Source organism: Odontesthes bonariensis, chromosome 8, assembly GCF_027942865.1.
Source record: "Odontesthes bonariensis isolate fOdoBon6 chromosome 8, fOdoBon6.hap1, whole genome shotgun sequence".
Lineage (NCBI taxonomy): Eukaryota > Metazoa > Chordata > Actinopteri > Atheriniformes > Atherinopsidae > Odontesthes > Odontesthes bonariensis.
This window is the reverse complement of record NC_134513.1, coordinates 27,205,118-27,276,842: the sequence shown is the minus strand read 5'-3', so window position 1 is coordinate 27,276,842 and position 71,725 is coordinate 27,205,118. Positions and strand designations below refer to the sequence as shown.

Here is a 71,725-nt window from a genome sequence, read left to right as displayed (position 1 = left end):
GTCTGTGAACCCAGCTCTTCTAGACAAGCATGTCTAGTGATGAGCGCTTCTGCGACCACTGAAAATTCCTTGTCACTGGGATATGCTTTATAACTATGCATTTTCTCAGCAAGGGTCTCAAGGACGTTGTGTTTTTGGCCCTTTGACAACTTGAGGGTTTTCCCTGTTCTTCCAAATGTGATATTTCCCTCTTCAAGTATGAGTTCCACCTCATATGAAAATGTTGGCACTGGAAAATCAGTGGGCCATCTATCAACCCTCTCTGGGGTGATTGCATGGGGTAAGATTATTGTGTCATCTGACGCAATGGAGCTGTCATCACTCTCAGGCCACACCACTTTTAATACAGCCTTCTGTGGAAGCTCTTCAATGTCTACAAGAGAACATAACTGGCCATCAAAGTCTGGGTCTTCGAAAGACAAGCTAAAGTCAAAATCTAACTTAAATCTTTCTTTGATTATTGTTTTGAGATTATCTACAGTATCTGGTCGGGAGGATAGAGACATCTTCCTAACAATGTCAGTCGAAGTGTGAACGTGGAGAAGGAGATTTTGAGCTGCCATTTCCTATCATTATTGAGAAAGAGAAAAGAATGGATTAATGACTAACATTAGCTTTGGCGTTATAATTTAAAGCACATTATCAATTTTGAATGAAAAACATACATTGATTGTTTTGCAACGGTGCCCGTTGATCAAAGGCAGCAGCACAAAGCTTGCACTTCCAAACCATTGGAAAACTGAGTACTCGACGTATACACTGCTGTGTGTCCACTGTGTAAGCTGGCAATGAGTGTCTAAAACATCTACATACCAGCTTGCAGACTTCATGTGACACTCAGCTTCTTCTGCTTCAGGCTAAAAGAGAGAAGATTTACATGAGTTTTACAGACATCACTCGACTCTTTAAATACTAAACAAAATTACAAAAACATCATTACCATTTCATTATTAGGCTGTGAAGGGAAAAAGACTCGAAAAAGCTGTTGACTAACGGTGTTTCCAGTAAGCCCTGCAAGACTTTGTGTAAGTCAGGTCAGTTAGGCTACCACGTTTAGCAACTAGACCAAAGATAATTCTCTTTATTAGTTTAGCGGCGGCTACATGAAAATATGATAAGCTGTAATGTTTTTGGCATAAACTTAACATGAACTTCTCACTTAATGTTTGGCCTCGAAGTTAACAGCATGCCCAGACATTAACAAAGAGCAAAAGTTCTGCAGCGGGCCAGTTTTCCTTGTGAAATTACCACAAAAAAAAAAAAGGTACTGGCATTATACTAGCAATACATTAGCTCAACACATTAGATTCAAATGGGTAAAATAATTGTTTTTATGCAAAAAATACAACAAATAATTCGCTAAACACGGAGGTAAAACGACAAAGGAAGGCAACTTACCAAAGAGGAGCGAAAGAGAAAGTAAAAATTTTAATCAGACGGTTGAAAAACAGCTGCAATCCACAACGGAATTAATTCTAGAAGTCGTTCTTGGAAGCAGTCCGGAAGTGAAGTTCCCACAAGAGAGATGACTTTTCGTAAAAATATTTATTATTCTCTCGCTGCAAAGCTGCTGCTACATTTCCGAATCGGCGCAACCGGGAACTTTTCCGCTCGCTGTATGTGACGTCGCATAATTTGAGTTAAACAATTTGAGTTAATTGACAAAACTGAATTAAAGTTTTTTAGTATTGTGCACTTAAAATTGAAAATCCGTTAAGATAACTCAAAAAATTTGCAGTGAATTAACTTTTTTAAATTTCTGAGTTAACAGAACTTAATTATTTTAACACACTTTTACTGTTCGGTCTTACAGTGTAGCGTGCTGGAACCAGGGTAGAGGAGGAGAACGAGCCGGCTGACAGCGCAGGAAGCGCAGGAGGGAGGCCGTGCTACGAGAAACCACTGGAATGATCACTGAAAGAGTGAACAGAATAAAGTATTATACCTCATCTCAGATCTCAGTCATACTTGCCAGCCGAAAAGAACCCGCAGTGGCTGTGACTACACCACAGCTATTAAACCAAACTTAGTCCAGATATCTGACTTTGCCCTGGAAGAGTCATTGTTGACTATTTTATATAAACCGTTAGCCAATCTTGCTTTGATCTGCTCCGACATGCTGATGCTGCTAACATAGTCCCGACTAACTGATGTTGGTTAGCTATATGTACAGTACATGTACAGTATGTACAGTAGCACATGTTTACTTTGCCTGTTAGGTATTTTCGCTGCAGTGATTTGTTTAATTTTTCCCGCGGATGTGAGTGTGCTGTCTGCTCATTGGTCACAGAGTAGGGAAGCGGGAGGACTGACAGAGAATAAGTTTACCGTAAAACTGCTTTCACAGCGGCATGTATTCATTCATTCCATTGACATTTTGAGAACTATTATTGATTCTCACGGTAATACGGGACAAAGTGCGTCCAGTTTCAGTTCAATTCGGAACCGTAGTCTACTTTTGTTTGTAAATAGCCTGCTGGACAATTACATATTTCAAGGGACGGTTAGCAAATAATAGCCCACTAAAAAGGACCACAGTTTTTATTCAGGTGCTACCCGTGCTTCCCACCCGTATTTAACTTACCCGCCCGCATACCCACCCGTGAAATTTACCCGACCCGCTGCAGGACTCTGCCCTGAAGTCCCCTCGCAGGTGCTGGAGGAGCCAGATGACACCATCAGCACGCCTGACATTGTGGGCCAGTCAGCTGCGATAGGGGCTGGTGATCCTCCGAGTGCTGTGATGGGTGACGCTGAACCCGGACCCCTCGTCACAGAGCTCAATTACACTTTCTGTAACACCTTACTCTAAAACATAATATTTAACTGAAGTAAATGTGGTTACATTTTAATAAGATAAATGAATGTAAAATCAGCATGGCTCACATATTAGAAACAAGAGTGTACGTTTATTTGCTTGGTTATTCTTTTTCTCACTTTTCACTTTTCAGACCAGTCAATGTGACTCGAAAGGTGTTGCAGGATGGGAGGCAGTTGATGCCCTAGCATCCTGCCTGTTTGGCTTGAATCGCACCATCACAGCCTTGTCAGCCAAGGAGGAGGAGGAAATAGTCCACCTCTACACAGCTCTCCATGCCATGGACAAGAAGCCTTCAAGGTACAAAATAGTAATTATTTTGTGCACCAGAATTAAACATACATTCCATGGGCTGAATGAAGAATATGGATGTCTCTTTCACCATTTAGCTACACCCAGAAGGCTAGGAAGAAAGCGCGGGCATCAGGAGGACCGTGGAGAGCACCGAGGAAGCCGAGTGGCTCTGCTCCTGGACAGCAGGCGGCAGAGAGGTGCTTTCTATCATTTTGGTTCAATGCAAATCATTGACTAAGAGAAACACATGTTATTAAGTGTAAATTACTTTATTGCAATCCCTACTGACACTGTCACTTGGTTCTTCGTGGCTTTGCAACCTTGTTCACGGTCCAGATCATATCACACTTCTCTCCCACAGACTGTACATGACTCACGGCCAAGCAGCCCGGGACCCCGAAGTCCACAGGGTCAGTGAGTGTGTCTGCCTCAGACTGGCCAAGGAGTTCCAGCAGTCACGGAACAGACCCAAGGACATGAAGGGGAAACCCTGCCCATCCCTCAGTCCACTGTGAGTGTGTACAGCCACATTAGACAGCTGCTGGAGAACAGCAGGGTTGTCCTGGTCCAGACGACGCTGGCTCTGGTGCCGGTGAGCAACACCACGGTCTTTGCATGGTATGTGTTATTTCATTTACCTTCCCCATACAGCTAAGACAGTATATACATCTATATAAATATTTAACCTCAAGAAAAACCAAGAAAACCCTCCACCTGCATGCTTGTTAGAAAATATGTAATACACTGTATGTAATAACCTTAAGGAGGGAGGAGGCTTACATTCAATATAAACACAAGAAACTTGTGCTATAGAAAAAATAAAATAAATAAAATAAAGGACCACCCTCAGTGAATAATTCCCTACACTCCGTATTATATAGATCAATGAGCAGTGCTGACCAACATATCATTGGGGTCATCAGGTGGGAACCTCCTTTCATCAGTGTTTCGTCTAGTTGGGCCCACGACACCTCCAGGAGGCTAGACAATGACCACTGGCGTCCCAGAGTCACCCCCCTAATGCCAGCCAACACTGCCCCTCACACCACAACGACCACAATCTACCTCAGCCTCTCACCAACTGCACACCAGTTAAAGCGGGGTGGGGATGCAAACCCTGGTTCGGGTAGGGGAAGAAATAAAAGAGGTAAGATAGAAGGGAATGGGATTCAAACCCTGGTTCGGGTAGGGGTAATGAAAATATAGAGGGTGTCAGAAGTGGAGGCAGAACGAGACACACTAGCAGATTCAGCAGACAAACTCACCTACATAGTCCTATAATCACTAAAATACCAGCAAAAACAAAGCCATACAACTCACTCTCACCAACTACACACCAGTCACAGCGGGATGGGGATGCAAACCCTGGTTCGGGTAGGGGGAAGAAATAAAAGAGGTAAGAAAAGCAGGAATGGGATTCAAACCCTGGTTCGGGTAGGGGTAATGAAAATATAGAGGGTGCCAGAGGTGGAGGCAAGACAAGACACACTAGCAGATTCAGCAGACAAACTCACCTAAATAGTCCTATAATCACTAAAATACCAGCAAAAACAAAGCCATACAACTCATTCCATGCCAACTCACCCAAAATGGCCACCTGGTTTCAAAAGGATCACATGTGCCAAACCCTCCACTTAAATATCTTGAACTTCTTCTTTGCTTTTTCAAAAGTCTGTTTACCCTAAGTGCCCCCCCTGCTGGGCCCCCAGTCGCTATTGCATCTTCTAATCCAAATCCACTGGCTGGATTTTACTGCTTTATCTGAAACCCCCTTCACTATTTTTCTCACACTCTGTCCACTTACACCCAGCTCCCTCAACAATGAGACAACAGACTTTGCAACAAATCCTCTACATCCTACTTCCACTGGACAGATTCTAACCTTCCATCCTCGCTGCTCTGCTTCTGCCCCCAACTCCACATATCTAAGCTTTTTCCTTTCATATGCTTCCTCTACTAATTCCTCCCAAGGAACAGTCAGCTCTATGAAATAGACTCTCATTCTACTCCTAGACCACAAGACTATGTCAGGCCTTAGGTTTGTAGAGGCTATTTCCTGGGGAACAACAAGCTTATTTCCTAAATCTACCTGCATCTCCCAATCACAAGCATCCTCCAAGCTGCCGTGCCTCCTTATCATCTTTTTAACTTTCTCCCCCTCTTGAACAAACTGAATTGCAACTCTCTGTACCTTGGACCCTCCTAAGTTTACCTGCCTTCGTTTATCTTCAATATCTGCAGCTAAACTTCTTAATACTTGGTCATGTCGCCATGTATACCGGCCTTGTGACAGACTAACCTTACAACCTGACAAAATATGCTTTAGAGTTGCAGTACCTGAACATAACGAACATAACGGGTCTCCATTTACCCAGAGTTTTAGGTTCTGGGGAGTTGGCAATACATCATATGTTGCCCCTATCAAAAATCTAATACTCCTTTCCTCCATACTCCACAGTTCTTTCCAACTAAGCTTTTTCTTTTCTACACCTTCCCAATTCACCCACCGTCCCTGCTTAGCCTGAGCCACTGCCTTTGCACCCCTTAACATTTCCTCCTGTCTACGAATCTGCTCAACAACTAGCTTTCTCTTCTCCTTGGGACCTGCTCTACTCCACACTGGTTTGCCTGGGCCAAGCCCCAAGCCTCCCCGGCCTATTTGCACATTACCCACAATCTCTGTATGTCCTAGAGTTGCTTCTGCCTCCTGAGCTGCCAATCTTGGTTTCCATTTCCTCCCCTTGGTTGGGTTTGGAACCACCTTACTAACTACCACATCTTTACTCCCAGCTAACAGGAGCTCTGTCCTAACTTTAGTACATTTAAACTCCTCTACTAGACTAGATACTGGGAGCTGGAGTATGCCTTTCCCATACAGTGCCACAGTACTTAAGCATCTAGGAACACCTAGCCACTTCCTAATATAAAAGCTAACTAATCTTTCCATTTTTTCTACAACAGATAATGGAATCTCACACACAGACAGTGGCCACATCAACCTAGGAAACAATCCAAACTGCAGACACCACAGCTTCAACTTTCCTGGAAGCTCTGATTTATCTATTCTATCCAGTCCCTCAGCTACATCTTCACGAAACTGCACTGACTGCTTTCCATCATTCATGTCTGCCTGGTACCACCTGCCTAAACTCTTCACTGCCTTTTCCCTTATTATTGGAATGCTTTCTTCATCTATTACAAACTTTCTATCACTTAATTTCCCTCTACTTATTGAGATACTTCTAGACTTAGTAGGTTTGATTTTCATCCCAGCCCACTTTAGATTTTTATCAAGTCTCTCAAGTATTCTCTTCATACATGGTACTGTTGTAGTCACTAACGTCACATCATCCATGTATGCTCTAATTGGCGTAAGGCGTATGCCATCCTGACGTCTCTCTCCTCCTACAACCCACTTGGAAGCTCTAATAATACAAACATACATTACCCACGATGACCCATCCCAAATCCAACTTCTGAGCATAAGGTAGGTTGTGTGGGCCATTCACCTGTTTGCGGACTTTATGCACTCTGATAATGTCCCGACCCAAGAGAAGCATAATTTCGGCCTGTGGGTCGATATCTGGAATGAGATGTGCAACTTACTTTAGGTGTGCATGATGAAAAGCCGCATTTGGAGTTGGAATCTCGTCTCTGTTATTTGGAATATCATCACATTCTATGAGGCTGGGTAGTGGGATGCTGACTGTCCCATCCAGCGATTCCACAATGTAGCCACTAGCTCTTCTTCCCGTTGTTTCCTTTACTCCAGCACACGTTTTCAATGAGTAAGGAGCCCTTGGACTTTGATCATTGAATATTTTGAAGAACTGTGAACGAACTAGTGATCTGTTGCTCTGCTCATCCAAAATCACATATGTCTTCACTGCTTTGTTAGCGTGGCCTGCTGGATATACTTTCACAAGGGATATTTTAGAGCACGATCGGTCAGTCACTTCTCCACCACAGATATCTGTGCATTTGGTGGTGACATGGGCTTGTGAAGAGATATCCTGCTCCCCGCCATGCTCTGAAGCCGAGTCCATTCCTTCAACCCAGGGTGCAGGTCCAGGGTGAAGCGCTGTGTGGTGTTTTTCACTTTTACATTCATAACATCTGACATTAAATGTGCAGTTCTTTGCAATGTGTGATGATGAAGCACAGCATTTGAAGCAGACATTATTCTCTCTTAAGAACGCCTTACGTTCTTCGATGAGCTTTTCTCTGAATGCACGGCATTTGTATAAAGGGTGAGGTTTTCTATGTATTGGACACAGTTTGTCACAGTCATCAAATTTCTTTGAGGGCTCCCTGGGATCAGAAATGGCTCTGGGAAATATCTCTGTTTTGTGAACATTGACTTCTCGCTGTCTGTTTGGCTTCCAAGCTGTTCTTTCTGTCCTGAGAGCCACATCTGAATGAGAGACAAAGTTGAAACTTGGGTCATTCTTGACACTGGCTTCCTGACTCACAAAGTCCACAAAGAAGGCAATGGGGGGATATGGAACATGATATTGCCGCTTGTAGGATGCCCCAACTGACGCCCATTTTTCCTGCAGACCGAAGGGGAGCTTCTGTACAATAGGGTTGACGCCTCTCGCCGTATCGAGGAAAGAGAGGCCAGGTAGATCTCCTTCGGCTTTGGCTGACTCCAGTTCCATTAAAAGATCATTCAGCTTTGTTAGTTTAGAATAATCTCAATTTGTTATTTTTGGAAAGGCGTCGATACGTTTGAACAGAGCATCTTCTATCACTTCTGCTGAGCTGTAAGATTGTTCAAGTCTGTTCCATATCATATCCAATCCCGCTACTGGATAGTTGATGTGTATTGCTCTTATGTGCTCGACGTGTTCTGCTGACTCTTTGCCGAGCCACTTAAACAGAAGATCCATTTCTTCGCTCGGTGTCAGGTCTAAACCTCTGGTTGCGTTCTGAAAAGAACGTTTCCAGGCTCTGTAGTTTTGAGGTCTGTCGTTGAATTGAAGTAGGCCTTTAGCTGCAAGCTCACGACGAGCAAAGTATCTCACGAAATCGCTAATGTTGGAGTTGTCATTATTGGAGTTTGTAGGTAAGCAATGTGATTTAAGAGCAGAATGACCTTTGTCGTGTAGAATTTAAAACTTCATTTTAAACTTCATTTGCAATAAACGGGGAAAACCCCCAAACGGATTTTCTGCCTGGAACTGCACTTTTGGCTACGCGTCAGAGAACATCACAAGTCAAAGCCAAGGCTAATAGGGTAACCTGAGTCCTAGCCACCCTAGCCACGAGACTACTGGGGTTAACTTCAGAAAAAAAAAAAAAATCGATCTCATGCCCTACAAATCGATTTTACAAAATTACAATGAAATCGATCCAAAATCGATTTAATCGATTTTTTTACCCAGCCCTACTCACGTGTCGCAGGTGGTGCTAATTGAACGATTGAAGAAAAGATTGGATTACCGGTAGGACAACGTTTTGGGCTAAACAAGCGATGCGGTTAGGCTTTCTTTTGGTGTCTGTCTTTTTGATACTCACTGATTAAACTGACAAAATTTTGCAGTGGATAGTCTGAGTAACTGGCACCTCTCGCACGCGCACATGAAACTACAGTTTTTGTCAGAAGAGCCGTCATTTCACATCGTTAGGCTTATATGACCGCTTATATGACGACATTGAGAAACTTTTGCAACATCGTGAAATTGCCGATATCTTTAATTAACTTACCTGAGCAGAAGCATTTGACTCCATCCTGTTTTTCTTCCATCAGTACCAACGTGTGCCCACTGAGTGTGTTACAACTTCAAAACCTTGTTACACATGCACAAAATGTTTTTACAACTTCAAAACTTTGTTACACATGCACAAAATATTTTTACAACTTCAAAACTTTATTACACATGTGAACATCATTGTACAAGTACAAAATCTTTCTGACCCTTATTTGATCCCATATATTTGCCAGTATTTTTTAGGATTCATTTTAAAATCCTTTTATTTGCTTTTAGAGCTCTTAATGGCCTTGCCCCTCCCTACCTGTCTGAGCTGCTACATTCCTACACACCCTCCCGCTCCCTCAGGTCAGCTGACCAGTTGTTTCTGAGGGTCCCAAAGACAAAGCGCAAGCTCAGAGGGGACCGTGCTTTTTCTGTGGCAGCTCCCAAGCTATGGAATGACCTTCCTTTGGACATAAGACAGGCCTCTTCACTTGTTGTTTTTAAAACCGTTCTTAAGACCCATCTTTTTTCTTTGGCTTTTGGCACAATCTGAAATGTTTGACTTCGTTTTATTGTGTTTACATTTTAATTACTTTAGTAATGCTTTTATATTTGACCCTTCTATTTTATGATTGCATTTTAATTACTTTAGTAATGCTTTTATATTTGACCCTTCTATTTTATGATTGCATTGTATTTTATGATTGTGTATAGCACTTTGGTCCTGTGGGTGTATAAAGTGCTTTATAAATAAAGTTGGTATGGTATGGTATGGTATTGGTCAGATAATTTGATTTGAAGTTAACACTGCTAATATACACCATCTAGGGCATAATAGTTATCAAGGAAGGCTTTTCAAGTTTATTTGAGTAGGGAGGGTATGAGGCTAAGCATTCAGGAGGGTAAGCATCTTCTAGGAGCATGGTTCAGTAACAATAACAATGACTGTTCTACTAATAATAACCTAATTGCTCTTCTCCACGAAACAGAGGTTATATTTCTAATTTTCTTCTCTTTCTTCTTAGAGTATGCTTCGCGATTCATCGCTAGTGGTGTTGACGCACAGCCAATGCTCCTGTGTGGCAAGCACTGTTTTGTGCAATCATATAGTGGCATTGCTGTTCCAAACAGCACATTATTCACAACTAAACATGCCAGTTGTGCCCCCTGTGCATAGCTGCCCAAAATCTGAACAGCAATGGCACAAGCCGCAAACAATGGTAATTTAAATGATGTTCAGGTTTTTTTTATATATCTCTGTTTTGATTTAAAGTGACTCCATCCACAGTAAATGTTTTTTCCATTAGGGTGTGAAGCCAGGACCCATTAACTCCATGGTCTTTACTAAGCCGGTACCAAATAGGATGGTACAGACTGGAGTAAGGTAATTTGAGTTGTAAAGTTTTGATTCCTGTGTTACAAAAACATATTGCTATTTCTTCGTTTGCTGTATTCCTCACCTTATTATGCTTTATCAATGTGCTGTTTTGCCTTAACAATTCTTTATAGGAGTGGATTGTACAGAGGCATGGTGGGTCCATTACCAGATCCCTGCATGTTCAGAGTAACGGAGGCGTATGCAAAATTTAGTGATGAGGACAGGCCACTTGTGACCACGATGAACATGGGACCTGACAAACCCCTTGTGGAAAGTGCTTTCGGGTTAGTGCAGAAGGGCAGTGTTCTGTCATATCAGCAGCCTGCTTTGACATCCCAGCACATCACACTACATTATGACACACCATCAACACCGCACTTGCCTCTGGGAGGATGTCTTGCCATCTGATTGCATGTTTGTGTGCTCAGAAGAGGAACTACTACATCTGAGCAGTATGGCTTTAACTTTAGAAATGGCTCACAAAATTGAGGAGGCAACACGTGAGCAAAGCTGTTGCTCTGAATGGCATCTGCTGCGCAGACCCAGGGTGACCGCCTCTAGGTTTCGAGAGGTGTGTCATGTCAGGGGCCAGAGCTCTGCAGAGTCACTTGCAGAGCGCATCATGAAGGAAACAAGGCAGACGGCAGACATGAGGAGAGGTGCTGAGATGGAGCCTGTAGTAGAAGCTGAGTACAGTAGGCTACTTAATGTTAATTACTCACCCTGTGGTCTTGTCATTCATCCCACTACACCCTGGCTTGCTGCCACCCCCGATGGCATTGTTTTTGACCCCACTGAATACCCCCAATTTGGCCTTGTCGAATTCAAATGTCCCAATGTGCAAAACTTCGTTGACTGCAAATATCTGCAAATGGAATGTGGTTCCCCTAAACTAAAGAAGAGTCACGCATATTACTGGCAAGTGCAAGGACAACTGCTCATCACTGGAATGCAGTGGTGCGACTTTGTTGTGTGGGCGCAGGAGGACTACCTTGTGCAACGAATACACACGGATCCCCAAGTGCAAAGATCAATTCGAGAAAAAGCTGACCATTTCTTTTTCTACGTATACATGCCAAGATACCTGTCATTGAGAAATGAACTATAAAAACATGAGCAAAACCCAGGTTCTTCAATGAAAGATTGGAATGACAAAAATATGTTAGAAAATATTTTATTACAGTTCATTTTTCATTCATATTTTTTTTTCAGCCAATATGTTACAATAGTTCAATATGTTATATGTACAATATGTTAAAATGTTCATTTTTACAAATCTATACAAATGGCCAGATGGGATTTTTTTCCAGCCAATATGTTACAATAGTTCAATATGTTATATGTACAATATGTGACAATGTTCATTTTTACAAATCTATACAAATGTCCAGAGGATTTCAACACATACATGCCAAAATATGCCAATGAAATGTTAAGAGGAAACAACTGATTAAAAGAACTTGACATTCAACACGGATTCAGCGGTATAGATGATGGATGGATGGATGGATGGATGGATGGATGGATGGATGGACATTCAACAGTTTGCTTACATTAATGTTTGTGTATATAAGATTTACAGAATGTTTAACAAAATTATCTGCCACTGGAATAAACAAAATTCACGAAATGAAATTACAAGAACCTGGTGTTGAATCTATGCTTTACTTAACCCATGCCTTAACTAATGCTTTATTTTGGTAGTTTGACAGCAGGCATGCCACTGTAAACGTTTGGCTAATGTTTCCTGCATGGGAAAGGGGGATGACGCCATCAAACAATTTGTTTTGTTTAATTCTCCTAATGACTCGTTCCACATGTACTCTGAGTCGTGCTATTGATTGAGTTTCAGTAACCTGGTATGCAGGCATCTGATTTTGCTTTGACAAAAATGGTGGGCAGTATATTTTGCACTTTACACAACCACTAATGAGGAAGCCCTTGTCAACCATCACTGCCATTTCTTCCGTGAGCAACTTGGCCAACCCTGACTGTTTGAACAGCTCTTTGTCACTCACTGACTCAGCGTAAAGTGAGGACACAAATGTGACTGCACCATGTGGGGCTATGCCAATCAGGCCTTTCATGGTGCAGTGAGATTTGTAGGTGGAGTACATCTCACTTTGCAGGAGTGGTGAGGATGGTGTCTGACACTTGAGCTCAGTGCAGTCCAAGATGACCTGGGTGTCTGAGAAATCTCTGAACTCCTCAGGGAGGTAAGCTTGCACTTCTGCAGGTGTGAGCCAGATGCATTGAGACCCCAGTGCAGTGGCAAAAAAACTTGTCCATGTTGCAATAATGCGGCTCACTGTGGACTGATGTACGTTGAACCGTCGGCCAGGTCCCTCTCCTTTAAACCAACAGACAGGAAGACGAGGAAAAGAAAGAACTCGTCGATAGGCTTGAGCAGCTGTCTCTGGAAGGTCAAATAAAAAGGTTACTCCTTTAAGTTATAAACTAGTAAGGCTGTGCTATTGTTTGACAACATGTTTTATAATGGTTATGTGTGTCATACCATGGGGGAAACAGTGAGTTGATGAAGTGCACTGGTGTATTTAAAGGGGGCTGAGTACTTTAGCGTAGCATTCTGTAAATGCAATGGCATCCCACCTCTGGCTCTGTTACTACAAAGCACGCTCAAACCATAACCTACCGTTGATGGTCGTGTAGGTGTGGCCACTTCTTTGTTTCGCCTGGCAGCCGATTTGGCTCTTGAGACCCGAACCATTTTGTAAATGGAAGGCTCAATCAAACCCCAAAATGCCATCAGGTGGTCATAGCTTGGAAATCTATTCACAAAAGACATGTACATCATGTCAGTCATACATTAACATTGTATTTGCTACCAAAATAAAATACCAAATACCAAAATAATGTTAGCTGTAACAACTAAGCCAATGTCTCATCTCGTATGCTACTTAACATTCAGATAAACTGATTAAGATGCTGTTTGTGCTGTACTTTCACTGTAACGTTAGGCAACTTTTTAAACTTTGGTCAAAGTCAGACAGTTAGTTAGCTGAATAGCACTACTAAGATCTAACGTTACCTGGTATAGAATCGGATGTTCGCGTCGGAGCCAGCAAACCGCTGTAAACCAAACTCTCTGTGGACACGTAACTCCCGTATCTCCCTTCTCAGATCCTCTATTTCTTTGGACATGTCTTCCGTAACTGATGCAGACATGTCCAGTGCAGACGGTTCAGGGAGGGAGCAGTAGTCGTGATCCTTAGCGATGTCGTGCTCTTCTTGCTCCTCAGAAGGGACTTGATCAATGGGCCGCTCGGTTCTTTCCCACACACTAGGGCGTGATATTAAGACGACATAGCCGTTCCACTCAAAAAGCTTGGGCACAGCCCCTCTAACAAGCCTTCGTCGGCCATCAAGGCTTGTTGGCTCTATCAGCTTAAAGGCAGCAAAGTGTCTGCTGCATACCTTTGAGTGAGAGGTGATGGTGAAACTGTCCCGGCGTATGTTATCCAGCCACTGTCTTCTAAGGTCAGGATGGGTTGGAAAACCGTGGAAACTTAATATGCCAATAAATATTGAAGAAGCAGAACAAAGCGGAACACAACAATGTTCAGTGTATTTTTTTTATTGATTTTGAAAACGCATTTTCTTATTCATATTCATCGTCAAATTTTACCTCAGTATCTAGCGAGCTAGTTCGGTTCGAAGTAAACAAATAGACCAGAATGGCTGAGCAGTATTATTTGGAGTCGGAAGCACGTCAAAACACTTAGTGCAAGTAGCGAATTGTGTTGTTGCATCATATTTTCCAGTTTTTTTTAATGAGAGATGTTGAGTATGATTTGAAAATGTATACATAGCAGAGGATGGTTTTCCTCGATTGACCTCTGGGTTATGGGCCCAGCACGCTTCCGCTGCGCCACTCTGCTACACACCTCAGATGGGACTTGAACCCACAATCCCTGGCTTAGGAGGCCAGAGCCTTATCCACGTGACTATTCAAAATAAAAAACACAACTTAAAGAAATCGGGTAAACGATCCACTAATCCATTTTAAAAAAGTGAAAGATTTCAGTCTTTTGACACAATAATTCTTTTTTCTTACTTATATCAGAAAAGTGGACATTGGAGAACACTTGTAAGCACACCAAACAAGTTTGAATTAAGAGTGTGTAGAAAGGGTTTCTTAGTTGGTCAAGTGTCAATTGTGATGTTGCTGAATGTTACATCATCATTTCCAGGGTTTTTTAATGAGAGATGTTGAGTTTGATTTGAAAATGTATACATAGCAGAGGATGGTTTCGGTCCATCGACCTCTGGGTTATGGGCCCAGCACGCTTCCGCTGCACCACTCTGCTACACACCTCAGATGGGACTCGAACCCTCAATCCCTGGCTTAGGAGGCCAGTGCCTTATCCACGTGACTATTCAAAATGAAAAACACAACTTAAAGAAATCGGGTAAACGATCCTCTGATACATTTAAAAAAAGTGAAAGATTTCAGTCTTTTGACACAATAATTCTTTTTTCTTATTTTTATCAAAAAGTGGACATTGGAGGACACTCATGTGCACACCAAACGAGTTTGAATTAAGATTGTGTAGAAAGGGTTTCAGAGTTGGTCAAGTGTCAATTGTGAGGTTGCTGAATGTTACGTCATCTTTTCCAGTTTTTTTTAATGAGAGATGTTGAGTTTGATTTGAAAATGTATACATAGCAGAGGATGGTTTCGGTCCATCGACCTCTGGGTTATGGGCCCAGCACGCTTCTGCTGCGCCACTCTGCTACACACCTCTGATGGGACTCGAACCCACAATCCCTGACTTAGGAGGCCAGTGCCTTATCCACGTGACTATTCAAAATAAAAAAACACAACCTAAAGAAATCGGGTAAACGATCCTCTAATCCATTTAACAAAAGTTAAAGATTTCAGTCTTTTGACACAATTCTTTTTTCTTACTTATATCAGAAAAGTGGACATTGGAGAACACTTGTAAGCACACCAAACAAGTTTGAATTAAGAGTGTGTAGAAAGGGTTTCTTAGTTGGTCAAGTGTCAATTGTGATGTTGCTGAATGTTACATCATCTTTAACAGGTTTTTTTTAATGAGAGATGTTGAGTTTGATTTGAAAATGTATACATAGCAGAGGATGGTTTCGGGCCATCGACCTCTGGGTTATGGGCCCAGCACGCTTCCGCTGCGCCACTCTGCTACACACCTCAGATGGGACTCGAACCCACAATCCCTGGCTTAGGAGGCCAGTGCCTTATCCACGTGACTGTTCAAAATGAAAAACATAACTAAAAGAAATCGGGTAAACAATCCTCTAATCCATTTAACAAAAGTGAAAGATTTCAGTCTTTTGACACAATAATTCTTTTTTCTTATTTTTATCAAAAAGTGGACATTGGAGGACACTCATGTGCACACCAAACGAGTTTGAATTAAGATTGTGTAGAAAGGGTTTCAGAGTTGGTCAAGTGTCAATTGTGATGCTATGACATCATCTTTTCCAGGTTTTTTTTATGAGAGATGTTGAGTTTGATTTGAAAATGTATACATAGCAGAGGATGGTTTCGGTCCATCGACCTCTGGGTTATGGGCCCAGCACGCTTCCACTGCGCCACTCTGCTACAGACCACAGATGGGACTCGAACCCACAATCCCTGGCTTCGGAGGCCAGTGCCTTATCCACATGACTATTCAAAATAAAAAACACAACTTAAAGAAATCGGGTAAACGATCCTCTAATCCATTTAACAAAAGTGAAAGATTTCAGTCTTTTGACACAATTCTTTTTTCTTACATTTATCAGAAAAGTAGACATTGGAGAACACTTGTAAGCACACCAAACAAGTTTGAATTAAGAGTGTGTAGAAAGGGTTTCTTAGTTGGTCAAGTGTCAATTGTGATGTTGCTGAATGTTACATCATCTTTCCCAGGTTTTTTTTATGAGAGATTTTAAGTTTGATTTGAAAATGTATACATAGCAGAGGATGGTTTCGGTCCATCGACCTCTAGGTTGTGGGCCCAGCACGCTTCCGCTGCGCCACTCTGCTACACACCTCAGATGGGACTCGAACCCACAATCCCTGGCTTAGGAGGCCAGTGCCTTATCCACGTGACTATTCAAAATAAAAAACACAACTTAAAGAAATCGGGTAAACGATCCTCTAATCCATTTAACAAAAGTGAAAGATTTCAGTCTTTTGACACAATAATTCTTTTTTCTTACTTATATCAGAAAAGTGGACATTGGAGAACACTTGTAAGCACACCAAACAAGGTTGAATTAAGAGTGTGTAGAAAGGGTTTCAGAGTTGGTCAAGTGTCAATTGTGAGGTTGCTGAATGTTACATCATCTTTTCCAGTTTTTTTTTAATGAGAGATGTTGAGTTTGATTTGAAAATGTATACATAGCAGAGGATGGTTTCGGTCCATCGACCTCTGGGTTATGGGTCCAGCACGCTTCCGCTGCGCCACTCTGCTACACACCTCAGATGGGACTTGAACCCACAATCCCTGGCTTAGGAGGCCAGTGCCTTATCCACGTGACTATTCAAAATAAAAAACACAACTTAAAGAAATCGGGTAAACGCAACTTCATTAAAGACGCGGTCCCGTGCTACATGTTCCACTACAACCTCGAGTGCATCATCGACGGGGTCCGCAGCAGCCAAAGCAAGGGCGAGAGCAGAGGCGGCAAAGGCACGCATGTCATACGCCGAAGAGGAAATGAGCCTTAAGCTAGAAAAAGCTAAGCTGGAAGCCTCAATAGAAATGCTAAATTATAAAAAAGAGACAGCTGCAGCCGTAGCTGAAGCTGAGGCCCTTGAAGCTTCAGTAGATGTAAATAGTGAAAGACATAGCTGTGTGTTAAATCTGGATTCCGCCCCTTTAGAAGCTGCACAACGCACAGAACAATATGTGATCGACTAAGCCAAAACACAAAACACAGATGCTCAGCCGCCTGATGATGGTGTCATAACCAAAAGAAACCCAAGCCCTGACTACAAAATTCCAGCTTCAGCTGTCAAATCTGAAGCGAACTCTTTCCATCCAGCCCAAGTCAATATCACTTCCCTTCACACTCATGACCACAATGCCACTCCTGAGCACGGTCTTGGACCTCAACACGACAAAGGTCATTCTGCTCTTAAATCACATTGCTTACCTACAAACTCCAATAATGACAACTCCAACATTAGCGATTTCGTGAGATACTTTGCTCGTCGTGAGCTTGTGGCTACAGGCCTACTTCAATTCAACGACAGACCTCAAAACTACAGAGCCTGGAAACGTTCTTTTCAGAATGCAACCAGAGGTTTAGACCTGACACCGAGCGAAGAAATGGATCTTCTGTTTAAGTGGCTCGGCAAAGAGTCAGCAGAACACGTCGAGCACATAAGAGCAATACACATCAACTATCCAGTAGCGGGATTGGATATGATATGGAACAGACTTGAACAATCTTACGGCTCAGCAGAAGTGATAGAAGATGCTCTGTTCAAACGTATCGACGCCTTTCCAAAAATAACAAATCGAGATTATTCTAAACTAACAAAGCTGAGTGATCTTTTAATGGAACTGGAGTCAGCCAAAGCCGAAGGAGATCTACCTGGCCTCTCTTTCCTCGATACGGCGAGAGGTGTCAACCCTATTGTACAGAAGCTCCCCTTCGGTCTGCAGGAAAAATGGGCGTCAGTTGGGGCATCCTACAAGCGGCAATATCATGTTCCATATCCCCCCATTGCCTTCTTTGTGGACTTTGTGAGTCAGGAAGACAGTGTCAAGAATGACCCAAGTTTCAACTTTGTCTCTCATTCAGATGTGGCTCTCAGGACAGAAAGAACAGCTTGGAAGCCAAACAGACAGCGAGAAGTCAATGTTCACAAAACAGAGATATTTCCCAGAGCCATTTCTGATCCCAGGGAGCCCTCAAAGAAATTTGATGACTGTGACAAACTGTGTCCAATACATAGAAAACCTCACCCTTTATACAAATGCCGTGCATTCAGAGAAAAGCTCATCGAAGAACGTAAGGCGTTCTTAAGAGAGAATAATGTCTGCTTCAAATGCTGTGCTTCATCATCACACATTGCAAAGAACTGCACATTTAATGTCAGATGTTATGAATGTAAAAGTGAAAAACACCACACAGCGCTTCACCCTGGACCTGCACCCTGGGTTGAAGGAATGGACTCGGCTTCAGAGCATGGCGGGGAGCAGGATATCTCTTCACAAGCCCATGTCACCACCAAATGCACAGATATCTGTGGTGGAGAAGTGACTGACCGATTGTGCTCTAAAATATCCCTTGTGAAAGTATATCCAGCAGGCCACGCTAACAAAGCAGTGAAGACATATGTGATTTTGGATGAGCAGAGCAACAGATCACTAGTTCGTTCACAGTTCTTCAAAATATTTAATGATCAAAGTCCAAGGGCTCCTTACTCATTGAAAACGTGTGCTGGAGTAAAGGAAACAACGGGAAGAAGAGCTAGTGGCTACATTGTGGAATCGCTGGATGGGACAGTCAGCATCCCACTACCCAGCCTCATAGAATGTGATGATATTCCAAATAACAGAGACGAGATTCCAACTCCAAATGCGGCTTTTCATCATGCACACCTAAAGTCAGTTGCACATCTCATTCCAGATATCGACCCACAGGCCGAAATTATGCTTCTCTTGGGTCGGGACATTATCAGAGTGCATAAAGTCCGCAAACAGGTGAATGGCCCACACAACCTACCTTATGCTCAGAAGTTGGATTTGGGATGGGTCATCGTGGGTAATGTATGTTTGGGCAACGTTCACAAACCGCCGACAGTCAGCGCCTTCTACACAAACACCACGGAACGAGGACGTCCTACTCTCTTTGACCCGTGTCCAAACGTGTTCCATGTAAAGGAAAAATACAGTGACACCCAAATCACAAACCACCTCCAAACACATCCTGAGGAGACATCAAGCTGTGACGTCGACAGCCTAGGACATAACATCTTCAAGCAGACCAAAGAGGACAACAACATTGCTCCGTCTATTCAGGACATTTTGTTCATGAAAGTAATGGAAGATGGACTAATAAAAAATGCAAACAACAGTTGGGTAGCTCCATTACCCTTTAAATGCCCACATCAACAGCTCCCCAATAACAGGCCACAAGCATTGAACCGTCTCAAGTCCCTCATGCGCAACTTTGAAAGGAAGCCCGAAATGAGAGACCACTTTCTCATTTTCATGGACAAGATGTTAAAGAACGGTCATGCCGAGTTAGCCCCTCCTCTAGGGAAGGAAGAAGAACGGTGGTACTTACCGATATTTGGTGTGTACCATCCAAGAAAACCAAAACAAATTCGAGTGGTCTTCAATTCCAGTGCTCAGTACAACGGTGTGTCGCTCAACGACGTGCTGTTGACTGGGCCTGATCTGAACAACACACTGCTCGGTGTACTGATGTGCTTTAGAAGGGAAGCAATCGCCTGAAGTTCAACGTTTTGTGATGCGTGACTTCTATGTAGACGATGGGTTGAAGTCCCTGCCCACAGTCGAAGCTGCGGTCAACCTGTTAAAAAAGACGCAGGATGTTCTCTCCAAATCAAACCTAAGGCTGCACAAAATCGCAGCAAACAACAAGGAGGTCATGGAGGGCTTTCCAGCTGCAGATCGTGCAAAAGGCCTTAAAGACCTGGACCTCAATGCAGATGCGCTGCCAATGAGGCGTAGCCTTTGAATCAATTGGAACCTCCAGACCGACTGCTTCTACTTCAGCGTCTCTGATGAGGTAAAACCCTACACTCGACAGGGTGTCTTGTCAACAATCAATAGCCTCTACGATCCTTTAGGGTTTGTAGCTCCAGTCACGATACAAAGCAAGGCTATTCTGAGAGAACTCACTGTTGAGAACAGTGACTGGGACTCGCCTTTGCCCCAAGAAATGGAGGAAGCATGGACAGCTTGGAGAGCTTCTTTGAAAGAACTGTCCCAACTTTCGATTCCCAGAGCCTATACAACAACTTCACCCTCAGCAGCTGTCAGAAGGTAATTGTGCGTCTTTTCTGACGCATCGACGAAAGCTATCGCCGCTGTTGCATATTTAAAAGTGACTGACTCTGCTGGAAATAACCAGGTGGGATTTGTAAAGGGCAAAGCCAAGCTAACCCCCCGTCCTGAGCAAACAATTCCAAGACTGGAACTTTGTGCAGCGGTGCTTGCAGTGGAGTTAGCGGACTTAATTTCGGCAGAACTAGACCTTCAGCTCGATGCTACAAACTTCCACACAGACAGCAAAGTAGTCCTGGGCTACATTTTTAATCAAACCAGGCGCTTTTATGTTTATGTAAGTAACCGGGTATTACGTATCCGAAGGTCCTCTCGCCCAGATCAGTGGCGCTACGTGTCAACAGAACAGAACCCTGCGGACCACGCGACACGTTCTGTCACCGCAGGCCATTTGAATGACACTAACTGGCTGAGTGGACCCAAATCTCTATACAAACCAGAGACACGTGCCTTGGAGAACACCTATGAACTTGTAGACCCAAGTTCAGACCCAGACATTCGCCCTCTTGTGTCCACTTTGAGTACTACAACAACGTCCAAGCAGCTTGGTTCCCATCGATTCTCAAAGTCCTCATCCTGGAAGTCTCTAACTCGGGCCATTACTCGCCTCATACACATAGCCCGTTTTTTCAACACAACCTTGAAGAAGAAGACTTGCAAAGGCTGGCATTACTGCAAAACAGGATACACTGTGGAGGAGTCTGATCAAGCGTCACGCACCATAATTCGAGCCGTACAAGATGATGTCTACAGTGAAGAGATCAAATGTATCCAAAAACATGAGCAGATTCCAAGGAGTAGCTCTCTCAAAAATCTGGATCCTTTCATTGATGCTAGGGCTGACGGCAAATAATCGATTGGTCGACCAAAAAAATTACCAGTCGACCAAATTCCATTGGTTGATTGGTCGCAGGAAAAAAAAAAGCCGCGTCTCGTCAAAGGGCTCCCGGGACTTTTAATTTGAAGGGCTTGACAAAGGAAGACGTCAAACAAATCAAAACGGTAATTTCGTGTCACAAGGACAGAACGATCAGTTAGCGCGCGTCCTGGGGTAACGTCCAAGGAGTTCGTTGCGCAGGGCACACTTTGCAGCGGTGCATCAATGCGGCTCTTAAAAAAGATCCCATTTGCCGTGTCATAGCAGCTGCCAGACGTCTTGTTGGACATTTTAAGAAAAGTGCCGAGGCTACAGCGGCTCTCACTGAAAAACAAATACAACAGAACGTTGTTGAACACAAACTCATCCAGGATGTCTCCACGAGATGGAACTCCACTGCATGTTGGAGCGCCTTCTGGAACAGAGGTGGCCGGTCACCGCTGTACTTTCCGACCCCGTTACCACACACAGATCACGGCCGCGCTGTCATCCTCGCGCAGCAACAGGTTTATTTATTTTATTTTGGTGACGTCTTTTCATGTTTATGAGCATGGGCAGCGTGGCAGAGAGATGCATTAACATCTTGTGAAAGCAACTCGGTAAGTGTGACCATCGGCTTCAGCACCGACACTATGTCTTCTGTTATCCTCCATTGGACCGTGGTGAGATCCAAATCGCGGTCAGAATGTTCAAAGTCCGTCTGTCTTTCTGATTATTTTTTGTGACACATTCAGAATGTCAAAATCTGAAATAATTTGCCCGTGTAAAGAGAGGGCAGACTTGAAGCACCCGGCTTGTGCGCTTGTAAAATTCTGCTTGTCAGCCAATGGTCACTAACGTCGGGTTTTTTCTCACTCTCCGACTGAGAGAAGAACTGAGCAGTCAATTGATTTTTGTGTAGGCTATAGGCCTAGTGTTTAGACAAACCAGGAAACATTTTGGTAAATGCACATAGATGCGGCAGCCGGGCATTAAAGGTAAATGTTGTTGTTTAAAAAAAAAAAAAAAAAAAAAAATCACTTTTTTTTTCAAATGTTTTTTTTTTTTTTTTGGGGGGGGGGGGGGTCGATTAGTCGATTAATCGGAGTAAATGACGACCACTGGTCGACCAACAAAATCCTTGGTCGTGGACAGCCCTAATTGATGCACACGGTCTTCTGAGAGTCGGAGGCCGCCTCCACAATGCAAACCTTGATCAGAGTGAAAAGACTCCAGTGATTATTCCTGGCAAACATCAGGTTGCAACTTTACTCATCATGCATCACCACGAACACATCCATCACCAAGGCCGTCTGTTTACAGAAGGGGCTGTCCGTACAGCTGGCTTTTGGATAATTGGTTGCAAGAGAAAAGTGAGCAGCATCATCCACCAGTGTGTAATCTGCAGAAGGCTTAGAGCCCCACTTACAATCCAAAAGATGGCTAATCTGCCAGCGGAACGTCTTTCGACAGAGCCTCCCTTTACAAATGTCGGGCTTGATGTGTTCGGTCCTTGGAATGTCTCTTCACGTAGAACAAGAGGAGGTCATGCCCACAGTAAACGGTGGGCCGTAATCTTCACATGTATGAGCGTGAGAGCAGTTCATATTGAGGTCATAGAATCCCTTGACACATCCAGCTTCATCAATGCGCTAAGGCGCTTTCTGGCTGTGCGCGGTCCTGTGAAACACATCCGCTCGGACCGTGGCACCAATTTTGTTGGTGCTTGCAAGGAGTTGAAGATACCCTCGAACATTGCTGACATCACTGTGAAGACTTACCTGTCAGGTCAAGGTTGCTCTTGGACCTTTAACCCTCCGCACGCCTCTCATTTTGGCGGTACATGGGAAAGAATGATTGGTCTCGCAAGGAGAATTCTAGACTCCATGTTCCTTCAGCTGAAGGACAAACTTACCCACGAGGTGCTGGTGACTTTCATGGCAGAAGTAGCAGCCATTATAAATGGCAGGCCCCTTGTTCCTGTGACAACTGACTCTAAGGACTCATTCATACTTACACCAGCTGCTCTTCTAACCCAAAAGGTGAATGTCCTGTCTGCTCCTACTGGAGATTTTGGAGTTTCAGACCTCTACAAGCGCCAGTGGCGGCAGGTCCAGCACCTGTCCAACACCTTCTGGGATAGGTGGCTAAAGCAATTCCTCCCAACACTACAGGCACGCAAGAAGTGGCAGTCCACTTGTCCGAACATCAACTCAGGAAGTGTTGTTCTCCTCAAGGACAGTCAAATACCAAGAAATGAATGGCCTCTTGGACTGGTAATGCAGACCTTCCCCAGTGAAGACGGGAAGGTGCGAAAGGTTGAAGTCAAGGTCACAAGAACAGGAGTGACTAAACTTTTTCTTAGGCCTGTTTCTGAGATAGTGCTTCTTCTCCCCCCAGAGGCTCAGTGAATTCAACTATGTAAGGTTTTATTGAGTGGCGTGTATCCACGCCAGGCGGGGAGTGTTTTGTTACAATCGGTAAATCTTTTATTTTGAAACAGGAAATGCATGTCGAATTTCAGGTGACTTATTTCCTTGCTTATAAACAGGAAGTGAGGAGAAGCATGCTGCAGAGTTGCTGTATTTGTTAGTTTTTTCTACCATGTTGAATCTGCCTGCATCTTATGCTCTTTGATGGCATCGTTGGTATGTATCAAGTAGTTTTATTGTTATTAATGATTGCAGATTCACAGATTATTTTTGTGTCAATGTTTTTGAGAAGTTTATGCAGAAAGTCTATTGAGTCATTATAGTTACTGTTACTGTTGTTAAAATTCATGTAAGGGAAGAAATGTGAATAAATAGTTGATTATACGTTAAAATATGTTAAAAATACAATGGCTTTGCAGGTAAAAAAGGTAATAAATACATGAAAGGTAGCAGTTAAAAACAAGCACTTTAGTTGATTTAAGAATCAGTATATTTACATGGTGTGTGTATGTAAGTATAAAGAGGAAGCAATTTTATTTGTATTCATTATGTCTTTGTGTGTTTTAGTTTTACTCTTTCTTACGTCATTAAACCTGTGGACAAGGGACAGCTGTCTCCAGAGTCGTGATGTTAGGAAGGAGTTTGTCTAACTGCCAAGGTGTATCACAGCACATATACTGAGGGCAGCATAATCTTGTTTCTACAGTGTCCTTGACTGTTTTGAAAGGAGTTTTCAATAATTTGTATCATTAACATTATTACCTGTCCCCCATTTTTCTGAGTCTGGTCCAATGTGGGTGTAGATCGGATGTTTGTTAGGTATTGGTTAGTTTTAATGAATACCATGTTCTCTCACATTTAATTTCATGTTCAATACGTGTGTATAGTTGCGTTTCTTTAGTTGCACTGGCACCTACTGATTGATTTTTCGAGACAGTGAAAGTGGTGATATGATACACTGCACGAAAAGAGGGATTTGTGTCACTGGACGGCAGTGAACATCCGCGAATTTGCCTAATTTTCGGACGCACCTGGGCGCTTGCAGGCAGACAAACTTTAAGTTTGTTGAGCGACAAAATCGTCGGAAACGAACCCGACTCGCGGCGGGCTCTCACAGCGGGGTGCTAATGGCTCAGCGATTAGCACCCCGCTGTGAGAGTGCCTGGACCTCTCACTGGCCTCGCTGGTATTGGACGAAAAAGGCACGTGATTACATGAAAAAGCTCCTGTAAAGCTGACTGCCCATTGGCCAATTAGGTTAATATATGCATACTTTATATTGGCATATCATTCAGCAATTATGATTAATAATTGTGATTATGATTACTAATATTCCTGGGATGTTTGTGTACTTCATATATTCACGTCATTCTTATAAGCTGCACTATGACTAGGCTATGAATGCAGGCATGAATGACGTGAATCTATTGAGGAAATGAAAAAGGAAACTTTTTTTTAAAGCGCTTTTATTGCCACACCACACAATGTACATAGCTTACATTGTAATAAGAACCATGTTGATAATAAAGAATTGAAAACTATATACACACACTGCTGTAGCCTACAATATACACAATAAGCCTAAACGGCGCCGTTTGGAATCCGCATTCTTCTCATTCCTCCGGTCCCTGCAGGGTCTGCGGGGGTTGTCAGACGTCCTCATCCTGGATCAGAAGCTGGCTTCTGGGAGCTGTTGGAATAACCAATAAATAATCAAAACATAGTCTATCCATGCACAGCATATTGACAACTTGTCTATAAAGTAACAAAAGTCATATTGACAGCGCGTATATGTTCTTACTCTCTTTCACTCTTCTGTGGTGAGACTGGGAGTATTTCGGGTTGGCTTCAAGACGCGCCTGTAGCACAGCACACAGGTCCGTCACGCAGATAAAAAACAAACAAACAAGAGGAATGAATAAAATGACCAGTGCTTAAAAGTATCAGTGCCAGCCGTGGTAAAAGTCAGCGCCGCTCACCCTGGATAGTGTCCCCGTCTGCCTCTCTGAAGTTCGGACTGTTTGACACCGCCTCCTTCAAGCGACTCGTTACATCCATATTGTGAGGTGACAGTAGCCTGTAAAAACAAAAGGCCTATGGTTAATAAAAAAAACTGCATTAACGTAACGTAACATCGGGTCCAACTCAACTAAATATTGTCACACCGTGGTGAGGTTAAGTTGGGTTTTTGTCTTGTCTCGTCATTTCCTGTTTTATTTTGAAAGACTAACTTCCCTCTCGTTCCAGGTCACTTGCCCTTCCTCTCGTGTTCCAGTCTGATTGTGGTATGAAGGATTCCACCTGTTTCCCATTACCCCTGTGTGCTTAAGAGTCTGCGTCTCCCCCTGTCTTGTGCCAGTGTGTTGTATCTGTCCCCGTATAGAGCATCATCCTCGCGTTCGTTCCAAGCCTGTTTTTCCCAAACCCGTTTCCGAGTTCCCAGTGGTATTTCCTCGTAAGAGAGATTTTTTGTTTTTCCTAGAGTAATATTTGATAATATAGAACCTGTAAGAGTTACAGAGGTAATTTTTGTTATAGCCCTTTTGTTTTCCCTCCTGAGTGGAGTGGCCCTTTTGTTGGTAAAAGTTTCATAGCTTAGTTCCTCCGATTTTTAGGAGAGGTTTTTCTTTTCCTCCTCAGTAGGAGTGATATTTAGTTTAATCATAACGTTTCATGGTCTTTTGATTTCTCCTCCGCTAGTGGAGTGATTTTGAGTTTTGATAATTTTTATAGAGATATATTTCTCCACTTTTGGAAAGTATAATCTTAGAGTAATATTTCATAGCCCTTCTTAGCTTCTCTCACGAGGAACGGGTCGATCTGTCGCCTCTAAATAAAAGTCTTGGATTTAAACCTCCTGCATCTGCGTCCTCCATTCTCTGGTCTTGACAGATATTGGGAGAACATTCACTTATTCTTACCCTTGATCTGGATTATAATGCCACGGTGAGTTATGCAGGCGGCGAACTGCTTCCTATAAATTGAAAACACGAAATACATTTTTTTAAATACAGCAACTCACACTGGTTTTCACGTGATGGACAAAATTAAGTTGAGTTTAGCCTAAAGCCACAGTCAATAACCTACTCTTACCGCGATTTTCGGATTCTGTATCCGCCTTCTCTTGTGCGCTCTTCAACTTCTCTGGAATGTAACTCCAGTGCGTTCTCGACGGCCATATTGCCTCCAACCTAGCGAATCTCTGGTCGATTTCCCCCCAGCACCTTCTCCACGACCGTATCCACAGTGCTGGCCACCATACGAGACATCCCGGTCATAGCATTCAACAGGACTTTCATTTTATCTGCCTGTAAGCAAGTGAGTAAGTAAGTTTAAGATACAGCACATTTAAAATCAGCGAGAACTGTCCCAAGTGCTGTACAGTGTCAACAAGACTAAAATTAAGCAATCAAATGGTCATGTGCAAGTAGAAAAAAACACACAAACCTGTAGACCCGCAGAGAGTTGCTGGGGAGTTGAAAGCAAGTCGTCTTCCAGCCATTGTATTCCGCAAACCAGGTCAGTTTTCACAGCACGGGACCTCAGCGATTTCTGTCTACCTTGTTGCCGCCAGATCTGCTTAAACTTTTTGTTTACACTGCACGACACAATGTTTCTCATACGCGATTGAACGAGAGCTTATGCGAGCCGTTGAGCTCCACCAATCATATGCGTATACGTCATTACACGGAATACTCGCGAGACAACCTCCCGTCCTTTTGCTATATAATGTTGTCTGACCACAGCTGGCAAATTTGCACTGTTTTGACACAAAAATGGACTCTGCAAGGACAAAGAAAAGACCTCGGCGATATTGTGACACTGAATGTGACGCTTTGCTTTGCGGTAAGACGTGTTGCATCACTTCCTGTTACCTTGCTTGTGCACTGTAGAATTTCTTGCTCCGCTTGGAGTACTGATAATCACTTTATTTCTATCTATAACTTACACAATTTTGCATTGTTAAACTCTATAGCTTACCGTTCTGTTCTAACACACTCCTACAGATCTTCAATCTTTATTTTCACTTTTTAACGGTGTGTCTAGTTCTCTAGCGTAGCATGGCTACCGGTTCTCTTCCTCCTCCTGCTTTCACCTGCTCCGTGTGTCAGATGTTTAGTTACTCCTCTGCCTCCTTTAGCGATAATGGTACATGTAACAAATGTAGTCTGTTTGTAGTTTTGGAGGCGAGGTTATCTGAATTGGAAGCTCGGCTCTGCACTGTTGAAAATCAACCGCTAGCGAGCCAGGTCCCTTTAGCCAGTGTGGAGCCACCTAGCGTAGCTAGCTCAATTAGCCTCCCCCTAGCAGAACCCGAGCAGCCGGGATCACAACGTGGCTGGGTGACTGTCAGGAAGAGGCATAGCTCTAAAGTAAAGCCCGTTGTTCACCATCGACCTGTCCGCGCTTCTAACAGATTTTCCCCACTCAGCGACACACCCGCTGAGGATAAAACCCTGGTAACTGGCAGCTCCATAGTCAGAAACGTGGCATTAGAGACACCAGCGGCCATAGTCAAATGCATTCCAGGGGCCAGAGCGGGCGACATAGAATCCTATTTAAAACTGCTGGCTAAGGATAAACGTAAATATGGTAAAATAGTTATTCACGTCGGCGTTAATGACACCCGGTTACGCCAATCGGAGGTCACTAAAATTAATGTTGCATCGGTGTGTGATTTTGCCAAAACAATGTCGGACTCCGTAGTTTTCTCTGGACCCCTGCCAAATCTGACCAGTGATGACATGTTTAGCCGCATGTCGTCCTACAATCGCTGGTTGTCTAGATGGTGTCCAGCAAACAACGTGGGCTACATAGATAATTGGCAATCTTTCTGGAGAAAACCTGGTCTGATGAGGAGAGACGGCATCCATCCCACTTTGGAAGGAGCAGCTCTCATTTCTAGAAATATGGACGAATTTATTTGCCACCCTAAAACATGACAACCCAGGGCTCAGAGCAGGATGCAGAGTTGTAGTCTTGCACACTTCTCTGCAGCTTCCCACCTGCTGCTACCCCCACAATCGATTAACACAAAAGGAGCAAATCCTCTTGTGCAAAAAGAAATGATTAAAACAAAAACTTTAACTGAACAAAAACATCAATCTATTAAATGTGGTTTGCTGAATATCAGATCTCTTCTTTCGAAGTCTCTGTTAGTGAATGAGTTGATTTGTGATCATCATATTGATATATTTTGTCTTACAGAAACCTGGCTGCAGCAGGAGGATCATGTTAGCATTAATGAAGCAACTCCCTCTGACTGTTTAAATGTTCACGTTCCTCGAACCACAGGCAGAGGAGGAGGAGTGGCAGCTATCTTCAGATCAGGGTTACTAATCAGTCCCAGACCCAAGATTAGTTTGAGCTCTTTTGAATCTGTGATTCTCAGTTTTTCCCACGCAAAGTGGAAATCCCAGAAACCTCTTGTGTTTGTTGTTGTGTATCGTCCACCTGGCCCTTATTCTGAGTTTCTGTCTGAATTCTCAGAGTTTTTATCCCAGTTAGTGCTGAGTACAGATAAAGTCATTGTAGTGGGTGACTGTAATATTCATGTAGATGTTGAAAATGACAGCCTGAATATGAACTTTAATTCTATATTGGACTCTATTGGATTTTCTCAGAGTGTTCACAGACCGACTCACTGCCTTAATCACACCCTTGATCTTGTGCTGACTTATGGCATTGAGAGTGAACAGTTAACAGTGTTCCCTCATAACCCTGTCTTATCTGACCATTTTCTGATAACCTTTGAGTTTACATTACTTGACTATACAGTTTCTGAGAAGAAATTTACATATAGAAGGTGTTTATCAGAGGATGCTGTAACCAGATTTAAAGAATTAATTCCATCATCCTTTTCTTCACTGCCATGTGCAGATATGACAGAGGACGACTACCTAAACTTTACTCCAGCAACACTTGACTCTCTTGTTGACAGCACTATAGTTTCAATGCGTACAGCACTGGACAATGTTGCCCCTCTGAAAAGGAAGGTAATCAGTCAGAAGAGGTTGGCTCCTTGGTATAATTCACAGCTGCGTGCTTTAAAGCAGACTGCAAGAAAGCTGGAGAGACAGTGGCGTTCCTCTAATTTAGAAGAGTCTCAGTTAGTCTGGAAAGATAGTTTAATAACGTATAAGAAAGCCCTTCGTAAAGCTAGAACTGCTTATTATTCATCATTGATAGAAGAGAATAAGAACAATCCCAGGTTTCTTTTCAGCACTGTAGCCAGTCTGACTAAGAGTCCGAGCTCTGCTGAGCCAGGTATTCCTTTAACTCTCAGCAGTGATGATTTCATGAGCTTCTTTATTAATAAAATTGTTTCTATCAGAGAGAAGATTGATGGAGTCCTTCCCACTATTATCAGTGATGTATCATCAAGTACAGCAGCTTTAGAAGTATCTTTAGAACCTGATTTATATTTAGGCGGCTTCTGTCCAGTTGATCTCTCTGAACTAACAACAGCAATAGTCTCTTCTAAACCATCAACTTGTGTTTTAGACCCAATCCCAACCAGACTGTTCAAGGAGGTTTTCCCCTTAATTGACACTTCCATATTGGATTTGATCAATCTGTCTTTGTTGACAGGATATGTACCTCAGACTTTTAAGGTTGCTGTAATTAAACCTTTACTTAAAAAACCTACTCTTGATTCAGAAGTGTTGGCTCATTATAGACCTATATCCAATCTCCCTTTTATGTCTGTTATAATTGGCTTTGTTCTTAGACATTAGGAATGAAATAAGTCTCAGTACTTTTCCATATGACCTTAAGTGATGCAGGAGTAGACAGACAAAACAATCATGAAAGTCTGGGAAACCAAGGGCAGATTGATACACACACATTATTTGAATTCCTCAGAGACATTATTTGGGTTAGTACGATTCATATCCAATCACATTTGATCAACCAGGGATCCACCTCGGGAAACTAGGAGACATATATACGAGGTGTAACCGGAGAGACGGGGCTCTGTCTGACGGATTCCTGCGAGAGTTCTGTCAGACTGAGACCAGCGCTGAAATACTCCACTTGTTGCCATGCCAATAAAGACTTCATTTTCACTTGAATTACTCCGGTCCGTTCTTGAGCCTCCTACTAAAAGAACCGAATCTAACAAATGGTGCCGTGACACGAGGTTCGAAGGCTAAAGGACCACCGTGCCGTGCGACCGACCCCCATCCGAGGGAGGACGCCTCGAGGTGATTGGAGGGACAGCTTTTTTCAGACAATCAGGCGCCAGAAAAAAGGTGAGCAGAACACCACTTAATGACTAAATGTGAAATTTCTGCATATTGAATAACCTGAATTAAGTTGTCCTCTGGTCATGGTAAATCCAAGTGTTAATGTACTGTCTGATGTTTGCATGGTAACACGTGAAGTATGATACACATAGTCTCAATAGGGAAAGTGAATAAGTGTCCTGACAAGTGAATTCGAACAAATAAAAGACAAGATAAATTCATTTTATAAATGAATATCCCAGTCGGAGAACTTGTCTTCAAAATTTGTTTCCGTGCACTAATAGCTAAGTGTGGCCGAAGTAGTTTATAAAATCCCCAAATTGAGGGGGGTCAACTAAATAAATAAATAAAATTAGTGGAATTCCGACACGGAAGGTTTCTCCTCTGACGAAAGTTAGGACGAGGGATTGAGACCTCCGGTGTGCGAAGCGGTCTATAATCCCGAGACATAGTCGGTCTGACAAGAATAAATTTATACTGTAGGACACAGGGTCAGATTTTTTAATTTTCATGCAACTGTGGGGTGGGGTTTGCCGCTCGAAGATATTTGACTGCGCCAGCAGATCTCGAGTGGTTTCTGTTCAATATTGGGGGTTGGTATAGATAAAAAGTGGTGAGAACAAGTGGCTGCGCGTGCATAATGCTTTCCCCGAACAAAGCGACCTAAAAGCAAGGGTTATACCAACTGGCCAGTTGTTTTGTTTTGGTTTGTGTTTATTTTATGATTTCTTTGATTTGATTTGATTTTCTTTTCTTTTGTTTCTTTTGGTTTTGTTTTGTTTGGGGTCAATATGAAAAACAAAATTAAGAATGAATTGGGCATTGAAATTGAACCTTTCAAAGAGAGATGCCCTAAGTATAAAAATACAGTGCAAATGACATTTTGCACTACTGCGCTGCGAGATTTGCTAATATTATTCCACAGATTCAGAACCACTACAGGACGCATGGCCGGAGGACTCATAAGCTTGAGTTCTGGGAGGCCTTTCCCATCATGCCAAGATGATGGTGGAAAACAACACAACAAAATTATCCCAAAAGAATAGTAGTTAGGGAGGGGATGCTGAATATCCCTCAAGGAAGCGATGTACTGGTGACCTCTCCTTCCAAGATTAGTTCCGGATCAGAATGCTGAACAGACGTTCAGCCAAGAGGAAAACCGAGCACCGACAGGATTGGACCACAAGAGACCACACGACTCGTCATGTGGTCATCTAAGAAAAATATATAATTTAGAAAGTTAATCATAATTACTCAGAGGCTAATATACTCATATAATCGAGCCTTGATTAAATTTATATGTTTATGTTTCATGTTTAAAGTGTTTAGATAGTTCCTCTTAAAGGCTGATAATGAATCATTTTTAGAATGTCAATTGCCAGTGGGGTGACTCAGCTGTTTGGAGCGGGACCTAGGTTGGTCGGTCGCCAAGTGGAATGGGGCCATAGGTGAATTTTTCCCGGTTCAGCCATCGGGTTTTCGCTCCTATTCGCTGCAAACGGTGGACGAGCCTGCTGGTAATGTTAATTGCCTTATGCAATGTTTGAGTGTCAGTAGTATAGAAATGATGTGAAAATTTTATCAAATTATTATTTTCTACATATAATCTAGTAAGAAATGTGCTCATTGCGGAGTTATTATCAGTTGAGTAAGGAAGGTTTTAAACTTACTAGAAAAGAGTCTCTATTTCTAGAAACTTGATTAAAACTCCTGATATAGAAGGTTTTGCTAAAGCATCACAATTATTTTCTAAATGTGCTTATTTGCAGAGTTATAATCAGTGACTTATGAAGGTCTTAACCCTCTCGGAAAGAGTTTCTGTTCCGAGTAAAATGATGGAATAGTCCTGATTTGAAAGTGTAGCTTAAGCATTACAATTATGTTTACTATTTCCATGCCTGTGCAATGAAGACTTGCTTGCTGCTTTATATGCAATGATGAACAGCTTTCACATAAGCTTACATAATGATACATGAAGTCACTTCAAACCCCCGTGGGAAACTATGCGATGTATATACGAGGTGTAACCGGAGAGACGGGGCTCTGTCTGACGGATTCCTGCGAGAGTTCTGTCAGACTGAGACCAGCGCTGAAATACTCCACTTGTTGCCATGCCAATAAAGACTTCATTTTCACTTGAATTACTCCGGTCCGTTCTTGAGCCTCCTACTAAAAGAACCGAATCTAACATGTCTAAAGTTCTTGAAAAAATAGTTGCAGCTCAGCTTTGTGATCACTTACACAGAAATAATCTGTTTGAAGAGTTTCAGTAATGGATTCAGAGTGCATCATAGCACAGAAACTGCACTGCTCAAAGTTACCAATGATCTCCTCTTAGCCTCTGATAGCGGACTTGTGTCTGTGCTTGTCCTGTTGGATCTCAGTGCTGCATTTGATACGGTCGATCACAGTATCTTATTACACAGACTTGAACATGTTATTGGGATTAAAGGAACTGCATTAGGCTGGTTTGAGTCATATTTATCTGATAGATTTCAGTTTGTTCTTGTAAATGAAGAATCTTCCTCACACACCAGAGTAAGTCATGGAGTTCCCCAGGGTTCTGTGCTTGGACCGATTCTTTTCACTTTATACATGCTTCCATTAGGTAACATTATTAGACAGCATGGCATAAATTTCCATTGCTATGCTGATGATACTCAGCTGTACTTATCTATAAAACCAGATGAACCCAATAGGTTGGTCAGACTACAAGCATGTCTTCAAGACATAAAGACCTGGATGACTCAGAACTGTCTGCTTCTAAATTCAGACAAAACTGAAGTCGTTATCTTTGGACCTGAGCGTTTCAGGGAGAAATTGTCTAGCTATATAGTTACTCTAGATGGTATTTCCTTGGCTTCTAGTTCTACAGTGAGGAACCTTGGAGTTATTTTTGACCAGAACTTATAATTTGACTCGCATATAAAACAGGTTTCTAGGAATGCCTTCTTTCATCTTCGTAATATTGTTAAAATCAGGAACATCTTGTCTCAGAGTGATGCAGAAAAACTAGTCCATGCATTTGTTACTTCAAGATTGGACTACTGTAATTCTTTATTATTGGGCTGTCCCACATATTCTCTGAAAAGCCTTCAGTTGATCCAAAATGCTGCAGCCAGAGTTCTGATGAGAACTAACAGGAGAGATCATATTTCTCCAGTTTTAGCTTCTCTTCATTGGCTCCCTGTTAAATTCAGAATAGAATTTAAGATTCTTCTCCTTACATATAAAGCTCTTAATGACCGAGCTCCATCATATCTTAAAGATCTCATTGTAAGATATTTTCCTAACAGAGCACTTCGTTCCCAAACTGCAGGTTTACTTGAGGTTCCCAGAGTTTCTAAAAGTAGAATGGGAGGCAGAGCCTTCAGTTATCAGGCCCCTCTCTTGTGGAATAAGCTGCCAGTAAATGTCCGGGAAGCAGACACCCTTTCCACTTTTAAGACCAGGCTTAAAACTTTCCTTTTTGATAAAGCTTATAGTTAGGTCTGTTGAATCTGATAGTGTGTCTGCTAGTGTGTCTTGTTCTGCCTCCACCTCTGGCACCCTCTATACTTTCATTACCCCCTACCCGAACCAGGGTTTGAATCCCATTCCCGCTTATCTTACCTCTTTTATTTCTCCCCCTACCCGAACCAGGGTTTGCATCCCCACCCCGCTGTGACTGGTGTGCAGTTGGTGAGAGGCTGAGGTAGCTTGTGGCTGTAAAAAGATGGTTGTTGTGGTGTGAGGAGCAGATCTATATAGGGAGTATAGGGAATTACTCACTGAGTCTGGTCCTTTATTTATTTATTTTTTCGTTAGCACAAGTTTCTTGTGTTTACCTTGAATAGGGATGGCTCAGGTAATCCTGAAACATCCCATAGTTAAGCTGCTATAGGCCTAGACTGCTGGGGGGCCTCATCTGTCAGACCTTTCCTCACTTTACTCTCTTTATGTATATGTGATATTATTGTGGTCATTAACTCGTGTTTCCCTGTTCCAACAGATATCCTTTGAATGGTGTTACAGTGCCGCCGCCGCGGCCCCCTTCCGCCCCCCCCCTTTCTGTCTTCTCAAACCCCAGCTGGTCGAGGCGGATGGCCACCCTTCCTGAGTCTGGTTCTGCCAGAGGTTTCTTCCTGTTAAAAAGGAGTCGTTTCTCTCCACAGTCGCCTCAGGCACGTCGCTCAGGCCGGGAGATTGGACCGAAAAACAAAAAGTTTTCAGTGCAATCTGTTGGTTTTCTTAGCTAGGAAATTGTTTTTGAATTGGCTCTATATGAACGAATTGGATTATCTTATGAATTATGATTATTATTAATTAATTGAATTCCAATTGGCTTGAATTGGACTTACTATCTAAATGCCTTGAGATGACATTTGTTGTATTTGGCGCTATATAAATAAAAATGAATTGAATTGAATTAATCAGTTCTCAAGTGACACCTGAGTGCACGATTGATCAATTCCAGCTGAGAGGCTCGGTGGTATGTGACGTCTCACCTCTGTGTTGCTAGTTGAATCTTTTTTGGATTCTTCTTGCATATTCATTTGCGATGCTTCTATTTTTCCATGCTCTCCCAGAGGAGTGTGTTACAATCCCACTTCTGACTCAATTTGTAGCGACTCCACAATCTCTTTCCGCAAGCAACAAAATTTGAGAAAACTTACCTCATTGTTTGGTTTTCGGAACGATAGTTAGTAGACATGGTGCCAGTTTCCGTAGTGTAGTGGTTATCACGTTCGCCTCACACGCGAAAGGTCCTCAGTTCGAAACTGGGCGGAAACATTATTTGCTCCTCCTTTATTTATTTCATCCTTGTTTGAAGATGTATGACTGCACGTTACTGATAGCAACATCAACATATTCCTAATTATGGATAGGAGGGGAGCCTCATCTGCTATTCTTGACATGTAAAGTCAAATTTTGAAGGTTTTTAAGAGATTCTCTGATGCTAAAGTGTGAAACGGACTTTGGCGAACCCCAAGCTGCTGAACCAAAATGGCAACCTTGCCGTCAAGGAATCGAACCCTGTTCCTCCGCTTGACAGGTGGATTCTAACCTTTGACCAGCGAAGGTACAGAATGTGTTGCTTGACTGTCGTGCCAATGCTGAGAATACAAACTGTAAGGGTATCACTGAAAAATTGACAAAAAAAAAACAGGTTATGAAACCCTTTCATTGTCAAGCATTTGCATGACTGAGAGCGTAAATTGACTGTGGAAGGGGTTCCATGGTGTAAAGGTCAGCACTCTGGACTCTGAATCCAGTGATCCGAGTTCAAATCTCGGTGGAACCTTCAGGTGTGTGCTGTCATGGGTGCTGTCGTGGATGCTTTCTGGAAAGAAGATGAGTTGAGTAGGCTAATCAGTTGTCAAGTGACACCTGAGTGCACGATTGATCAATTCCAGCTGAGAGGCTCTGTGGTATGTGACGTCTCACCTCTGTGTTGCTAGTTGAATCTTTTTTGGATTCTTCTTGCATCTTCATTTGCGATGCTTCTATTTTTCCATGCTCTCCCAGAGGAGTGTGTTAAAATCCCACTTCTGACTCAATTTGTAGCGACTCCACAATCTCTTTCCGCTAGCAACAAAATTTGGGAAAACTTACCTCGTTGTTTGGTTTCCGGAACGATAGTTAGTAGACGTGGTGCCAGTTTCAGTAGTGTAGTGGTTATCACGTTTGCCTCACACGCGAAAGGTCCTCAGTTTGAAACTGGGCGGAAACATTATTTGCTCCTCCTTTATTTATTTCATCCTTGTTTGAAGATGTATGACTGCACGTTACTGATAGCAACATCAACATATTCCTAATTATGGATAGGAGGGGAGCCTCATCTGCTATTCTTGACATGTAAAGTCAATTTTTGAAGGTTTTTAAGAGATTCTCTGATGCTAAAGTGTGAAACGGACTATTGCGAACCCCAAGCTGCTGAACCAAAATGGCAACCTTGCCGTCAAGGAATCGAACCCTGTTCCTCCGCTTGACAGGTGGATTCTAACCTTTGACCAGCGAAGGTACAGAATGTGTTGCTTGACTGTCGTGCCAATGCTGAGAATACAAACTGTTAGAGTATCACTGAAAAATTGACAAAAAAAAAACAGGTTGCTGAAACCCTTTCATTGTCAAGCATTTGCATGACTGAGAGCGTAAATTGACTGTGGAAGGGGTTCCATGGTGTAAAGGTCAGCACTCTGGACTCTGAATCCAGTGATCCGAGTTCAAATCTCGGTGGAACCTTCAGGTGTGTGCTGTCATGGGTGCTTTCTGGAAAGAAGATGAGTTGAGTAGGCTAATCAGTTGTCAAGTGACACCTGAGTGCACGATTGATCAATTCCAGCTGAGAGGCTCTGTGGTATGTGACGTCTCACCTCTGTGTTGCTAGTTGAATCTTTTTTGGATTCTTCTTGCATATTCATTTGCGATGCTTCTATTTTTCCATGCTCTCCCAGAGGAGTGTGTTACAATCCCCCTTCTGACTCAATTTGTAGCGACTCCACAATCTCTTTCCGCAAGCAACAAAATTTGGGAAAACTTACCTCATTGTTTGGTTTCCGGAACGATAGTTAGTAGACATGGTGCCAGTTTCTGTAGTGTAGTGGTTATCACGTTCGCCTCACACGCGAAAGGTCCTCAGTTCGAAACTGGGTGGAAACATTATTTGCTCCTCCTTTATTTATTTCATCCTTGTTTGAAGATGTATGACTGCACGTTACTGATAGCAACATCAACATATTCCTAATTATGGATAGGAGGGGAGACTCATCTGCTATTCTTGACATGTAAAGTCAATTTTTGAAGGTTTTTAAGACATTCTCTGATGCTAAAGTGTGAAACGGACTTTGGCGAACCCCAAGCTGCTGAGCCAAAATGGCAACCTTGCCGTCAAGGAATCGAACCCTGTTCCTCCGCTTGACAGGTGGATTCTAACCTTTGACCAGCGAAGGTACAGAATGTGTTGCTTGACTGTCGTGCCAATGCTGAGAATACAAACTGTAAGAGTATCACTGAAAAATTGACAAAAAAAAAACAGGTTGCTGAAACCCTTTCATTGTCAAGCATTTGCATGACTGAAAGCGTAAATTGACTGTGGAAGGGGTTCAGTGGTGTAAAGGTCAGCACTCTGGACTCTGAATCCAGTGATCCGAGTTCAAACCTCAGTGGAACCTTCAGGTGTGTGCTGTCATGGATGCTTTCTGGAAAGAAGATGAGTTGAGTAGGCTAATCAGTTCTCAAGTGACACCTGAGTGCACGATTGATCAATTCCAGCTGAGAGGCTCTGTGGTATGTGACGTCTCACCTCTGTGTTGCTAGTTGAATCTTTTTTGGATTCTTCTTGCATATTCATTTGCGATGCTTCTATTTTTCCATGCTCTCCCAGAGGAGTGTGTTACAATCCCACTTCTGACTCAATTTGTAGCGACTCCACAATCTCTTTCCGCAAGCAACAAAATTTGGGAAAACTTACCTCATTGTTTGGTTTTCGGAACGATAGTTAGTAGACATGGTGCCAGTTTCAGTAGTGTAGTGGTTATCACGTTCGCCTCACACGCGAAAGATCCTCAGTTCGAAACTGGGCGGAAACATTATTTGCTCCTCCTTTATTTATTTCATCCTTGTTTGAAGATGTATGACTGCACGTTACTGATAGCAACATCAACATATTCCTAATTATGGATAGGAGGGGAGCCTCATCTGCTATTCTTGACATGTAAAGTCAATTTTTGAAGGTTTTTAAGAGATTCTCTGATGCTAAAGTGTGAAACGGACTTTGGCGAACCCCAAGCTGCTGAACCAAAATGGCAACCTTGCCGTCAAGGAATCGAACCCTGTTCCTCCGCTTGACAGGTGGATTCTAACCTTTGACCAGCGAAGGTACAGAATGTGTTGCTTGACTGTCGTGCCAATGCTGAGAATACAAACTGTTAGAGTATCACTGAAAAATTGACAAAAAAAAAACAGGTTGCTGAAACCCTTTCATTGTCAAGCATTTGCATGACTGAGAGCGTAAATTGACTGTGGAAGGGGTTCCATGGTATAAAGGTCAGCACTCTGGACTCTGAATCCAGTGATCCGAGTTCAAACCTCGGTGGAACCTTCAGGTGTGTGCTTTCAGGGGTGCTGTCATGGATGCTTTCTGGAAAGAAGATGAGTTGAGTAGGCTAATCAGTTCTCAAGTGACACCTGAGTGCACGATTGATCAATTCCAGCTGAGAGGCTCTGTGGTATGTGACGTCTCACCTCTGTGTTGCTAGTTGAATCTTTTTTGGATTCTTCTTGCATATTCATTTGCGATGCTTCTATTTTTCCATGCTCTCCCAGAGGAGTGTGTTACAATCCCACTTCTGACTCAATTTGTAGCGACTCCACAATCTCTTTCCGCAAGCAACAAAATTTGAGAAAACTTACCTCATTGTTTGGTTTTCGGAACGATAGTTAGTAGACATGGTGCCAGTTTCAGTAGTGTAGTGGTTATCACGTTCGCCTCACACGCGAAAGATCCTCAGTTCGAAACTGGGCGGAAACATTATTTGCTCCTCCTTTATTTATTTCATCCTTGTTTGAAGATGTATGACTGCACGTTACTGATAGCAACATCAACATATTCCTAATTATGGATAGGAGGGGAGCCTCATCTGCTATTCTTGACATGTAAAGTCAATTTTTGAAGGTTTTTAAGAGATTCTCTGATGCTAAAGTGTGAAACGGACTTTGGCGAACCCCAAGCTGCTGAACCAAAATGGCAACCTTGCCGTCAAGGAATCGAACCCTGTTCCTCCGCTTGACAGGTGGATTCTAACCTTTGACCAGCGAAGGTACAGAATGTGTTGCTTGACTGTCGTGCCAATGCTGAGAATACAAACTGTTAGAGTATCACTGAAAAATTGACAAAAAAAAAACAGGTTGCTGAAACCCTTTCATTGTCAAGCATTTGCATGACTGAGAGCGTAAATTGACTGTGGAAGGGGTTCCATGGTATAAAGGTCAGCACTCTGGACTCTGAATCCAGTGATCCGAGTTCAAACCTCGGTGGAACCTTCAGGTGTGTGCTTTCAGGGGTGCTGTCATGGATGCTTTCTGGAAAGAAGATGAGTTGAGTAGGCTAATCAGTTGTCAAGTGACACCTGAGTGCACGATTGATCAATTCCAGCTGAGAGGCTCTGTGGTATGTGACGTCTCACCTCTGTGTTGCTAGTTGAATCTTTTTTGGATTCTTCTTGCATATTCATTTGTGATGCTTCTATTTTTCCATGCTCTCCCAGAGGAGTGTGTTACAATCCCACTTCTGACTCAGTTTGTAGCGACTCCACAATCTCTTTCCGCAAGCAACAAAATTTGAGAAAACTTACCTCATTGTTTGGTTTTCGGAACGATAGTTATTAGACATGGTGCCAGTTTCCGTAGTGTAGTGGTTATCACGTTCGCCTCACACGCGAAAGGTCCTCAGTTCGAAACTGGGCGGAAACATTATTTGCTCCTCCTTTATTTATTTCATCCTTGTTTGAAGATGTATGACTGCACGTTACTGATAGCAACATCAACATATTCCTAATTATGGATAGGAGGGGAGCCTCATCTGCTATTCTTGACATGTAAAGTCAATTTTTGAAGGTTTTTAAGAGATTCTCTGATGCTAAAGTGTGAAACGGACTTTGGCGAACCCCAAGCTGCTGAACCAAAATGGCAACCTTGCCGTCAAGGAATCGAACCCTGTTCCTCCGCTTGACAGGTGGATTCTAACCTTTGACCAGCGAAGGTACAGAATGTGTTGTTTGACTGTCGTGCCAATGCTGAGAATACAAACTGTAAGAGTATCAATGAAAAATCTACAAAAAAAAATAACAGGTTGCTAAAACCCTTTCATTGTCAAGCATTTGCATGACTGAGAGCGTAAATTGACTGTGGAAGGGGTTCCATGGTGTAAAGGTCAGCACTCTGGACTCTGAATCCAGTGATCTGAGTTCAAATCTCAGTGGAACCTTCAGGTGTGTGCTGTCATGGGTGCTGTCATGGATGCTTTCTGGAAAGAAGATGAGTTGAGTAGTCTAATCAGTTGTCAAGTGACACCTGAGTGCACGATTGATCAATTCCAGCTGAAAGGCTCTGTGGTATGTGATGTCTCACCTATATGTTGCTAGTTGAATCTTTTTTGGATTCTTCTTGCATATTCATTTGCAATGCTTCTATTTTTCCATGCTCTCCCAGAGGAGTGTGTTACAATCCCACTTCTGACTCAATTTGTAGCGACTCCACAATCTCTTTCCGCAAGCAACAAAATTTGGGAAAACTTACCTCATTGTTTGGTTTCCAGAACGATAGTTAGTAGACGTGGTGCCAGTTTCAGTAGTGTAGTGGTTATCACGTTCGACACACACGCGAAAGGTCCTCAGTTTGAAACTGGGCGGAAACATTGTTTGCTCCTCCTTTATTTATTTCATCCTTGTTTGAAGATGTATGACTGCACGTTACTGATAGCAACATCAACATATTCCTAATTATGGATAGGAGGGGAGCCTCATCTGCTATTCTTGACATGTATAGTCAATTTTTGAAGGTTTTTAAGAGATTCTCTGAGGCTAAAGTGTGAAACGGACTTTGGCGAACCCCAAGCTGCTGAACCAAAATGGCAACCTTGCCGTCAAGGAATCAAACCCTGTTCCTCCGCTTGACAGGTGGATTCTAACCTTTGACCAGCGAAGGTACAGAATGTGTTGCTTGACTGTCGTGCCAATGCTGAGAATACAAACTGTAAGAGTATCACTGAAAAATTGACAAAAAAAAAACAGGTTGCTGAAACCCTTTCATTGTCAAGCATTTGCATGACTGAAAGCGTAAATTGACTGTGGAAGGGGTTCAGTGGTGTAAAGGTCAGCACTCTGGACTCTGAATCCAGTGATCCGAGTTCAAACCTCGGTGGAACCTTCAGGTGTGTGCTGTCATGGATGCTTTCTGGAAAGAAGATGAGTTGAGTAGGCCAATCAGTTCTCAAGTGACACCTGAGTGCACGATTGATCAATTCCAGCTGAGAGGCTCTGTGGTATGTGACGTCTCACCTCTGTGTTGCTAGTTGAATCTTTTTTGGATTCTTCTTGCATATTCATTTGCGATGCTTCTATTTTTCCATGCTCTCCCAGAGGAGTGTGTTACAATCCCACTTCTGACTCAATTTGTAGCGACTCCACAATCTCTTTCCGCAAGCAACAAAATGTGAGAAAACTTACCTCATTGTTTGGTTTCCGGAACGATAGTTAGTAGACATGGTGCTAGTTTCCGTAGTGTAGTGGTTATCACATTCGCCTCACACGCGAAAGGTCCTCAGTTCGAAACTGGGCGGAAACATTATTTGCTCCTCCTTTATTTATTAAATCCTTGTTTGAAGATGTATGACTGCACGTTACTGATAGCAACATCAACATATTCCTAATTATGGATAGGAGGGGAGCCTCATCTGCTATTCTTGACATGTATAGTCAATTTTTGAAGGTTTTTAAGAGATTCTCTGAGGCTAAAGTGTGAAACGGACTTTGGCGAACCCCAAGCTGCTGAGCAAAAATGGCAACCTTGCCGTCAAGGAATCGAACCCTGTTCCTCTATTTGACAGATGGATTCTAACCTTTGACCAGCGAAGATACAGAATGTGTTGTTTGACTGTCATGCCAATGCTGAGAATACAAACTGTAAGAGTATCAATGAAACATTGACAAAAAAAAATAACAGGTTGCTAAAACCCTTTCATTGTCAAGCATTTGCATGACTGAGAGCGTAAATTGACAGTGGAAGGGGTTCCATGCAGTGTTAATTTCGTCAGCTTTTTTTAATTTAGTCTTAGTCTTAGTCACAATGTCGAAAATCAATTTTAGTCTTAGTCATATTTAGTCATTCCCTTCCCAATTTAGTCTTAGTCTTAGTCACAATGTCGAAAATCAATTTTAGTTTTAGTCAAATTTTAGTCATTTTAGTCATTTTACCCAAATGAATAAAGAATAAGCTCTTTCTCTCTAATAAAGGAGTACTGAAATTACTACATCTCCATTTGCCTCTAATTCCCACTATCACAGTCCTAAACACACTTCACCGGACTTATTATTATTAAACACATAAACAATATCACATGGTAACATTACCTAACACTCACTGTAAACATCACATGTAATGAGTCGGAGCGCTAACAACTGACATAACACGTGACGTGACGTAGCCTACACTCAATCAGAGGCAGGTGAGCTAACTGCTACAACTAGCATACACATGGCGAGTTACACATCAAAGCAACAGAAGCTACGACTGCAGCAACCTGAATACATTACATAAACAATATATACAGCCATACTCACGTTTCATTTACACACACACCACTTGCCGGGACATTAATCAACAGCTCGATCTTCCCTCGACTCATCAGAGCACACACACCTGTTCTAACCGAACACCAACAGTTACGCTACATGACCAGCAGGGGGCCGCTCCGTTCTGAACTGACCAACACAACTTTGGAGCCTTTTCTACATCAAGAAACACTTATTAACAGTTACAAATTACAAATTAATTATAAACAATTACATTTTTTAATGTCCATTCGTCCATGGCTTGTAAATTTAGTCTTGTCTTAGTCTCGTTAACGAAAATCATTTTTTATTCTCGTCATATTTTTATTTTCTGGAAGCAATTTTGTGTGTCATCGTCTCGTCATCGTCACGGGAAAAAGGGGCGTTAACGAAATATTTTCGTCATTGTCCTGGTTGACGAAATTAACACTGGTTCCATGGTGTAAAAGTCAGCACTCTGGACTCTGAAGCCTCATCTGCTATTCTTGATATGTATAGTCAATTTTTGAAGGTTTTTAAGAGATTCTCTGAGGCTAAAGTGTGAAACGGACTTTGGCGAACCCCAAGCTGCTGAACCAAAATGGCAACCTTGCCGTCAAGGAATCGAACCCTGTTCCTCCGCTTGACAGGTGGATTCTAACCTTTGACCAGCGAAGATACAGAATGTGTTGTTTGACTGTCGTGCCAATGCTGAGAATACAAACTGTAAGAGTATCAATGAAAAATGTACAAAAAAAAATAACAGGTTGCTGAAACCCTTTCATTGTCAAGCATTTGCATGACTGAGAGCGTAAATTGACTGTGGAAGGGGTTCCATGGTGTAAAGGTCAGCACTCTGGACTCTGAATCCAGTAATCCGAGTTCAAATCTCAGTGGAACCTTCAGGTGTGTGCTGTCATGGATGCTGTCATGGATGCTTTCTGGAAAGAAGATGAGTTGAGTAGGCTAATCAGTTGTCAAGTGACACCTGAGTGCACGATTGATCAATACCAGCTGAGAGGCTCTGTGGTATGTGACGTCTCACCTCTGTGTTGCTAGCTGAATCTTTTTTGGATTCTTCTTGCATATTCATTAGCGATGCTTCTATTTTTCCATGCTCTCCCAGAGGAGTGTGTTACAATCCCACTTCTGACTCAATTTGTAGCGACTCCACAATCTCTTACCGCTGGCAACAAAATTTGGGAAAACTTACCTCATTGTTTGGTTTCCGGAACAATAGCTAGTGGACATGGTGTCAGTTTCCGTAGTGTAGTGGTTATCACGTTCACCTCACACGCGAAAGGTCCTCAGTTTGAAACTGGGCGGAAACATTATTTGCTCCTCCTTTATTTGTTTCATCCTTGTTTGAAGATGTATGACTGCACGTTACTGATAGCAACATCAACATATTCCTAATTATGGATAGGAGGGGAGCCTCATCTGCTATTCTTGACATGTATAGTCAATTTTTTAAGGTTTTTAAGAGATTCTCTGATGCTAAAGTGTGAAACGGGCTTTGGCGAACCCCAAGCTGATGAGCAAAAATGGCAACCTTGCCGTCAAGGAATCGAACCCTGTTCCTCTATTTGACAGATGGATTCTAACCTTTGACCAGCAAAGATACAGAATGTGTTGTTTGACTGTCGTGCCAATGCTGAGAATACAAACTGTAAGAGTATCAATGAAAAATTGACAAAAAAAAATAACAGGTTGCTAAAACCCTTTCATTGTCAAGCATTTGCATGACTGAGAGCGTAAATTGACTGTGGAAGGGGTTCCATGGTGTAACACTGCATGAAAAGAGGGATTTGCGGATGTATGTGGCCCCTTACATGTCCGCATACGTTGAGCCCCTGCATTTGCGGTGGTAAAAGTGAAAACTTGGCCCAAATTGTCGCAAATTGACCTGGCAACTGCTCCCCCATGCCCCCCTCCCCTCCCCTCCCCTACTTAGGAGAGCCTTTAATATGTAAATGCCAGTGATCAGGTCAGGAGGTGCCACAGTCATTTTCAAGTGGGGTGGGGTGAGGTGAGGTGGGGGGTGGGCAGGCCTGTTTCTACACGTTCACCATCACCTCCAACTCCAGCCAAGTTTGTTGCTGTGTTGTCTTGAAAAAGAAGAGGTGCACGCTGTCTGCTGGTGACAGGTGATGCATATCTGGTTTTTTTTCTCCCAAACACCTCTTTTGTAATACCGCTTTTTGTGGGCAAAATTCAAGGATTCAAGGTTTCAAAGGTTTATTGTCATGTGTGCAGTTAGAAACGTGTTTCCCTGAACAAAGAAATTATTTTCTTTGTTGCCCGCACTGGATGTCCAAATGTATAATAATAAAGATAAGATAAAGATAAAATAAGCATGCAACAGCAATATTCTAAAAAGGTTTCTTAAATAAAATAGAAATAAAAATATATAAATCTGGCCTGTATACATAATGTGCAGTAGTGCGCTCAGTGTTTTATTGTGTATGGCTTAATTCGGTGTCACAATGGTCACAATATCGCCGAGGTCTTTTCTTTGTCCTTGCAGAGTCCATTTTTGTGTCAAAACAGTGCAAATTGCCAGCTGTGGTCAGACAACATTAAATAGCAAAAGGACGGGAGGTTGTCTCGCGAGTATTCCGTGTAATGACGTATACGCATATGATTGGTGGAGCTTAACGGCTCGCATAAGCTCTCGTTCAATCACGTATGAGAAACATTGTGTCGTGCAGTGTAAACAAAAAGTTTAAGGAGCAGATCTGGCTGGAAGACTACTTGCTTTCAACTCCCCAGCAACTCTCTGCGGGTCTACAGGTTTGTGTGTTTTTTTCTACTTGCACATGACCATTTGATTGTTTAATTTTAGTCTTGTTGACACTGTACAGCACTTGGGACAGTTCTCGCTGATTTTAAATGTGCTGTGTATTAAACTTACTTACTCACTTGCTTACAGGCAGGTCAAATGAAAGTCCTGTTGAATGCTATGACCGGGATTTCTCGTATGGTGGCCAGAGGGTGCTGGAGGGAATGGACCAGAGATTCGCTAGGTTGGAGGCAAGATGGCCGTCGAGAATGGACTGGAGTTACATTCCAGAGAAGTTGAAGAGCGCACCCCCAAGAGAAGGCGGATACAGAATCCGAAAATCGCGGTAAGAGTAGGTTATTGACTGTGGCTTTAGGCTAAACTCAACTTAATTGTGTCCATCACGTGAAAACCAGTGTGAGTTGCTTTATTTAAAAAAAATGAATTTCGTGTTTTCAATTTATAGGAAGCAGTTTGCGCCTGCATAACTCACCGTGGCATTATAATCCAGGTCAAGGGTAAGAAAAAGTGAATGTTCTCCCAATATCTAGTTGAGTTGGACCCGATGTTACGTTACGTCAATGCAGTTTTTTTTTTTTTATAAACCATAGGCCTGTTGTTTTTACAGGCTACGGTCACCTCACAATATGGATGTAACGAGTCGCTTGAAGGAGGCGGTGGCAAACAGTCCGAACTTCAGAGAGGCAGACGGGGACACTATCGAGGGTGAGCGGCGCTGACTTTTACCACGGCTGGCACTGATACTTTTAAGCACTGATCATTTTATTCATTCCTCTTGTTGTTTTTTTTTAGCTGCGTGACGGACCTGTGTGCTGTGCTACAGGCGCGTCTTGAAGCCAACCCGAAATACTCACAGTCTCACCACAGAAGAGTGAAAGGGAGTAAGAGCATATACGCTGTCAATATGACTTTCGTTACTTTATAGACAAGTTGTCAATATGCTTTGCATGGATTATTTATTGGTTATTCCAACAACTCCCAGAAGCCAGCTTCTGATCCAGGATGAGGACGTCTGACAACTCCGCAGACCCTGCAGGGACCGGAGGAATGCGAAGAATGCGGATTCCAAACGGCGGCGTTTAGGCTTATTGTGTATATTGTAGGCTACAGCAGTGTGTGTATATAGTTTTCAATTCTTTATTATCAACATGGTTCTTATTACAATGTAAGCTATGTACATTGTGTGGTGTGGCAATAAAAGCGCTTTAAAAAAAAAAAAGTTTTCTTTTTCATTCTCAATAGAATCACGTCATTCATGCCTGCATTAGCCTAGTCATAGTGCAGCTTATAAGAATGACGTGAATATATGAAGTACACAAACATCCCAGGAATATTAGTAATCATAATCACAATTATTAATCATAATTGCTGAATGATATGCCCATATAAAGTATGCATATATTAACCTTATTGGCCAATGGGCGGTCAGCTTTACAGGAGCTTTTTCATGTAATCACGTGCCTTTTTCATCCAATACCAGTGAGGCCAGTGAGAGGTCCAGGCGCTCTCACAGCGGGGTGCTAATCGCTGGGCCATTAGCACCCCGCTGTGAGAGCCCGCCGCGAGTTGGGTTAGTTTCCGACGATTTTGTCGCTCAACAAACTTAAAGTTTGTCTGCCTGCAAGCGCCCAGGTGCGTCCGAAAATTAGGCAAATTCGCGGAAGTTCACTGCCGTCCACAGTGACACAAATCCCTCTTTTCGTGCAGTGTAAAAGTCCGCACTCTGGACTCTGAATCCAGTGATCCGAGTTCAAATCTCAGTGGAACCTTCAGGTGTGTGCTTTCAGGGGTGCTGTCATGGATGCAAGCAGACATCACAGGACTTTTGGACCTCCTTGCTATAACGACCCCACCCACATTGAGATGGTTGTGAGTAAGTACGAGTGGAAAAGAGCTTAATGTAGCAGGAGAACTGCCTCATCGCACATCAGAATTGTGTATGTTAATGGGAGGAACTGAAGGCCCGTCTTCAGAGATAAATGCCCTTTTTCACCATGGCCTGACATGGCTTTCTTCAAGGTCTTCTAATAAGCAAGTAACATTCAAGCAAGAAATTAGTGTCAGGAGTGGGATTTGAATCCACGCCTCCTTTTGGAGACCAGAAGTGCCTGTGCTAAGGAAGGAATGAAGCCTTGAGTCTGGCGCCTTAGACCGCTCGGCCATCCTGACACCACTACTTCCCTGACTGTGTAAAATATGACAAACGTGAACCAAAATGCAAAACGCTACTCTACTTGACTATATTCGACTCAGGTTTTAGGGTTTTTCATGAGGTAGTAACAGCTGGTAGCAGCTACATTTTTAGCACCTACACGGCAGGGATTCGAGTTGAGTCCAGCCGAAAATGTGACGTCTACAGACTGCAGGCCACTGATTGGCCAGGGAGTGATGTCACTGGATGAGTAATTAAAGCAAGAGAGGGCCAGAGGCCATGGGTTGTTATTCAGATTTTCCTTCTTTTGTTTTAAAGTGAATGATCATACTTGAGCAAAAAGGGAATACAGAAATGACATGAGCCCAAATAAAGGTAAATGTAATGCTCTTGCGCAAGTTTGAATGTTTTTTATTCATATTGTGCATTACAGGAGGTTTGTGATCATTCAAATTGGCACCACTGAGGACGCTGTGATGGTGGTAACAGAGCTGAACTTTGACTTTAAGTGCTGGATCAAACTTCTGTTGATTATTAAAACTGCTACCCCCAACGTGGGGCTCGAACCCACGACCCTGAGATTAAGAGTCTCATGCTCTACCGACTGAGCTAGCCGGGCTATTTACATGTTATAAAACATGCCTTCCGAAAAAAAAAGAAGAGGTAAAACAAGCCAAAGTCAACTTTCAGAGATTTCAAATGACATCGGAAAAACATTCCTCCCTTTTCAACCTCTACCTACTCCACTCGACTGGATCCCACTCAGCTGTTAGGGTTTTCCATGAGGTAATACCACCTGGCACAAGGTGGAACATTTTTAGCACCTACTCGGTCGGGGTCGAGTTGAATCCAGCCGAAAATGTGACATTTACAGACAGCAGGCAACTGATTGGCCAGGGATTGATGTCACTGGATGAGTCATGAAAGCCACTCCTTAACAAGAACCCGGCAACAGTTGGATTTGATGTATTCTGTGATCATCAACGAGGTGGATTACTAGACACAAAGACACAGACCAAGTAGCAGGTATACCTTCGCCTTGATGTCCTAAATTGTTGTGTCATGTTTTGTCCAATAAAAGTGACATCACAGGACTTTTGGACCTCCTTGCTATAACGACCCCACCCACATTGAGATGGTTGTGAGTAAGTACGAGTGGAAAAGAGCTTAATGTAGCAGGAGAACTGCCTCATCGCATGTCAGAATTGTTTATGGTAATGGGAGGAACTGAAGGCCCGTCTTCAGAGATAAACGCCCTTTTTCACCATGGCCTGACATGGCTTTCTTCAAGGTCTTCTAATAAGCAAGTAAGAAACTAGTGTCAGGAGTGGGATTTGAACCTACGCCTCCTTTTGGAGACCAGAAGTCCCTGTGCTAAGGAAGGAATGAAGCCTTGAGTCTGGCGCCTTAGACCGCTCGGCCATCCTGACACCACTACTTCCCTGACTGTGTAAAATATGACAAACTTGAACCAAAATGCAAAACGCTACTCCACTTGACTATATTCGACTCAGGTTTTAGGGTTTTTCATGAGGTAGTAACAGCTGGTAGCAGCTACATTTTTAGCACCTACTCGGTCGGGGTCGAGTTGAGTCCAGCCGAAAATGTGACATTTACAGACTGCAGGCAACTGATTGGCCAGGGAGTGATGTCACTGGATGAGTCATGAAAGCCACTCCTTAACAAGAACCCGGCAACAGCAACAGTTGGATTTGATGTATTCTGTGATCATCAACGAGGTGGATTACTAGACGCAAAGACACAGACCAAGTAGCAGGTATACCTTCGCCTTGATGTCCTAAATTGTTGTGTCATGTTTTGTCCAATAAAAGTGACATCACAGGGCTTTTGGACCTCCTTGCTATAACGACCCCACCCACATTGAGGTGGTTGTGAGTAGGTACGAGTGGAAAAGAGCTTAATGTAGCAGGAGAACTGCCTCATCGCACATATGAATTGTGTATGTTAATGGGAGGAACTGAAGGCCCGTCTTCAGAGATAAATGCCCTTTTTCACCATGGCCTGACATGGCTTTCTTCAAGGTCTTCTAATAAGCAAGTAAGAAATTAGTGTCAGGAGTGGGATTTGAACCCACGCCTCCTTTTGGAGACCAGAAGTCCCTGTGCTAAGGAAGGAATGAAGCCTTGAGTCTGGCGCCTTAGACCGCTCGGCCATCCTGACATCACTACTTCCCTGACTGTGTAAAATATGACAAACGTGAACCAAAATGCAAAACGCTACTCTACTTGATTATAGATTTTAGGGTTTTTCATGAGGTAGTAACAGCTGGTAGCAGCTACATTTTTAGCACCTACACGGCAGGGATTCGAGTTGAGTCCAGCCGAAAATGTGACGTCTACAGACTGCAAGGCACTGATTGGCCAGGGAGTGATGTCACTGGATGAGTAATGAAAGCAAGAGAGGGCCAGAGGCCATGGGTTGTTATTCAGATTTTCCTTCTTTTGTTTTAAAGTGAATGATCATACTTGAGCAAAAAGGGAATACAGAAATGACATGAGCCCAAAGAAAGGTCAAAGTAATGCTCTTGCGCAAGTTTGAATTTTTTTTATTCATATTGTGCATTTCAGGAGGTTTGTGATCATTCAAAGAGGCACCACTGAGGACGCTGTGATGGTGGTAACAGAGCTGAACTTTGACTTTATGTGCTGGATCAAACTTCTGTTGATTATTAAAACTGCTACGCCCAACGTGGGGCTCGAACCCACGACCCTGAGATTAAGAGTCTCATGCTCTACCGACTGAGCTAGCCGAGCTATTCACATGTTATAAAACATGCCTTCCAAAAAAAAAAGAAGAGATAAAACAAGCCAAAGTCAACTTTCAGAGATTTCAAATGACATCGGAACACATTCCTCCCTTTTCAACCTCTACCTACTCCACTCGACTGGATCCCACTCAGCTGTTAGGGTTTTCCAAGAGGTAATACCACCTGGCACAAGGTGGTACATTTTTAGCACCTACTCGGTCGGGGTCGAGTTGAGTCCACCCGAAAATGTGACATTTACAGACTGCAGGCAACTGATTGGTCATGGATTGATGTCACTGGATGAGTCATGAAAGCCACTCCTTAACAAGAACCCGGCAACAGCAACAGTTGGATTTGATGTATTCTGTGTTCATCAACGAGGTGGATTACTAGACGCAAAGACACAGACCAAGTAGCAGGTATACCTTCGCCTTGATGTCCTAAATTGTTGTGTCATGTTTTGTCCAATAAAAGTGACATCACAGGACTTTTGGACCTCCTTGCTATAAGAACCCCACCCACATTGAGGTGGTTGTGAGTAAGTATGAGTGGAAAAGAGCTTAATGTAGCAGGAGAACTGCCCCATCGCACATCAGAATTGTGTATGTTAATGGAAGGAACTGAAGGCCCGTCTTCAGAGATAAATGCCCTTTTTCACCATGGCCTGACATGGCTTTCTTCATGGTCTTCTAATAAGCAAGTAAGATTCAAGCAAGAAATTAGTGTCAGGAGAGGGATTTGAACCCACGCCTCCTTTTGGAGACCTGGGAACTCATGTACAAAGACTTGCATGGATTTCCTACTGAAACTTGGCGTACGCTCAAACCCAAATGCCCTCCAATGTCGGATGTACGAATCTGTGCGCACGCATGTATCCAAGCACATTTCGTTTGTACATTCCAATCAACGTGGAATTGAGCGCACATGTCGGAGCACCCGACTCCTCCCTGTCCACGCCCCTACTTAAATACGCAAATCACATTTAAATTAGCCCTGCACCTGCGATTCCCCTCGGTGTACGGTCAGAAAATAAAAAAAAAAGAATGAATAAGACGGGAAAAAAGAAGAACTTCACGGAAAGCGAGATGTCGGTGCTACTTTCTGAAGTGAAGGCCCGCAAAAATGTGTTCTTTGGCAGCAAACACAAGAGGAGTGGGTGGGAGAGCCTGAGGCTGTCAATGCTGTGGGGTCTGGGAAGCCTCACAAGCAGAGGTGAAGAAGAAGTGGTCCCACATTAAGGTGGATGTGAAGCGGAGACTGGCTGTCCACCGCTGCAGTGTGGCCAAAACAGGCGGGTGGGGGGGTGACCGACTCTGTTTGAACAGAGAGTCGGAGCAACAATGGGTGACACTGCTCTCTCTGGGGTGGTGGGAGCTCATGTGGGCGACTCTGATTACCCCCAAGCTAAATACCCATGTTTCTGTGTAACTCACAACAACGTGTTCATACAGTAACGTGCAGAATTGCGCCGGGGAAAAGTCGAGGCTGATTGAGACATTTCACACTTTACGCACGGGGTTATTAACATTTGCCCACAGAGACGATCAGGGGCTTGTTAGAAAGATCTTAAACTGAAGTTTAACCAGCAAAAAACAGCAAGAAACTAACTTTAACCACCGACTAATATATATAATATAATAATGATGCTGTGAAGACGGGATAGAAACTGGGGGCGCACATGCTCAATGCGCGTCACGGGGAATAATATTAGGACAATTACAAGAATGAAGTTACTCACCAAGAAGCCAGCCATCACACACAGTGCCATCCTGTAGTCTGTTCCCAACAATGCTGTTACTCAGAATGTATGAATCGTGCGTTGAACCACGGCACCTCGCCACAATGTTGGTTAATTGCATTTACGCATCACATATGATCTTACATCGATCGAATGAAAATGTTTCCTGTTAACATACAAATTCATCATGTGATGGCGCTTTTATAGCAATGTGTGCGCAGTCGATAGCTCCGATTACAAAACCGGCTCTCGCTACAAATTGAGCTTTAATGTTGGCCTGTTGGGAATTTGATATACGTGGCTGAGATGCGGATAATTCTGTCCCACACGGCTGGCATGGCTCGGGTCAGGGTAGACTGGCACAGTCCCAATCGGTTGGCCAGCTCCCTCTGGAATGCTCCGGTTGGAACCCCAGTGTGCACATCACCTGTGAGCACAGGCAGCGCATGGCTCTGCGCACAGTTCCAGGAGGATTTCCCTCAAAACGGCTAATGAGTCAGTCGCCATCATATGCCAGCTAATCCTCTCTGTTGTAGTGAACACACGCTCTCTTCGAATTGCACCATTTGCAAAGTCTTCTAATACTGCTAAAGCAGCCATTGTTTTTAATGGTATGCATTGCACCACTTTGCGCTGCTTTTATATCCACTCGTGTGGAGACACATGGGTGTGTTAATTGTTTATCAGTATTAATTGTTCATGTGTCTCAAATGTTCACATCACTGTCTGAGGACTAATTGTTTTCACATTTATTTATTATAACAGTTTCCCAACATCACCTTAGGTGTCGCCAAAGAATCAACAGCTGCAGAAACGTGCGTACGCCAGCCCTGAAGCTGCCGTGAGGCACCGCACATTTCCACGGCCTTTTCGTTCTTGATACATCTGATCGTTGACGTGAAAAGGTGCGTACGCCACTATTTTGTGCGTACGCACCCTTTGTACATGAGGCCCCTGGTCTCTGCCATTTGTTTAACAGTTCTTGGCAGCTGACTGACCAGACCTGACTGTTTTAGGTAGCGGACTAAAGCCTTGGCCGCCAACAGGGTCTCTGCTACTTCTGGGACTACTTCAGCCAGCTCATCTGTGTTTAAGGCATGTCGGAGGACTGTGTTATACAGGTGATCTTGACAAGCCAGGTGCCTGTATGGACGGAGAGCGGCCAACACGTTTGCGCCCTGGTCGGTTACCCAGACAACATTGTTCATAACTGATGCATCAAAGCCGAGGACTGTGACTAACTGCTGTTGAAGCTCTTTTCGGATATTATCTCCTGTTTTAGCATGGTTTGGGAAGCTTGTTGTGGTGAGTAGCTTGCTCCTGAGTTCAAATGTCGGTGTTACATAGTGACGTGATAGCCATGTAGCTCATCTTACGGAAATCATCCGTCCACATATCTGTAGTCATGCCAATATTTATGAGTGACATCACCTCCTTTATCTCCTCAACTGTCCCTCCTCTCCTTTCACTCGCCATAATTTTGCACCTTCGGGAGATTGTAGTGGGGTCAGGGAGAACTTCACTGGCTGAAATGCGGCCATATGTTGCACCGACATTTATAAAGTCTCTGAAACCTACTCCCGCAATAGTTTCAAATGGCCGAAGGTAAGGTGACGGTTGAAGAATACACATCTGAAAATACAGAAACCCCTCCTCCTGTATAAATGCTTTGGATTGTCTCTGCCGGACGTCTTTCTTCACCATGAACGCTGACTGGTGCTGACTGACCCTTCTGCAGAAGAAAATAAACACGTGGCCGACCGGCAAAAACGACAGAGATCTCTATATTTCATTTCTCATCAGAGGGATTAGGAAACAAGGGAAGATCTTTCCACGACAAGATTCAAAGTCCCTGTTACTGAGTGGCATCAGAGTGCAGTTACCCAAACGTTTGCTCCATGTGCTCCATCCATCCATCCAAACAGCTGCAGGCTGACACACAGAGTGAAAACAGAGATTAAATACACACACCAATAAATACAGAGTAAAAGAACTGAAGCAAAACAACCAGCTGACTGTCAGAGGAAGACACGATGAGGGGAGAAGAAGAAAAGCTCGAGTTAGCAGCTGTTAGCAGCTGTTTATTTCTTTAATGAATATTTTTCATTGAAAAAAACAAAATAACCAAAATCATGACTCAGCATATGGAAACAGGGAATATTTTTAAATAAAAAAATATCACATTTCTGAAGAAAAATACATTATTATACCCATAAATATAGGATGAAATTTACCTCCATTAATAGAAATGTAGAGTATTATGGTAATATATTCTGTTCCAGTACTTAGACTGATCCACTGGAGGAGTTTACTCATATTAAAATAAAACTAACAAACAGAAATCATTAGAAATGTATCTGATACTTTGGGAGTCTTTGCTTGTTTGTCTTTGACGATTAATTCTTTGGGAAGCTTTTATTTTCTGTCCTCACCGGAAGTGATATCTAATAGCGTCTCTGCCAACTTAACAGCCTCTTTGCATCTGTCTCTATGCTTCCCTCTGGTGGCCATAAGCTGTAACTACACCCTCAGTCTGGCTGAACATTGAAATGTGGGAAATCTTTCTAAAATGAGGTTTTATGATGGAAGAGAGCAGTCATATTAATACTTTAACAACACTGTCATATTTAGTTAATGCTGGAGTTTCACCACAGCTCACATTTCACATCATTACTCAGTGAAGATGGAAAGTAGGAGCAGTTTCAAACCTGCACAGTAACTGGTAAAAACCTTTCAGGATGAAACTTCTCCTAAAGATTGTTGTACTTTGTCAGTTTGAATGTTTTACTGACAGCATTGTTGTCCCGTTGTGTCTGAAATGGAGGGAAATCTGTTCCAAAGTCATTTTGTTCATATGATGAAGGCAGCCAGCTGCAGTCTGCAGATTCAGTCTTTATGCTGTGAGCAGGGCGTTTCTGCCCTCTAGTGGCCACAGATGGTATCTACAGAAAAGGTCAAGCTGGAGATGTTACAAATGACTGACTACAAAGAGACTTAACGCTATTCGGTAGAACCATGTTAACCAAGGTTGATTCATTATCCAGATTAATTTATCCAGCATACTCCCTCGCCATCCCACCTAGAATTATAAAAGAAAATAATAGAATAAACTTTAATTTCATATGGAAAAATAAGCATCACTACATCAAAAATGGAGATTTGATAAAGGATTATGAGGATGCTGGTTTAAAAGCAATTGATTTTGAAATTATGAATGGTATATTGAAGATCAAATGGCTTCGTTCTTTCTTAAGAAATGATGATGAGATATGGTTCTCGCTACCTTCTCTTGTTTTTAACAAAGTTGGAGGTATTGATTTTCTATTAATATGTGATTTTGAAATTTCAAAACTGCCCATAAAACTATCCAAATTTCATCAACAGCTTTTGTTAAATTGGAAATTGATGTTCAGGCATAATTTCAGCCCTCATGATGTACCATTGTGGAATAATCGGGTAATATTGAATGGAAGGAAGTCTATGTTTATGGAAGACTGGATGACTAAACAAATCTGGTCTGTTAGACACATAATGGATGATAATGGAAACATACTTGAATTGAATGATTTTAATGCTAAATATAGCATGAGTTGCTCCTGTGAGACTTATAGGAAAGTCATACAGAATATCCCACAAGTCCTTATCCAATCAATAAAGAACAATATCTTGAACATTCCAACTCCAAATTTACATCAAATAAAGTTAGATGATTTGGACCAGGTAAGTGAAAAATGTAACAATACATTTTTTTATTTTTTTGAACTTATTTTTTATTTGACACATTCATACATACAAACACAAATTCAACAACATAGGAGATGTGCGTTACATACAGATAGATTATAGTCCTTTGAAAGTCTTTTCCATTCCCTAACCTCTCATTGACTAGATCTTTGTAATTATCAGTCAGTGTTCTCGTACTTAATACGTCATACTTTCATATTCGACAACCAAAAAACAATACTACCAAGTCTTAGTACTTTACAAATAAGAGAGAAAACAACAACACCAATTCAAAAGTAAAGAAAGAAAAAGGGAAGGAAAGTACCCTGCTATATTAATAAAATAAAAATAAATAAAATAAGATAGAATAAAAGTGGAGGCGATTAGAGTTCAGGCATTACCTGCCTTATTAATGACCATCTCCTATCAAACAAGTTTGTCTTCAGCTGTAGTCTTGCTGTGATTTTCTCCATGATAAACACATTTTTTACCCTGTCTCTCCATTGCGTTATGCTTGGAGGCCGCGGTTTCAACCAGGAAGCTGTTATTGTCTTTTTGCTATCAGCAGCAGGATTCTCAGTAAATATTTAGAATTCTTATCCGTCATATCGTCGAGAATTATACCTAAGATGTAAAGTGCTGGTTCCAGAGGGAACTCAATACCCAAAATCAGTTTGATCTCCTTCTGAATGTTCTTCCAGAAATCCTGTATTTTGGGGCAATCCCAGAATATATGGGTGGAGTCACCCACCGTTCCACACTCCCTCCAGCATAGATCAGTTGTATTGCTGTATTTCGATGTAATAAATGGGGTGTAAAAGTAACGCATCTTAACTTTCCAGTCAAATTCCCTCCACGTTGGGCTATTCGTTAGTTTATGTCCCTCTTTAAATGTTTCCTCCCATTCTTCTTCTGTTATTATGATGTTTGCTTCCAGCTCCCATTTTTCTTTATTATCCAAGTTGTTATCCTCAGATTCATGTTGTATTGCTTTATACATTTTTGATATAATCCCTTTTTTTGACTTGTCCTCTGAAAATGACCAGAACACTTCCTCTAATTTAGATGGTGTCTTACAAATGTTCTCCCATTCCTGGTGTTTCTGTAGATAATCTCTTAGCTGTAAAAATTTGTAGAAGTCATGAGCTGATAAGTTAAATTCTTTTTGAAGTTGTGTAAATGATTTCATTGTTTGTCCCTGGAACATTTGGTCAATATATATTAGTCCTTTGTCAGTCCATTTGTTAAATCCTGAATCCATGACAGATGGTACAAAGTCTGGGTTCTTTGCTATTTTAGTAGCCCTGCTCACAGAGTTCGACCGTTTCAGGTTCTTTCTTACTGCTGACCAAGTTTTCATTGTTCCCCTGATCCACTCGTTACCCATCCCGAGTCTCTTCCGAGCCCCCTCATTCAAAAATGGGAGTGATTCTAAAGAAACATTTTGACATGTATTTTGCTCCATATCCACCCATATCGAATCTTTCTCTTTAGTGATCCACATAATTAAGGCTCTGAGTTGTGCTGCCCAATAGTTAGGTAAATTCAACCCTCCCTTCTCTTTTTTGCTAAGAAGCGTCTTGTATTTAATTCTCGCTTTTTTATTTTGCCATAAGAATTTTGATATGATTTTGTCCAGTTTTTTTAGAAAAGCTCCAGAGATCACAATGGGCAACGACTGGAACAAAAACAACAATCCTGGCAGTATATTCATTCTTACTGCTAATACTCTTCCCAGCAGAGTCAATGGCAAAATCTCCCACCTAGCCAAATCATTCTTTATCTCAATCATCAATTTCCCATAGTTAGCCTCAAATAACTGAGCTGTACCAGGAGTGATAGTTATACCCAGGTATCTAAACCCTCTTTCGGTCCATTTAAAGTGGACCTTCTCTTTAAGTTCTCCTGGACATTGTCCTGAGACCATCATAGCTATTGATTTGGCTTCATTCGTCAAATACCCTGATATTTCACCATATTCTTTTAAGTTGTCTAGTAACGCTGGTATAGACGTGGAGGGCTCACTTATATATGTTAATAAATCGTCCGCAAATAACGACGTTTTGTGTTCTATGCCCCCCTCATCTTTTATTCCTTTCATGTTTTTATTTTGTCTTATTGACTCCGCTAACGGTTCAATACTTGCAGCAAACAGCAGCGGGCTCAGGCAGTCCCCTTGCCTGACTCCTCTTTTGAGATGGAAAAATTCTGAGCAGCACCCATTGACTCTGATCCGTGATTTTTATAAACAATTTTTACCCAGTTTATAAATGCTGAATGAAACCCAAAAACCTCCAATGTTTGATACAAGAAGTTCCACTTCACGCGGTCAAATGCCTTTTGTGCGTCTAGGCTAAGCAGCATGGTAGGTTGTCGATTGTTTTTAGTGCATGATATAAGATTTAAAGTTCTTCTGATATTATTAGCTCCTTGTCTCCCCGGGATAAACCCAGTTTGATCTGGTTTGATTAATTTAGTTATATGTTGTTGCATTCTCTGTGCTAGTATGCTTGTTAATATTTTGAAATCATTACAGAGCAAGCTAACAGGTCTATATCCCTCACATGAAGTCGGGTCCTTGCCCTCCTTATGTAGCACAGAAATGATGGCTTCTGACCAAGTACCTGGAGGGTTTCCTGTTGACAGAGCATAGTTAAAAACCTTGCACAATACTGGTGTAATCTCTTCTGCAAAACATTTATAAAATTCTCCAGGGAAGCCATCTGTACCTGGCGATTTGTTACTTTTAAGAGTTTTTATCGTGTCATTTATTTCTTGTGATGAAATTGGTTTTATCATTTCAGATGCTTCCTCTTTCGTTAATGTCGGTAACCGTAGTTTTTTGAAGAATTCTTGTGTTTTGGTCTCAGTGAGATTAGACTGAGTGATTGTATAAGTTTTTATAATATTCTGCAAAGGCCTCTGCTATCTCTGTTGGCTTAGCTGTGATTAAATTGGAGCTGGGATGCCTTATTTTAGTGATTATTCTATTTGTTTGAGCTTTTCGCAGTTGAAATGCCAGTAACCGGCTTGCTCTGTTACCCATCTCATAATATCTTTGATTTGTAAAACGAAGAGCTCCTTCTGCTTTGTATGTTAGTAGTTCATCCAACTCACGCCTAATTTTTTTTTTTTTAAATCGAGAAGAATGGAGCTGTTAGATGTCCTTTTATGTTCTAACTCCAACTCTCTGATTTTGTTTTCTAGTTTTCCTTGTTGTTTCAATCGAGCTTTTTTCAATCTGGATGTTATTTCTATTATTTTCCCTCTTATGACTGCTTTTCCTCCCTCCCACAAAATCGATGGTGAGACCTCACCGTTGTCATTTATTTGAAAATATTCCTTTAAATGTTGCTTTAGTTCTTTGATTACCTTTTCATCTGATAGGATCGACACATTGAGTCTCCAGTACCTGAAGAAGGATTCCCTGCCCAGCTCAAGAGATAGTGTGATGGGGGCGTGGTCACTTATAGTTATAGACTCTGTACTGCAATTCCTGACTTTGTGTATGTGTTGTTTTGACACACAGAAAAAGTCTATTCTTGAGTAACTACTATGTGGGTTAGAAAAGAAGGTAAAGTCCTTCCCTTTAGGATTATTATGTCTCCATGGATCAATAAGGCCTAATTCTTTTATAACATTATTTAGTACTCTGGATTTTTTTGTATTTGGTCCTTTCTCTGGTGGCAGCCTGTCTAATTTACCATCCTGTATAGTATTAAAATCCCCAGCCATGATTATCATCCCTTGTCCATTACTGGAAACTATATTAGCTATGTTCTTGAAGAATGTTTCATTCTCCTCATTTGGGGCATAGATGTTTATTATCGAAATAGTCATTTCTCCTATTGTGCCAACCACCATAATATATCTGCCCATATCATCTTTAATCACTTTCTCTGCAGAAAAAGGTAGAGATTTATTGATTAGTATGGCCACTGCCCTTTTCTTGCCATATGAAGCATGAAATACTTGGTTTACCCATTCCCTTCTCAGTTTGTTATGTTCATTCTCACTCAGGTGAGTTTTTTATAATAGTGCAATTGCACATTGTAGTTTCTTCATCTGACTTAATATTTTCTTCCTCTTAATGGGATGATTTAAACCATGCACATTATAAGACACCAGGTTCAACCTATTCATGATATTCTAAGTTTTTGACCGTCAGCTCTGTGTCACACCCATGGACTCATGTTTTTAGTTTTCATGTTTAGGTTATGTTTGTTTTCAGTCCAGGTTTAGGTTTTTTGTCATGCTTTAGTTTCCCTGCACTCTGTTTATTAGTTCACTCACTTCACCTGTGTTTTTTCCCTCAGCTGCACTCACTCCCCAATCACTCTCACTCCCGATTTAGTTTCCTGCCTCCCCTTTCAGTTTTGCCGGATCTTTGTTTCATGTCAAGTTGGTAAACCCATGCGATACTATCATGTTCCATGTTCCACGTCGTTTTCAAGCTAAGTATTTATCCATGCCGTGTTAAGTTCCTTGTTGTGTTTTATCCACAGCTACGTTTTTTTCCGGCTCAGCCGCGTTTTATGTTGGTACTTTGTTTTTGTTTAATAAATTTACCTTGTTCTTTTGAAAAGTCCGCATCCGTGTCCTCCCTTCCACCCACAACCTGACACTCTGTTCCTCCTATAAATAAAACCAACCGCGCAAAACAGTACACAGCGAGAAAACAAACAAATAATACACATCTCCCTTTGAACTAATGTACAACAACAATGAAGTCCCAAAAGTCCCATCATCAGAGAGATGTGGCAAAGTCTCTCTGGGGAAATAGCACAATGTGCACCTGCAACTTCTCAGATGTAATTAAGTTGCTACTTACTTAAATTGAGCTCCAAGTTAGCTCATTCAACCAATTTTGACATTAATATATAAGCAGTATTTAAATACCATAACTAGCTCTTTAATACTCTTTTAGCATTTTATTAGCCGGATACTCAGATTGTCCGTATTATATATACTTCAGGATTGTTTTCACTTTTAGATCCAGACTACTGTCTGGTCCTTACCACTGTGAACTTCAGAGTTCACTGCATGAGGGCTCGAAGGTCTGCCTCTGTGATGCATGGCTGTCTCCTCTTCCCCTTCTGACCTGCTGCAGCGGTCCAGCTGCCATGCATCCTCACTCTCTGTAGTTTCTCCCACTCGTCCTCCTCCACATGAATCCCCATGTTCCTCAGCATGGGTGCGGCCTCCATCAGTGTGGCGAATGTCTTAAGGCCCATTTATGCCCTACGGTAACTACGGAAACGGACGCTTTCACCCGGTTCCGGGGGTCGTTTCATCCGTCAGTTTGTCCGTAGGGCAAGAGTTTAGCAATCCGGTGAGCTCCGGGCGAAACGGAGCAATACCAGAGGAATTCGTGGGGGCAGTAGAGAGTCAGGAGCGTGTTGGCTCCGGAAGTTATGGAGGAAGAAGAAGAACGAAGAGTAGGAGATTTACCACAACCGTATACGAAAGGAACGGGTGTAAAAAAAAACAAAAAACGCACAACTTAATGTTTCCTAAACACCGGTTTCTTTGTGTGCAACTTCCTCAATTGACGCCATGTTTCTCAAACCCGCGGCCGATAATGACTCAATATATACCGCCCTCTAGAGGATTTCTTACGGACGTGCGCAATACGGACGGAGGCATAAACAGAAGCTCCGGGAGCAACGTATGGACCGGACAGACGAATTTCGTCCGGTTCCGTAGGGCATAAATCGGGCTTTAGTCCCTGTTTCCAGAGACACCTTCAGTTGTGCAGGATATGGAGACTGTGCCTTTATGTTTTTCTCCTTCAACTTTTTTATTACATCCCGCACTTGTTTCCTCTTCTTCTGTATCTCGTTGGTGTAGTCTTGGTTGAAGTAGATGGTCCGTCCCTCGTGTTATTTTTTGTTTCCATCCTTGCTGTATGATGCGGTCTTTCACCTGGTGATCAATGAAGCGGGCGACGATGGCTCGCGGGGGGCCGTGCTCTCCGTTGGTTTGGCCATCAGCGAGCGGTGCGCTCTTTCGATGCGGATATCCGCGGCCGCGGGGATTTTCAGTGATGAGCGGATGAAGTCAGTCACAAATCCCATGGTGTCACCTCTCTCTGCTCCCTCCGGGATCCCGTGTATCCGTATGTTGTTGCGCCTTGACCTTGATTCCAAGTCTTCGCATTTTGCCGTTAACATGGCCTCTTGGTGAAGGAGAAAGGCGACTGATCGTTCCAGCCGCGCCGCCCTGTCTTCAGTCTCCCCCAACCTTTCTTCCACTTCCACAGTTCGCTGCTCCAGCGAGGCAGTTCTCTCCACAAGTTCCCTTACATTAGTGTCTAGTCTCACCAGAGCTTTCTTGTTTTCATTTGCCGCTTCTGTGTGCTCTTGTCTCAACTTGCGTAGCTCCGCCAATATTACGGATTCCTGTTCCCCGCCGTCGAGTCCCTTTTCCGGCATGGCTCCCCTCGCCGAGTCCATCTCCTCATTGTTCGCGTATTCTGTTTTAGACCTTGTCTCCATCTATTTTTTTGTTGTCATTGACTTTCGTTGTCAAGTTTCCTTGACTTTGGCCCACTTTCCGTTGTTAATGATGTTTAAAGGAGCTAGTTTTAATTGGTTTCTCCGAGAGCTAACTTTTTATGCTGTCTTCTCCAACATGGCGCCACCGGAAGTCCAACAATACATTTTTAAGACAGTATTCAGTAAACACCTTATATCCAGGTATAGCAAGAAGCTCATTCATTCTTAGAGATTATAACAAATCTGAAAAATCAAATATTTGAACAAAATACTTAAAATTCCCAGTCCCCCCAAAATGTAAAGAAGTTCATTTCAAAAATATAAACAACATCTATCCCTCAAATGAATTTTTAAAAAGAAGATTTAAATTTGTTGTAGAAAACTGTTATAGTTGCAAAACAAATCTGGAAACAACAGAACACCTATTTTATGAATGTGAGACTGTCCAAAATCTGTGGAAATCTCTCCGTGATTTATTATCGTCCAGTTCCATAAACACGGAGTTCTGCTCTTTTCAAAACATCCAGGTAGGTGTAATCCTCAAAGATAAAATGACAGAGTTCTTGGTAAATAACCTCATCATCATCACTAAATATTATATTCACAAGTGTCGATATGCCAAATCCCCACCTTCATGGCTTGCATTAAAAAATTATATATTCTCCTTCCAAAAATGTCTGAAACATGTAAATAATCCCCATGCAGATAAATGATACACGCTCATAGCAAATCTTAACCTGTCCTAACCCCCCTGTAACTGTTTAGAATGGACTTACCTTTTCTTTTCTCCTTGTTTTTTTATCATTTATTATCCCCTTTTTTATCTTGTGCATTTAAGATCTTTCAATACTTATTTTTCTATAAGAGATAGCCCACACTACAATAATTTATTTTCTTTCAATTTTTACTATATGTGGAGGTGTGAACATGTGAAGTTAAAATAACACAAACTGTTTACTTTTGAGTATGTCATTGTTCTGTCTATGTGACATGTTTAAATAAATAAATACAATTTAAAAATTAAATAAAAAAACTTTGTCAGTTTGAATGTTTTACTGACAGCATTGTTGTCCCGTTGTGTCTGAAATGGAGGGAAATCTGTTCCAAAGTCATTTTGTTATAAATGATGAAGGCAGCCAGCTGCAGTCTGCAGATTCAGTCTTTATGCTGTGAGCAGGGCGTTTCTGCCCTCTAGTGGCCACAGGTGGTATCTACAGAAAAGGTAAAGCTAGAGATGTTACAAATGACTGATACTTCCGGTGAGACCTTTCACAATAAAACGTTGTTAACGCTGTGCTGCATCTCACAGACGTAATATAAAGCTGTTTGATCTGATAACAGCGGAAACTTGTTTTACTCAGGAGTGACTGAATGTAAATAAGTTGGTGGCCTCTTAGTGCAAAAGGCGCAGGTTTTTTCTTCAAGTGTATAAAAAGCTACAGTTAACGCTAGCTAGTTAGCAGCAGTTAGCTAGCATCTTTGTTAGCTCCGGTTATATTTAGTTTAAAGGTTAAGTAAAGAATGAGTGAATGTGGTGCTAAAACGTGGCTACTTCATGTGACAGTAAATTTAAACGGAGCAGACTTTATAGTTCTCGCTGTACCGTGGTACTGGCAGACATCCCAAGTTCCGAAAACTCATTTCAGGGAGATGACTCAGTCTCCTCTCCTCTCCCCCCCCCCCCCCCCCCCCCCCCCCCCCCCCCGACAAGCAGTCGCCCTGGACGCTCGTTGAACAGAGCGTCGCTTTGGACAGACAGGTTTCACAAGCAACCTCTCCCCACACCACTTTCTCTCTCGTGCCTGCGCAGTCCAAACGCCCAAGTTGCACGAGTTATTTAATTGCCTGCACGCTCTCACTCGCATTGAAAAAAAAAAAAAAAAAACTCCCTCGAATAGTCTAAAATCCGGGATATTTTATCCGACTCGCGGGCATCCGTGATTAACTATTAATATCAGGGAGACTCCCGGACCTTCCGGGAGACTTGGGATGTCTGTACTGGTGATCTGACTTCCGGTTAAATCATGAAGCATTGATTGATGTAGCTGTGCGGTTTAACCGCTAGAGGGCAGTAATAACGGCCGTTTCATTTCCCAGCGCTTCTTCATGGCAGATATGAATGAATAAACACACACAATAAGGTCTGTGGAACACAAACATGATGCATGATGAACTTCTCCACTGTAACGTGTGTTTAGGTAGAATTAAGACTCTTCTGAGGCTCCAACAACTTTCTGCTTTCAGCCTTTCTGCTGCACAGGATGCAGAAGCTGCAAACTCTCCTGAAAAACCTTGTTTTTAAAATGGAATTATTATGTTTCAGTGCTTTTGACAGTTTGGACTCTTTGAATATAAGGTGACTCAGACATATTGCATCATAATCAGACCGCTACGTGATGAAGGACACTGCTTGGCCACAGAGTTGGAAACATGGCTGCTGATGGAAACTGAAGTCTCAGCTTTTAACTAAACATGACACTTTTCTTTGGACACATTTCCCCTCCTGTGGGCTCATTCACTCCTTCAGCCATTAAGCTGCTGCGCTGCCAACATTTGGACACAATATAGATGCAGATGACTCTGAGAGCGTGTCCGACGGCTCAAATGAATAAGTGTCCCAGTTAGAATTCATTTGGACACAATATAGATGCAGATGACTCTGAGAGCGTGTCCGAGGGCTCAAATGAAAAGTTGATCTGTATGGATGGGGAATATTTTGCTCAGTTTAACTGAACGCTCACATGTAAAGTAGAAACACACAGTCTCATGTGAGGGAAAGTCAATAAGTGTCCCAGTTAGAATTCATTTGGACAAATAAAAATCATGGTATGAATGAATAAGCACTAAAGGCGTTGATCTGATACGTGATTGATAACAGTCGAGACTGATGGACAATCCCTGCACTTACACACATCTCAAGTAGTTTGTAAAAGGGGGAATAAAAGGAACTTTAATCCTTTTCAATTCTCATATTGTTATGTTTTCATGTTGTTGTAGTGGCTCAGGTTTCTAGCATCTAATAATTAAGCTTTGATTTAACTTTATTTCTCCCTGTCTTCAGCCTGTGAGCTTGTATTTGGGCCCTTCATTTCTCTTCCTTCACTCCTGAGTAAAACAAGTTTCCGCTGTTATCAGATCAAACAGCTTTATATTACGTCTGTGAGGGGCAGCACAGCGTTAATAGCGTTTTATTGTGAAAGGTCTCACCGGAAGTGTCAGTCATTTGTAACATCTCCAGCTTTACCTTTTCTATAATATATATCTATGTAGCTATAATCTGTGGCCACTTGAGGGCAGAAACGCCCTGCTCACAGCAGAGCCGTACATAGAGAGAGTTCGGCCAACTATGGGTTCGAACGTTTGAGCTATCCCGCTATGCTGATTGGTTCTGGGCTGGTCACGTGTTTCGTGGACGCCATGTTTGCTACCAATATTCATAATTCATACAGCGATCCCCACAGTGAGCTATATCAGAACACTTCAAATACATTATTAAATCATTATTAGTTGTTATGCCAATATAATGCCACGCTGCAGTGCATATGGCTGTAGTGTAAGACCGGGTCAGGGGAAACAACTACACCGTTTCCCCCGTGACAAAAAACGGAGGAAATGATGGGAGATTAAGGTCAGAAGGAAGAACGCGACAGATTTCTCCGTGTTGTGTGAGGTAAATGTCATTTTTTTCTTTGACTTTTGTTAACAATTACTTAAAAAAATAAAGTCATAATAGCATTAATATATACCATGCTCTCAAAAACTCCTGACACCGCTTAAGAAATGAATTAAGTTTGAAGTTAGTCAAGCCTTATGCTAACCTTATGCTAGTTAGAAAATTAGCAGCTACTGTCATAACAACAGTAACTCGGATGCAATATAACACCTACTGTGAAAACAACGTGTGCATTTAATTCATGTGGATGTAGACAGCCACATTTTGGTAACACATAACTTTGCCTCAGTTACTAAGTTATTACTGTTATTCAGTGTTCACAGGAACACATACAATTTTGACCTTTTCTATTGTTCTACAGAAAGCCATACATCTGTTGAAGTTCAAACAGGTAAATATGTTCAAGGTGTTCAAAGTGAGAACTGATTGAAGTTAGTCTATTTGAAAATGAGGTATCCCCATAAGGACAGGAGTGCAAAATGCAGCTACAAAGTTAATGTGACATGTACATAAATATCAATTTATTGGATGTTATAAATTCTTGCTTTATTTTATATGTAGGTATTTATTTCCACTAAAAGTGACAATGCTTTTGGCTAATCAAAATAATAATTGACACCATTATTATTCATTTTGGTAATGTTCACTAATGTTTACAATTGCAAACGTGAACTCTGACCATGACTGATATTATACCATTAAATCTTTCTCACTCTCTGTGCAGTCTGAAAACAATTATACTGAATTGATAGTGTCCGATTCAACCCATGTCTAGTTAGCTTGCATACATGTTTCCACATTTAACGAGTGTGTGTGTTCTTTTCTTCTGATTCTTTTTCAGATATTCAAGTTGACCGTGACCAGTTGGATCTGATGGACACTGCATGCACTGATAAGGCTGTAAGCGGGTACTGAAGAAGGCCAAAGACATTGGGCTACATGTGACAGCAATAACATCAGACATGGGTGCTTCAAATCGTGCACTTTGGCTAAGTTTTGGCATTGTTTGCTCTAAATTCAGTAGGACAGTAAACAAAGTTCCCCATCCCATGGAAGAGGGCAGGTTTCTGCATTTCATTGCTGATGTTCCCCACATCATCAAAAATATGAAAGCGGCACTTGTCAATGGAAATGACATCATTTTAGGGAAGGAGGTTGTTGAGAAGTTTAATTTAACATCAAACACAGTCACTGTCAAGCATGTCAAAATGCTCCACGATTTTCAGCAAGATGAAGACCTGAAGCTTGCCCCAAAACTGAAGGAACACACACTGACACCATCCCACTTTGGTAAAATGAAGGTGTCCAATGCCTTACACTGTTTCAGTCATTCAGTGAGCTCCGCACTGCGCTACTTAGTGCATTCAGAAGGATTTGACACAGATCTTCTTACCACAGCGTGGTTCTTAGATTTTTTCAACAGATGGTTTGATCTCATGTCAGGTAGACACCCTGTCTGGCACTGAGCCAGGTCAACCAGGAGTCATACCAAGCTGCACTGTCACATCTGCGCTCGGCCATGTGGGGGATGAAGAACATATCTATCGGGGCAAAAGGCCATTGGAAACCCGTGCAGTCAGCTGTCGTACTTTCCGCGTCATCAATTCTGGATATTCAGGCTGAGCTTCTCTCGCAGGGCTTTCCATTCGTCCTGACATCTTGGTTCTCCCAGGACTGCCTGGAAAACCTCTTTGGCTGTATTAGGATGAGAAACCCAACACCTTGAATTTAAGCAAGCACTCAAAATCAGAACCGTTGCACAGTTTTTGAAATGCCCCTCAAAAGGTAGTTACCAAGAAGATGATGGTGCTTTTCTTGCTGAGTTCCTTGATCAGCCAGGAAATCATGCCATTACTCTGCCTGTGGATCTGGAGCTGCGGCACCTTCCATCATTTTCAGGGCTAGTAGATGCAGAGAGGAGCAGCCTGCATGATGCTGGCGGGTACTGTATCAATAAAGTGGTAAAGCTGAAAAAACTGTTCAGTGTGTGTGAATGCTGTGAAGGATTCTGCGTCAGGTTCAGAGGCTCACAGCTCTGAAAGAATTCAAGGAAGGCTGCTTGGTGTTCTGCACAGATGTCTGCTGGGAGCTATTTGAAAAGGCAGAACAGCTGTTTAGGGCCAGTGAAGACCACTTTGCTGGTAAAGAGAATCTTCTACTGACACTTGTAAGTCAAGCAGAGCATCTCACGCAGGACATCCATTTACCAACCTGTCATGGTATCAAACACCATCTTTTAGTCAGTTTTTCACTACACGGTTACACTTTCATGCTCGGAAGCAGCAGGGACAAATCCCAAAAGCTAAACTGAACAAGTCAACGGGAGCACGAGGGAGCAAAAGCATGGCAAAGCTGAGATGATAAAGTGTGAAGTGAACAGCTTGTTTTTGATTGTTGATTATTACATTGCACTTTCACATTGACCCTCCAGGAGAAGAACATATTTACTTGTTTGTGTGTGTTAGTGTTTTTGAATTTAGCCTAATGATTTATTTGCACATGTAAGCATAATATAGCCTACTGTAGCCATCAAAAATAGAACATATTGAACTGATTTCATATTGCACTGGATGTTAGTGATTGTTTGAACTCAATCTAAATGAGTTATCTGCATTTGTAAGCATAATATGGCTATCAAAAAATAACAAATTGATCTGTTTTTTATATTGTACTGGATGTTAGTATTTGTTTAAATTTAATCTAATGATTTATCTGCACTTTTAGGCCCAACAGGCTAATAAAAAAAATATATATATTATCTTTTATATATCTATTTGTATAGGTCTGTTAGGCCTAATGACTCCCATTATTTTATATAGCACTTTGCATGCCTTATGTTTCAATGAATGTGTAAATATGTGAGAATTCTATTGCACTCGCTCCCTGCAGAACAATCAAAACTTTCATCAATTTTGATTCATTTGATACAACTGTGTGTGTGTTTTTTTTTGGGAGGGGGTGTGTGTGAATAATACTAATGACCATAATGATCACAGACAGTAACACAAGTTTTATTTGTATTATTTCTATTTCTATTATAATTATAATTCAATTAATAATTATTCTACATATTCTAATTCTACATATTAATAATTCCTCTGTTATGGATGGAGATGTGACTAGGCTGACTACAATGCATGTACAGTACTTTTAAGATATTCAAGGTAAGTAGAGGCTGGGATATTAAATGTGACCTGTTTTAGAGATATTGCTATGTCAAATTTGCAGTAACTACAATATCCAACCCAATACCAAGGCATTGAAGGCATTTTTCTCAGTTTCAACATAGACGTAGTTACTACACTTTGCCTTTGTAGGGCAGTATAGGCCTATCACATTTTCTTCAATTGCCTTTTTGAATGCACTGCCTTACTTAAGGCAACAACACGGAAAGCAACGCGAGTTAGGTCCTGTGTTAACAGGAACCTCTTTTAAGCTAACTCCAGTCTCTCTTCTACCCCAGTTCTCAAAAATATTAGAAAAATTGTTCAACACCAGACTAGAAAAATGTATTGAGAAACATAAACTGCTTAATGATGGACAATACGGATTTAGACCAAAGAGATCAACCACAATGGCAATCATAGACGCTGTAGAAGAAATCACTGATGCAATAGACAACAAAAAGCACGCTGTTGGAATTTTCATAGACCTGAAGAAAGCATTTGATACAATTGATCACAGTATCCTACTCCAAACATTAGAAAAATATGGCATACGGGCAGTGGCCTGGAACTGGATTAAAAGCTATTTAACAGAGAGACAGCAATTTGTGAAGTTGGGTGAGTTTGAGTCTGAACGAATGGGCATTGTTTGTGGTCTGCCTCAAGGTTCTATACTGGCCCCATTACTGTTCAGCTTATACATTAATGACATATTTAAGGTCTCTAACGTACTAAAAATTGTATTATTCGCAGACGATACAAATTTATTTCACTGTGATGAGAATTACAGTAAGCTAATAGAAGAGGTAAATCATGAATTAACTAAAGTACAAACATGGCTGAATAGGAATAAATGATCACTCAACCTAAACAAAACAAAAGTTATCACATTTGGAAATTATAGAGAAAAAGATAAATCAGCAATTAACATAAATGGTACTGAAATAGAGAAAGTAGCCGAAATCAAATTCTTAGGAATCATAATTGATAATAAACTGAGCTGGAAATCACATATCAGACATATACAGAAAATGGCAGCAAAAAATATTTCAATAGTGAACAAAGCTAAATATGTTCTAGATCCTAAGGCTTTGCATATATTGTACTCCTGCCTGATATCGCCATACTTAACCTATGGAATTGAAGTCTGGGGAAATAACTATGAAAGTTTGCTTCAGTCCCTAGTAACAATACAAAAGCGAGCAGTGAGAATCATTAATAAAGTGGGTTACCTTGAACACACAAATCCATTGTTTCTGCAGTCCAAAATATTAAAACTTCAAGATTTAATTGATTTCTATACAGCACAGCTATTGTTCAAAGCAAGTAAGGAATTATTACCGACAAATTAGTTTAGTTTAGTTTAATGTTTATTTAACAGGGACAGTGCACAACATACAATTGAGCCAGATTATAGCCACAAGGTTAATTTTCATCTGTAGTCCTGTAGTTCCTGGACAGGAATTGATGTTAAATTAAAAAAAAAAAAAAAAAGATTAAAATTAATAATAATACAAAAATATAACAACAAAACACAATATTGGGTGAGACTATGTGCAGAATAGGCCTACAGTATATTGCATGACAAGTAGGCAAACGCAATTTAAAAATAAACTAAAGAAACAAAAACATGATATATGATAAAGTAAACACAAGTACACAAAATCAATGACTAAAAATGTCCACAGTGCTGCCCTGCTTTTAGCCACTTCTTAAGACCTGATTTAAAAGTACTAAGTGTGGTGCTTTCCCTGATACTAACAGGGATGCTATTCCACAGCCCTGATGTTTTTACTGAGAAGGCACTTGGTCCAAAAGTGGATTTTCTGAACCCACTTATGCAGTCCCCTCTAGATGATGCTCTATATACAAAGAATATTGTATATATAAGGTAACTACAATTTGAGGGGCTGTGGCAAATTCAAAGTACCAGCAGTGAGGACCACGAGGAAAACCATGTGTGTATCTGTATGTGGTGTCCGTCTATGGAACAGTCTATGTGCCAATATTAAACAATGCCCATCCATTCACCTTTTCAAACTAAGATACAAAAAAATTACATTATTAAAGTACAGTGCGCAAGAAGATCGCTGCGTACGAAAGTAAAATATGTTATAATCAGTTGCTGGTATTTTTTAAGGAAGAAGAAAGGGGGGA

The 71,725-nt window shown here is 42.0% G+C and overlaps 15 non-coding genes across 15 annotated transcripts; 10 read left to right on the top strand and 5 right to left on the bottom strand.

The window, feature by feature from the left end:
* The first annotated feature begins 35,461 nt into the window (after positions 1–35,461).
* On the top strand, positions 35,462–35,534 carry trnav-cac (transfer RNA valine (anticodon CAC)). The gene has a single exon. It is a non-coding gene; the product is annotated as a tRNA-Val (tRNA).
* A 439-nt stretch (positions 35,535–35,973) lies between these two features.
* On the top strand, positions 35,974–36,045 carry trnaq-cug (transfer RNA glutamine (anticodon CUG)). The gene has a single exon. It is a non-coding gene; the product is annotated as a tRNA-Gln (tRNA).
* Positions 36,046–36,914: 869 nt separating this feature from the next.
* trnaq-cug (transfer RNA glutamine (anticodon CUG)) lies at positions 36,915–36,986 on the top strand. Its single transcript has one exon. It is a non-coding gene; the product is annotated as a tRNA-Gln (tRNA).
* A 344-nt stretch (positions 36,987–37,330) lies between these two features.
* Positions 37,331–37,403, top strand: trnav-cac (transfer RNA valine (anticodon CAC)). Its single transcript has one exon. It is a non-coding gene; the product is annotated as a tRNA-Val (tRNA).
* An 856-nt stretch (positions 37,404–38,259) lies between these two features.
* trnav-cac (transfer RNA valine (anticodon CAC)) lies at positions 38,260–38,332 on the top strand. The gene has a single exon. It is a non-coding gene; the product is annotated as a tRNA-Val (tRNA).
* Positions 38,333–39,200: 868 nt separating this feature from the next.
* trnav-cac (transfer RNA valine (anticodon CAC)) lies at positions 39,201–39,273 on the top strand. The gene has a single exon. It is a non-coding gene; the product is annotated as a tRNA-Val (tRNA).
* Positions 39,274–40,141: 868 nt separating this feature from the next.
* On the top strand, positions 40,142–40,214 carry trnav-cac (transfer RNA valine (anticodon CAC)). The gene has a single exon. It is a non-coding gene; the product is annotated as a tRNA-Val (tRNA).
* Positions 40,215–40,656: 442 nt separating this feature from the next.
* On the top strand, positions 40,657–40,728 carry trnaq-cug (transfer RNA glutamine (anticodon CUG)). The gene has a single exon. It is a non-coding gene; the product is annotated as a tRNA-Gln (tRNA).
* A 1,285-nt stretch (positions 40,729–42,013) lies between these two features.
* trnav-cac (transfer RNA valine (anticodon CAC)) lies at positions 42,014–42,086 on the top strand. The gene has a single exon. It is a non-coding gene; the product is annotated as a tRNA-Val (tRNA).
* Positions 42,087–44,309: 2,223 nt separating this feature from the next.
* Positions 44,310–44,382, top strand: trnav-cac (transfer RNA valine (anticodon CAC)). Its single transcript has one exon. It is a non-coding gene; the product is annotated as a tRNA-Val (tRNA).
* A 3,530-nt stretch (positions 44,383–47,912) lies between these two features.
* trnal-caa (transfer RNA leucine (anticodon CAA)) lies at positions 47,913–48,023 on the bottom strand. Its single transcript has 2 exons — positions 47,986–48,023; positions 47,913–47,958 (listed from the first exon to the last, which is right to left on the bottom strand). It is a non-coding gene; the product is annotated as a tRNA-Leu (tRNA).
* A 524-nt stretch (positions 48,024–48,547) lies between these two features.
* trnak-cuu (transfer RNA lysine (anticodon CUU)) lies at positions 48,548–48,625 on the bottom strand. The gene has a single exon. It is a non-coding gene; the product is annotated as a tRNA-Lys (tRNA).
* Positions 48,626–49,325: 700 nt separating this feature from the next.
* On the bottom strand, positions 49,326–49,436 carry trnal-caa (transfer RNA leucine (anticodon CAA)). Its single transcript has 2 exons — positions 49,399–49,436; positions 49,326–49,371 (listed from the first exon to the last, which is right to left on the bottom strand). It is a non-coding gene; the product is annotated as a tRNA-Leu (tRNA).
* A 640-nt stretch (positions 49,437–50,076) lies between these two features.
* Positions 50,077–50,187, bottom strand: trnal-caa (transfer RNA leucine (anticodon CAA)). Its single transcript has 2 exons — positions 50,150–50,187; positions 50,077–50,122 (listed from the first exon to the last, which is right to left on the bottom strand). It is a non-coding gene; the product is annotated as a tRNA-Leu (tRNA).
* Positions 50,188–50,707: 520 nt separating this feature from the next.
* Positions 50,708–50,780, bottom strand: trnak-cuu (transfer RNA lysine (anticodon CUU)). Its single transcript has one exon. It is a non-coding gene; the product is annotated as a tRNA-Lys (tRNA).
* Positions 50,781–71,725: the final 20,945 nt, after the last annotated feature.